This window comes from Amblyraja radiata, chromosome 46, assembly GCF_010909765.2.
Source record: "Amblyraja radiata isolate CabotCenter1 chromosome 46, sAmbRad1.1.pri, whole genome shotgun sequence".
Classification (NCBI taxonomy): Eukaryota; Metazoa; Chordata; class Chondrichthyes; order Rajiformes; family Rajidae; genus Amblyraja; species Amblyraja radiata.
Window position 1 is genome coordinate 5,162,165 of NC_046001.1, and position 60,948 is coordinate 5,223,112.

Here is a 60,948-nt window from a genome sequence, read left to right on the forward strand (position 1 = left end):
ACACAGTTTAAGAATAAGGAGTAAACCATTTAGAATGGAGACGAAGGAAACACTTATTCTCACAGAGAGTGGTGAGTCTGTGGAATTCTCTGCCTCGGAGGGCGGTGGAGGCAGGTTCTCGGGATGCTTTCAAGAGAGAGCTAGATAGGCTTAAAAATAGCGGAGTCAGGGGATATGGGGAGAAGGCAGGAACGGGGTACTGATTGGGGATGATCAGCCATGATCACATTGAATGGCAGTGCTGGCTCGAAGGGCCGAATGGCCTACTCCTGCACCTATTGTCTATTGTCCCTCCTCACCCCATTCTCCTGCCTTCTCCCCATAACCTCTGACACCCGTACTAATCAAAAATCTATCTATCTCTCTGCCTTAAAAATACCCACGGACTTGGCCTCCATGGCCTTCTGTGGCAAAGAATTCACTCTGGTGGTGAAGTTCTTCCTCATCTCCTTCCTAAAGGAACGTCCTTTAATTCTGAGGCTATGACCTCTCTACTAGTGGAAACAGCCTCTCCACATCCACTCTGGGCTTGTATACTCTGGAGTTTAGAAGGATGAGAGGGAATCTTATTGAAACATATAAGATTATTAAGGGATCACCATCTGCTTTGATCTGTCAGTTTCACACCTTACTCTTAACTATCTCCAGTCTCCCTCTCCCCTGACTCTCAGTCTGTAGTAGGGTCTCGACCCGAAACGTCACCCATTCCTTCTCTCCAGAGATGCTGCCTGTCCCGCTGAGTCACTCCAGCATTTTGTGCCTATCTTCAAGGCAAATTAAAATTTGGATGAATGATTCAGTATATAATATTATTATACTTCCTTTTAAAAACTGAACACGAATGCAAGCAACCAAACAAAAGGAAGGAACTGCAGATGCTGGTTTAAACCGAAGATAGACACAAAAAGCTGGAGTAACTCAGCGGGACAGGCAGCATCTCTGGAGCGAAGGAATGGGTGACGTTTCGAGTCTGAAGAAGGGTCTCGACCCGAGACGTCACCCGTTCCTTCTCTCCAGAGATGCGTCCTGTCCCGCTGAGTTACTCCAGCATTTTGTGTCTATCTTCAGTTCTAAACAAAAAAAAAAAATGCTTTGTGTGTGTAATAGGAGTTAACAATAAGCACAAGCATTTTTTGCAGTGATTGTTTGATGGATAAGTCCTTTGGGTCTCGTTAGCCTCCTTATTAATGGGAGGTGAATGGAGCACCTGCGATAACTGTATCTGCCACTGATATCTTTGTCTTGGCCTGGGACACAATTGTGAATCTGATGAAAGGGAATTTCAATTGTATAACAAAGTTCGCTTCTGCCCCAAACTGATTTTGATTTTGGGGCAGTACCTGCTAAACTAATACTCTGCCAGAGAAAGAGGATTAGTATTCTCAATCTGAAGAAGGGTCTCGACCCGAAACGTCGCCTATTCCTTCTCTCCATAGATGCTGCCTCACCTGCTGAGTTTCTCCAGCTTTTACGTCTACCTTCGATTTTTCCAGCATCTGCAGCCCTGTCCCACAGTACGAGTTCATTCCAAGAGCTCTCCCGAGTTTAAAAAAAAAAATCAAACTCGTGGTAAGCAGGGAGAATGTACGTAGCGGGTACGTCGGAGCTCGGGGACGTCTCTTAGCGGCTCATAACGCTAACGGCAGGTGCTCGGGAAGACTCGCTAACGGCAGGTAAGCACGGGAAGACTCGTGAAGGTTTGAAAAATGTCCACGAGAGCCCCGAGTACCGACGAGCGGCCATTACCGTAAATCTCCGAGTTCGAATCAGGGCAAACTCGGGGAGAGCTCTTGGAATGAATTCGTACCGTGGGACAGGGCTATTAAACACTCTGCTGGAGGAGGTCGTTGAGGCAGGGGCTATCCTAACATTTAAGAAACAGTTAGACGGGCACATGGATAGGACAGGACAGGTTTGGAGGGATGTGGGCCAAACGCATGCAGGTGGAGCTAGTGTAGATGGGGCATGTTGGCCAGTGTGGGCAAGTTGGGCCTAAGGGCTTGTTTCCACGCAGTATCACTCTGTGACACTTATGACGCTAATATTTCTCACGGAACTACTTGTTCGGAGATGTTACTGGGACTGAAGGGCTCGAGTTATATGGAGTACTGGACAAGCTGGGGTAATTTTCTTGGCGAATAGGAAATTGAGGACTGACGTTATGCAGCAGAGGTGTATAAAATCAGGAGAGGTTTAGGTGAGGTGAATGGTCACAGTATTCTTCCCAGGGTACGGGAGTCTAATAATAGAGGGCATAGATTTAAGTTTGAGGGGAAAGATTTAGAGGGAATCTGAGGAGCAAACTCAGTATGTGGAACGAGCTGTAAGAGGAAGTGGTGCGAGTTGTGAGTCTGTGGAATTCTCTGCCTCAGAGGGCGGTGGAGGCCGGTTCTCTGGATGCTTTCAAGAGAGAGCTAGATAGGGCTCTTAAAGATAGCGGAGTCAGGGGATATGGGGAGAAGGCAGGAACGGGGTACTGATTGGGGATGATCAGCCATGATCACATTGAATGGCGGTGCTGGCTCAAAGGCCTACTCCTGCACCTATTGTCTACGGTCTATTGAGACAGGAGTTTTCAAACTACTTCTCACGCCAGTGTCTAGTTAAACTCTGAGTGGGTTGAAACCAAAAGACACTCCTCACTTGTATCAGTCTATCACCGGCCATGCTTTGTCCTGCCTCTGCTCTCTCCCAGCTATCTTTCTCCCCCCGCCTCCCCCCATACAATCTGTCTGAAGAAGCGTCCCAACCCGAAACGTCGCCTGCGACACCGAAGATAGACATTAAACGCTGGAGTAACTCAGGCACCATCGGTGGAGAGAAGGAATGGGTGACGTTTTGGGTCGAGACCCTTCTTCAGGTCTGAAGAAGGGTCCCGACCCCTGAAACATCACCCATTCTTTCTCTCCAGGGACGCTGCCCGACCCGCTGAGTTACTCCAGCACTCTGTGCCTTCTTTTGGAAACTGGCATCTGCAGTTCCTTGTTTGCACCTGACCCTTGTTTCTCGTGCCTTCTCTTGGAAAGATCTCACCAATTACTGCCATTCCGCTGCTCGGACCCATTGTCCTGCAACAACTTTACTTTTCCCCTCAACAAATTGCCGGTGGCTTTTGAAAGTCACTTATTGAATCTGTTTCCATCGAATCTTTCAGGTCATCGGGGACTGCATTAAAATGGATCCTTTGACAATGATCTCAAGTAAGTCAGTGTTGCCCGGATTCTTGGTCTTCCTGCCAACATGCCACTTTGGGAACAACTGACTTGAAGTTTGCTCCACAGTTTCCCTCGGGGTGCCATCGCTGGAAGGTGTTCAGTACAGGCTGGTATTTCCTTGGGGCAAGGAACAAAAGTCAACCTTGTCCACCATCAAGGTATGGTCAGTAGCAATGGACCATTGACAGAGGTGGGACATGGGGGGAAGCTGAGAGAGGCAAAACTGCTTTCAAACTTCAATGTTTGCCATATGATGACCTTAAATACATAGTCAGTGGTGCTTGACAATAGAGACTGCAAGGGCATTATGCCTTGGTGATGGCCATCAGAGATGCTGCCTGAACCGCACAGTTACTCCAGCATTTTGTGTCTATCTTTGGTTTAAACCAGCATCTGCAGTTCCTTCCTACACATGACACAAGTTAGCTCTGGACTGGAAGAAACAGCATAAGTTCATAAGTGATAGGGGTAGAATTCGGCCATTCGGCCCATCAAGTCGACTCCGCCATTTATATTAAGAAGAGGCGCGGCCCCTTGTACTGACCCCTGGGGAACTTCACTGTACACTTGCCTGCAGACCAACTAAACCTTTCACTCTCTGTATCCCATTACTTCGCCAGTTTTCTATCATAAGGTCATAAGGTCATAAGGGATAGGATCAGGATTAGGCCATTCGACCCATCAAGTCTACTCCGCCATTCAATCATGGCTGATCTATCTCTCCCCCTCACCCCCATTCTCCTGCCTTCTCCCCATAACCCCTGATGCCCGTACTAATCAAGAATCTTTCTATCTCTGCCTTAAAGGTATCCATTGACTTGGCCTCCACAGCCGTCTGTGGCAATGAATTCTACAGATTCATCACACAATGACTAAAGAAATTCCTCCTCATTTCCTTCCTAAAAGAACGTCTGTTAGCATACACGGATTCGATCAAAAGGAAGAACAGTTCAGGCAATTAAATAGACAAGAGAAGTGAAAACCGACAATGCTTAAGGTCCTCTACACAATAGTTGACGTAATTAACCCGCTAAGTAGGGCCTATCCCACTTAGGAGACCTAAACAACAACCTCTGGTGACCTTGCCCGCTACCCAAAAAAAAATCAAGGTCGAGGTGACCTGCAACCTCCTACCACCTCCCATACTAAAGTATCCTCTCCTATGGAATCCTGGTGTGGTTTGCTAGCTGTACTGTGGCTGAGAGGAGGGCGCTGCAGGGAATTATAAAAACTGCGCAGATCATTACAAACGCTCAACTGCCCTCCTTGGATGACATATACAGGGCCCGATGCTTGCGCCGGGCCACAAATATCAAGCAGGACACATCCCACCCTGCCAACCACCTTTTTACTCTGCTACCCTCGGGGAGGCGATTCAGGTCTCTGAAGGCTCGCACCGGTAGACTAAAGAATAGTTTCTACCCATGTGCGATAAAAGAGCTAAATTCCAACAGAGAACACTGGGGAAGCAAAATATAATTCCAAGAAATGCCGCCAAATTCTTTTAAACTCTTTTAAAATACTTATTTATTATTTTACTAATAAGTGTACATATGTGTTAATGGTTGTCGTGTTTGTATTTTTTTTAACCGGAGGAGATGTAATGGAATTTCGTTGCACAGTTTGTGCAATGACAATAAACGTATTCATTCATTCATTCATTCATTCATTCATTCATTCATTCATTCATGCACGTGTTGAAAACCTTCCTCGACTATGATGAGAACCGGCTTCGACTAGACCTGCGACTAAAAAATGATCGATTTTTAAAACGGCAACCTATTTTTAGTCGAGGCCGGTTTTAATAACGATGAAAAAATAGCAGCAACCTAGATGAAGCCTCGACCACCGCGGAAACCACTTTCGACCATTAAGGGCCTATCTCACGAGCATGCGACCTGCATGCGGAGAGCGCGACCAAACCGGAAGCGGGGGCCGCACGGAGGTCGAGTGATCCCCGTACAGGGCCTATCTCACGAGCATGCGCCTGCATGCGGCGAGCGCGACCAAACCGGAAGCGGGGGCCGCACGGAGGTCGAGTGATCCCCGTACAGGGCCGGTCCCACCAGCATGCACCTGCATGCGGCAAGCGCGACCAAACCGGAAGCGGGGGCTGCGCGGAGGTCAAGTGAGTGACGTGAAGTTTGAGTGAAGTCCGCGGGAAGTTCGCGCGTGACGTACGCCGTCGAGACGGCTGCGGGCCGGCAGGCCGTTGCCGCGCGGAATTTTTGAACGCTGTCAGTTTTTCGGAGCCCCGCGCGATGTCGGGACCAGCTCCAAACAACTCCATACGGCTCCGGCGATCGAAGTGGGACCGGCCCCGCGAGGCCGTACGGCTCAAGCGACCACGTTAGGTCGCGCTTGCCACATAGAGTCGCATGCTCGTGGGACAGGCCCTTAAGGGAGAGTGACCAAAACCTCCGGTGACCTCATGGAAGCCTTGGGTGGTGGGCGAGGTCACCAGAGGTTGCTGTTTAGGTCTCCTAAGTGGGACAGGCCCTTTACTGCAGCTTTTGGTGTCTACCCTCCAGTCCATGACATTTTCGCTCTGGGGAGAAGAAAAAAAAAAGGTTCTGTCCGTCTATCCTATCTCAGCCTCTCACAATTGTAGATACTTCAGTAAGGACACATCAGTTGCTGGAGCAAAGGTTCCACTGCCAGTGAACCCTGCAGTTTCTTTCCCCCAGCCCCAGGTAACTGTTACCGCCAGTGAAAATAACTGGCCAAACTACCTTTTGAACATCAAAGTGGGAAAAAGAATGTCAAACATAAAACAAAGTGTGAAATACTATGAGTAGGATTGTTTTTCACATCAAAGAACAATGTCTGATTTGTATCATATAAAATGACCTGCTACTGTTATATTAACTTCTGAGTGCTATGTGACCTACAAAACTAATAAAATAAACCGTTTTTATCATCTGCAGCAGTTAATTCAATATTGATTATTATTAAGTAGTAAAATCTGAATCTTATGTTACAGAGGCTTGCAATGCCAGTGCCAACTCTTTGAAAGAACTAATTTGGTCCCACACCTCAAACTTGCAAAATTCATCCTTTGTAAGGGACTCGTTCAATTTCCCTTTGAAAACGATAATGGAATTTAATTCTTGGGTGGTGCATTCAACATGTTCGCAACATTCTGTGCAAGAGAGGGTTCCCTCCCTTCTCCTCTCTTCTTTCGGAAATAGTTTCACCCTGTTGTGTGAATAAAGGTGCGGAGGTGGATGAAATCATGAGAGGAATAGGTCAGGTAGACGCACAGAGTCTCTTGCCCTGGGTAGGTGAATGGAGGTAGACAAAAGTGCTGGAGAAACTCAGCGGGTGAGGCAGCATCTATGGAGCGAAGGAAATAGGAAACCCTTCTTCAGACTCACCTGCTGAGTTTCTCCAGCATTTTTGTCTACCTTCGATTTTCCAGCATCTGCAGTTCCTTCTTAAACACAGTAGGTGAATGGAGGATCAGAGGACATAGGTTTAAGGTGAAGGGGGAAAGATTTAATAGGAATCTGAGGGGTAAATTTTTCACACAAAGAGTGGTGGGTGTATGGAACGAGCTGCTGGAGCAGGTAGTTGAGGCAGGGACTATCGCAACGTTTAAAAGACAGTTGGACAGGTACATGGATAGTTGTTTCAGAAGGGACTGCAGATGCTGGAAAATCGAAGGTAGACAAAAATGCTGGAGAAACTCAGCGGGTGAGGCAGCATCTACGGAGCGAAGGGAATAGGCAACGTTTCGGGTCGAAACCCTTCTTCAGATATGGATACATGGATAGACATGGTTAGCTTCAGACATGGTGCATGGATAGGACGGGTTCCTGGAGGTTTTTGTCAGTCTCCCTACCTGCTTCCACTACCTGCAACCTCCGGCAACCACCTGCAACCTCCGGGAACCGCACGGAAACCTTGGGTGGGGCGCAAAGTCTCCAGAGGTTTCCGTTCAGGTTTCCTAAGTGGGACAGGGGCATAAGACGAGAGGTCACAGCCTCAGAATTAAAGGACGTTCCTTTAGGAAGAAGATGAGGAGAATTTTTTTTAATTAAGGTGGTGATTCGGTGGAATTCTTTGCCACAGAAGGCTGTGGAGTCAAGGTCAAGGCATATTTTTAAGGCAGAGATAGATAGATTCTGACAAAGAATTGAACCGAAGATAGACAAAAAATGCTGAAGTAACTCAGCAGGTCAGGCAACATCTCTGGAGAGAAGGAATGGGTGACGTCTCGGGTCGAGACCCTTCTTCAGACCACTGGGTCTTCATCTTTCGTCAGTCTTCAATCCTTCTGCGAGTGGATCCAGAGTGAAGACTCTCTGTGCAAAGATCAAAGATCTATTATCTTTGGTTTTGTGATCACGGCTGCTGGGTCGAGATCTTGTTTCTTGGTGTCATTTATTTTGGATCATGGTGTAATATTTGCAACCCATCTATTAGTTCAGTCTTCTACTTTTAAGCAGCCTTTGAAAGCGTGTCCGTTCTAGACGGGATGAACTATTATTTCTAGTAAGGCCAACTTACTTCCGTTTTTGGTTCAGTTCTTATTTCAGTCACCGAATTAACAACATTTTAGTTACATAGCTTAAGCAATGTCATTTGCCTTATCTGTATCCACTGGATGTACTTCAACACAGAGTATAGGAGCAGGGAGGTTCTACTGCAGTTGTACAGGGTCTTGGTGAGACCACACCTGGAGTATTGCGTACAGTTTTGGTCTCCTAATCTGAGGAAAGACATTCTTGCCATAGAGGGAGTACAGAGAAGGTTCACCAGACTGATTCCTGGGATGGCAGGACTTTCATATGAAGAAAGACTGGATAGACTCGGCTTGTACTCGCTAGAATTTAGAAGATTGAGGGGGGATCTTATAGAAATGTACAAAATTCTTAAGTGGTTGGACAGGCTAGATGCAGGAAGATTGTTCCCAATGTTGGGGAAGTCCAGAACAAGGGGTCACAGTTTAAGGATTAAAGGGGAAATCTTTTAGGACCGAGATGAGGAAAATATTTTTTACACAGAGAGTGGTGAATCTGTGGAATTCTCTGCCACAGAATGTAGTTGAGGCCAATTCATTGGCTATATTTAAGAGGGAGTTAGATGTGGCCCTTGTGGCTAAAGGGATCAGGGGGTATGGAGAGAAGGCAGGTACAGGATACTGAGTTGGATGATCAGCCATGATCATATTGAATGGCGGTGCAGGCTCGAAGGGCCGAATGGCCTACTCCTGCACCTATTTTCTATGTTTCTATGTTTCTATCAACATCTGACAGAATGGCAACGAATAATTTAAGGTAGACAAAAATGCTGGAGAAACTCAGCGGGTGAGGCAGCATCTATGGAAAAGCCTCTGTTGTGTGCTATCCACTCGTGCGAGAGTCTAGGACCAGAGGTCACAACCTCGGAATTAAAGAACATTCCTTTAGGAAGGAGGTGAGGAGAAATTTATTTAGTCAGAGGGTGGTGAATCTGTGGAATTCATTGCCACAGAAGGCTGTGGAGGCCAAGTCAATGGATGCTTTTTAAGGGAGAGATAGATAAATTCTTGATTAGTACGGGTGTCAGGGGTTATGGGGAGAAGGCAGGAGAATGGGGTTAGGAGGGAGAGATAGATCAGCCATGATTGAATGGCGGAGTAGACTTGATTGGCCGAATGGCCTCATTCTGCTCCTATCACTTATGACCTTATGACCTTATGATAGAAAACTGGCGAAGTAATGGGATACAGAGAGTGAAAGGTTTAGTTGGTCTGCAGGGAAATGTACAGTGAAGTTCCCCAGGGGTCAGTACGAGGGGCCGCGCCTCTTCTTAATATAAATTAATGACTTCAGCTTGGGCTGAGCAGGGCCTAATTTCCAAATTTGCAGTTGAAACAAAAGCTGGAGGCACAACGAACTGCGAAGCAGATAATGGACTTCAAGGAGAGGGAGACAGGGCTGTTGCAATGGGTGGATTGGTGGTGGATGAAATTTAATGCTGCGATATGCAAGGTGTTACATTTTGATAGGGAAAATGAAAAGCAGTAATATAAACTGGAAACACAATTCTAAAAGGGCTGTGGGAACGATCTGAGCTATTTGTGCAGAGTTCATCGTGAGTAGCAGAGCAGGTTGAGAACGAGTTTGGGATCCTCCAGTTAATTACATAGAAACATAGACATAGAAACATAGAAAATAGGTGCAGGAGGACGCCATTCGGCCCCTCGAGCCAGCACCGCCATTCATTGTGATCATGGCTGATCGTCCCCTATCAATAACCCGTGCCTGCCTTCTCCCCATATCCCTTGACTCCACTAGCCCCTAGAGCTCTATCTAACTCTCTCTTAAATCCATCCAGTGATTTGGCCTCCTCTGCCCTCTGTGGCAGGGAATTCCACATATTCACAACTCTCTGGGTGAAAAAGTTTTTTCTCACCTCAATCTTAAATGACCTCCCTTTTATTCTAAGACTGTGTGGCCCCTGGTTCTGGACTCGCCCAACATTGGGAACATTTTTCCTGCATCTAGCTTGTCCAGTCCTTTTATAATGTAATATGTTTCTATAAGATCCCCCCCCCCCCCTCATCCTTCTAAACTCCAGTGAATACAAGCCTAGTCTTTTCAATTTTTCCTCATATGACAGTCCTGCCATCCCAGGGATCAATCTCGTGAACCTACGCTGCACTGCCTCAATCATAAGGATGTCCTTCCTCAGATTAGGAGACCAAAACTGTACACAATACTCCAGATGTAGTCTCACCAGAGCCCTATACAACTGCAGAAGAACCTCTCTGCTCCTATACTGAAATTAATAGAGACCTGAGGTTCAAGAGGAAGAGAAAAATCATGAACTTTTATGAAACATTATTTCAACCGCAACTCGAATATTGTGTTCACTTCTGGGTGCCACAGTTACCCAAAAAGCTCAAGTGGGTGCCGAAGAGATTTACCAAAACCATTCCAAGCATGAGGGCCTTTGGTTATCGGGACAGATGATGGCAAGAGGCTCTGACTGATCATGATGGATCAGGCAGTGTAGATAATGGAAAAACTGTTAGACACGTTAGAGGCAGGGAACATGTTCCCGATGTTGGGGGAGTCCAGAACCAGGGGCCACACACACAGTTTAAGAATAAGGGGTAAGCCATTTAGAACGGAGACGAGGAAACACTTTTTCTCACAGAGAGCGGTGAGTGTGGAATTCTCGGTGGAGGCCTGTTCTCTGGATGTTTTCAAGAGAGAGCTAGATAGGGCTCTTAAAAATAGCGGAGTCAGGGGATATGGGGAGAAGGCAGGAACGGGGTACTGATTGGGGATGATCAGCCATGATCACATTCGATGGCAGTGCTGGCTCGATGGGCCGAATGGCCTACTCCTGCACCTATTGTCTATTGTCTGTTCCTATCAGTGGAGTGATCCAGATGGGCAGCACGGTGGCGCAGCGGTTAGCTGCTGCCTCACAGCGCCAGAAACCCGAGTTCAATACTGACTATGGGCGCTCTCTGTACGGAGTTTGTACGTTCTCCCCGTGACCTGCGTGGCTTTTCTCCGAGATCTTCGGTTTCCTCCCACACTCCAAACACATGTTTGTACATTAATTGGCTGGATCTAAATGTAAAATTGTCCCTAGTGTGTGTATTGAAGAGAGAGTTAGAAATAGCTCTTAAAAATAGCGGAGTCAGGGGATATGGGGAGAAGGCAGGAACGGGGTACTGATTGTGGATGATCAGCCATGATCACATTGAATGGCGGTGCTGGCTCGAAGGGCCGAATGGTCTACTCCTGTACCTATTGTCTATTGACAGGCAGCATCCTGCACCTATTTTCTTTGTTTCGATGTCCAGGTATCTTCTGATCGATTACTTAAACCCCTGTCCCATGGTACGAGTTCATTCCAAGAGTTCTCCCCGAGTTTGCCCTGATTCGAACTCGGAGATTTACGGTAATGGCCACTCGTCGGTACTCGGGGCTCTCATGGACAATTTTCAACATGTTGAAAAATCTTCACGAGTCTTCCCGTGCTTACCTGCCGTTAGCGGGTCTTCTCGAGTACCTGCCGTTAGCGTTACGAGCCACTAAGAGACGTCCCCGAGCTCCGACGTACCCGCTACGTTCATTCTCCGTGCTTACCATGAGTTTGATTAAAAAAAATTTAATACTCGGGAGAGCTCTTGGAGTGAACTCGTACCGTGGGACAGGGTTAGAACACAGCAATGTGGAAGATTTGACTGGGACAAGATTTGGGCGGCCATTTTGAAAAGGCCACAGGCCAAGCAGAGTCTGAGAGCAGGGATGAATAATAGATTGTACTGTGCTGTGCAAACGAGGACAGGAGACTGATTGAAATGTAGCCTCATTCTTGCGATAGTCTAGTCTATTTGCAATTTCATGGGACAGTAGATTCTATTTATTAATTTTATAAGTCAATGATATAGCAGTGGGTTATATACACCCAGACAGGAATCCCGAACTTCTCACGAAAAGCACAAAAAATGTGTTTGTTAGAATAATAATTGATGATGTAATTATCACACATGTGTAGGATGTTACAAAATGTCAAGGCATAATTGTCATGCATAATAAGGAAAGCTTGACACAAAGCCTGGCAGCAATTGAAGTGGATACGCCTGTTACTGCAAATTTTTGCTGTGGACTAAATAGTATATTGTGTTTTTTTCCCCCTAAATGTCATTTTATTTTCTCCAGGCCAACCTGGCACGGCAACCCAACATGGCCAATTCCCATCCCCCTCCCGTTCCCACACTGACCTTTCAGTCCAGGGCCTCCTCCACTGTCAGAGTGAGGCCCAGCGCAATTTGGGGGAACAGCACCTCGTATTTCGCTTGGGCAGCGGTATGAACGTCGACTTCTCCAACTTCAAGTAGCCCGTGCATTCCCTCTCTCTCCACCCCCCCCCCCCCATCCTAGTTCTCCGACCAGTCTGACTGTCCTCCTGATTAAATTTTATCTCTGTATGCCTCGTTGTCACCTTCCCCTCGCTAACAAATTCTACATTTTCCTTGTGCCTCGTCCCCTTTGATGTCGGGTTTTCACACCTTAACCTTCCATATCTCCGTGTCTCCCTCTCCCCTGACTCTCAGTCTGAACAAGGGTCTCGACCCGAAACGTCACCCATTCCTTCTCGCCAGAGATGCTGCCTGTCCCACTGAGTTACTCCAGCATTTTGTGTCCATCTTCACGTCGGTGTACATGTTCATGTAACATTCCGAAAAGTACTTCCATGGAACTTTATCAGCACTGATTGGGATGTGATTATGCGATCCTGAACCCAATTATAAGCAGTTTTTAATCCTCTACCAGGTTTACACTCTGAAGAAAATGGTTGGGCCCACTATATTCCCGAAGCCTTTCATATCTTTATTGGGGCACTTGACTTAGTGCTCAACATTTGTCTGCGGGACAGACGGTTACGGTTATAACGATCGCTCTTTGTACTTGCCTCAGCCTTCAGTGGATCAGTGAGGAAGCACTATGTTGCTGTAGATGGCACCTTTCAGATGAGATACACCAAGCTCCTATCTCTCCCATGAGTAAGATAAGTTCAAAAGTGATGGGAGCAGAATTAGGCCATTCGGCCCATCAAGTCTACTCCGCCATTCAATCATGGCTGATCTATCTCCCCCTCCCAACCCCAGAAGGCTTGGCATTATTTGAAAAATACATTATCATAGCCAAGATCAACCAATGTACATCAACATTTTTTTTAATCTTGATGCTGTTGTGGAAATTTTATATGCGCAAAATTGTCTAGTCGTTACGATTCAACGTGATTCTTTGCGCGAGAAATGCTCTGAGATATTTCTGGGAAATACGCGGAGGCTTTTTGATAAATGCAAGCTCTTCTTTTTTTCTCAGATGCCGACAGACCTGCTATGCATTTCCAGTGTTTTCTCCTTCCCGCTTGGCTCAGTGGGTTGACGTGCAGTAAATAGGCCATCGCAGCCCAGCACATCCACACCGACCTGTGGGCACCCATCCATATTCATCCCATCGCCCAGTGCCTCTATGTCTGGGTGGTCCAAGTGCTCATTGAGGGGCTTATTAAATACTGTCAGTGACTCTGCGTCCAACACTCCATCCAGCAGCGTAGTCTTGGGAACCTCCCACACTCTGGGTGGAAAAGATCCCCATTCAGTATATCCTCATAAACATATGGTTAAGTAATTACTGAATCATACAACTCAGAGGTCTACGAGTTCCATCTGCCATCGCTGCCAACTATGGCACTGAGGTCAGCTGAAACCATGCAGCCCCACCCAACTCAAACGGAGGCACGGTGGCGCAGCGGGTAGAGTTGCCGCCTCACGGCGCCAGAGACCCAGGTTCGATCACGACTACGGGCGCTGTCTGTACGGAGTTTGTACGTTCTCCCCGTGGGTTTTCTCCGGGATCTCCAGTTTCCTCCCTCACTCCAAAGACGTACAGGTTTGTAGGTTAATTGGCTTGGTGCAAATGTAGAAAAATGTTACATTTTTCGAATTATAAAATCAGTTTTATAATTATAATAGATCAGTCCCTTTATGGGCAAATCTCCTACTTTGATCGATCTCTTCCTTTAGGCCCATGTTTTCTAATTGATTTGGGATTGGTGTAATATGGTGTTGGACAGAAGTCCATCCTATTTGTGTAGGAAGGAACTGCAGATGCTGGTAAACATAGAAACATAGAATGTAGGTGCAGGAGGAGGCCATTCGGCCCTTCGAGCCAGCACCGCCATTCATTGTGATCATGGCTGATCGTCCCCTATCAATAACCTGTGCCTGCCTTCTCCCCATATCCCTTAACTCCACTATCCCCTAGAGCTCTATCTAACTCTCTCTTAAATCCATCCAGTGACTTGGCCTCCACTGCCCTCTGTGGCAGGGAATTCCACAAATTCACAACTCTCTGGGTGAAAAAGTTTTTTCTCACCTCAGTCTTAAATGGCCTCCCCTTTATTCTAAGTGTGGCCCCTGGTTCTGGACTCGCCCAACGTTGGGAACATTTAAACCGAAGATAGACACAAAATGCTGGAGTAACTCAGCGGGACAGGCAGCATCTCTGGAGAGAAGGAATGGGTGACGTTTCGGGTCGGGACCCTTCTTCAGACCCGAAACGTCACCCATTCCTTCTCCCCAGAGATGCTGCCTGTCCCGCAGAGTTAGTCCAACTTATTGTGTCTTATCTTTACTCCATCATATTTATTCGGAAGTTAGTACTGCACCCGTAGTCAGGATCGAACCCGGGCGACTCTACCCGCTGTGCCACCGTGTCACCCTTTGAGTTGTGTGAAGCCGCAGGATCTCAGTGCCGCAGTTCGAACCAACGTTCCTGCTTCTGAGTGTTCCACTTACACTAGGAAATAATTGTCCTGACATCAAAAGTCTGACGTGTTTAAGAAGGAACTGCAGATGCTGGAAAATCGAAAGGTAGACAAAAATGCTGGAGGAACTCAGCGGGTGCAGCAGCATCTATGGAACGAAGGGAATAGGCAGGCAGCAGAGGGAGTTAGATGTGGCCCTTGTGGCTAAAGGGATCAGGGGGTATGGAGAGAAGGCAGGGATGGGATACTGAGTTGGATGATCAGCCATGATCATATCGAATGGCGGTGCAGGCTCGAAGGGCCGAATGGCCTACTCCTGCACCTAATTTCTATGTTTCTATGTTTCTATCTATGGAGCGAGGGAAATAGGTGACGTTTCGGCCCAAAACGTTGCCTATTTCCTTCGCTCCATAGATGCTGCTGCACCCGCTGAGTTTCTCCGGCATTTTTGTCTTCCTTCAAAAGTCTGAAGTCTTCCCTTTCACTGAGATCATCATGCCTTTGCCTCACGTTACCAAGCCGCTTGCGTTTGGAAAGGGGCAAACCTTCACGTGTCGCTTCCGAGAATGCTTTTCCAGCCTCCGCAATGCATCGCTAGATGTACAATGCGCAATCTTCGATGAAAATACCTGAACGCCAACAAGGGTTAAAAAAAAAAAAGCCGATGCATCTGCGAAACTCTGCAAAGGACTTGGCGGGCTTAGTCCTTGAAGCTGGCAAGCACATTTCTGACGAGGGGACTCCAGCTCCCAAACGCAAAGATGGCGCCAAGTGTCGCAATATTGGCAATACTACCAAAACTGATCGTTCCCTCGACAACTGAGGTCTGGAGGAGGTGTCCGATTTAAAAGAAAAGCACTAAGGTAAGCATTAATATTACTGTACAGTAACAATGCAGATGACTTTTTAAAAATATGAATGCAAGCAGTAGTTAGAGATTTATGCGTAGACTGTACAGGCACAGGGAAGGATGCAGTAGGTGAAGCTGTATAATGCCCCTGTCCCACTTAGGAAACCTGAATGGAAATAGGCAGCAGCATCTATGGAGCGAGGGAAATAGGCAACGTTTCGACCCGAAACCCTTTGGGTTTCGGCCCGAAACGTTGCCTATTTCCTTCGCTCCATAGATGCTGCTGCACCCGCTGAGTTTCTCCAGGTTCCCGGAGGTTTTTGTCAGTCTCCCTACCTGCTTCCACCTCCTGCAACCTCCGGCAACCTCCGGCAACCACCTGCAACCTCCGGCAACCTCCGGCAACCACCTGCAACCTCCGGCAACCACCTGCAACCTCCGGCAACCGCACGGAAACCTTGGGTGGGGCGCAAAGTCTCCAGAGGTTTCCGTTCAGGTTTCCTAAGTGGGACAGGGGCTTTTAATTAGCGGAAAGGCTTATGGAAGTTGCACGCAACATGTCGGAGGTGAGGACGGGTGAGTGAATGTACTGCAGGAAAGATTCAGTCGGCCAAGTTATCTTGTCTCAATCCCCCACTGCTCTTTTGTTTTGAAGGCAAAACTGGCTTGTAACCGACGGGCTTGAAATGGAACAAGTGATGCAGATCCAGACTTTGGAAAAAAACTCACTCCATGTAAGGAAGCTTTGGTTGAATTGTTCGGGAGGGAGAGTTGGGACTGTGGAGATTGCAGGGGAGCGCAGGACTGCTGGTATGTACCGTATTAACCGTATATTCTGTGATTGCACGATGTGTTACGCCAACGTGTCCATGCGCACTCATCCTGCACAAGCGCACAATAGTGCATGCACTGGCAACGGAGTAGGCAAGAGGATGGATGCTCGGATGCATCCCGGGCGGAGTGCATGGAGAACCGATTGCATGAGAAGAGAAAGTTGGTGGAGTTAGCATCTCTACTTGGAGCGGACGCTTACACGATTACACGTGGCGGGAGAAGCCAAACTTCTTCAGCAGCAGGCAATAGCACTGGTGAAGATTGGACACTGTGGTTGTGGAACCGGCTGGTGGAGTGTGGAGTTTGGTGGGATTTTGGACAACCTGATCCCAAACATCTCAACGCTGCATTGTCGACTATGACGCCTCTTGCACTCCTTGAGTTGAAAGGTGTTTCGAGCGGGATCCCCAACACCCAGGAACCTTTGTGTGACCCGCATCGCTGGTACCGTAGATTGCATCGTGTAAATTGTGCAACTCGACACTAAGGGGATGTCAAGTTTAATGGTTTCTGCGGAGTTGGCTTGTAGTTCTTCCTTTAGTGCAATGGGCATTTTTGGCCTCAAGATCCCAAGATCTGCCCTTGAAGTGAAGATGACTTGTGATGAGCGATTCTAAAACCTCCATCGAAGCTCACCATTCTATCCTTTTACACATCAATGGGCTTCACGGGGAGATGCACTCGATGAAATAGTCCAGGAACAATTGATGGCAGTTGTGTGCTGTCAAATAGCCCAGAAGCACGTGTGCTACTCCTGAGAGATTATCCAATTGTGACAATGGCAAGAGGCAGGTCCATCAGAGTTGGCCACTAAATTGATGTGTGGGCTGTGGATATTCCCTAAAGCCCACCATTTGCTAATGGGGCCACTCATCAATTATAACCTCACGCTGGGAGCATTGTCAACTTGTAAATGTGACTTTGCAGACACACGCACTGTCATTGCATTTCTTGAATAAAATTAATTCACTTTGGCTGTTGTAGTCCAATTACTATGCACAAGGTTATCGAGTCAAAATACCTCACTGGGCCAGTGGCAAATGTAATGAAGCTAATGATGACCACAATGCTAAGGGCGATTTGCAATCTGTTCCCACAAGGTCTTCATAGACTGGTACTGGCCCTTGGTCAAGAGGACCAGGTAGATGAGCAGTGAGTCACCTCGTGAATTGCGCACTTCCGCTTATCTCTCTCCTCTTCCATTATAACGGCCACAACACACACACAAACTTTGGTTTTTTTCCACTGTGCTGAGATTTCCAGCCATTCTGTTTCATTGAGCTGCCTGAGGCCACATGTAACATGAAGTAAAATCCAGTTTGACCCTGGATGTAGCGTTATTTATGTTCAAGGAACTCTACAAAACGAAAAGAAAAAAAATGTTTGCACATTTGAAGACGGTTTTGAAACATTGACGAACTTAGTGTTGCTTCCGACTAGAATTTAAAACAAAAATACTACCAACTTTATTGTTTAATATTTCCAAGGCCAGAATGGTCTCTCTTTGAGTAATAACAGAATTATTCTGCTCTGATCTCCTCTAAAATCAAAACCTGTTATCACGGCCGGGAAAAGAATATGGGAGGAATATCCATCTGACCTTCCGAGGAGTGGGAACACTTTTTTGAGGGGAAAAAATAAATGTATATGTTACAATGTGCTGGAGTAACTCATGAGGTCATAAGGGATAGAAGTAGAATGAGGCCGTTTGACCCATCAAGTCTACTCCACCATTCAACCATGGCTGATCTCTCTCTCCCTCCTAGCCCCATTCTCCTGCCTTCCCCCCCATAACCTCTGACACTTGTCGAGCAGTATCTCTGGAGAAAATGGATGGGCGACGACGTTTCGGGTCGGGAGTCTGAAGAAGGGTCTGACCTGAAAACGTCACCTAACCATTTCCTCCGGGGATGCTGCCCGGCCTGCTGAGTAACTCCAGCATTTTTGTGACTATCTTTGATATAAATCAGCGTCTGCTCATCCTTTTCGTTAGTATATAATACGCTACTCTATCGGTAAGTACACTGCTTGTTGTGGAGCTGAACTCTGCAGGCGAGGAAAGCCCCATGCTTGATGCTTGCATTACATCTGAGATATTTGAGCCACTTTCTGAACTGCTAGAACAGAATTTCCGCGTCCGCATCTGCATGGGTGTGGGTAGTCATGCAATCTACCCTTCATTCTACTCGGATATCTCATGCAGGAAAATGCATGAAAGTGTGTATTGGGCATGGGAGAGACATGGTGGGCACTCGTTTAAACCAGTTGACCCTCCATGTCCTGAATAGCAGAAACTAGTATAGGCAGAGGGGATGTTGTACAAGATTCCAAACCCCAACTGCAATTGTGCTTTTCGGAAAGTAAGCAGAGAGAGAAAGAGAATGCATAAAGTGTTATTTTATTGAGGTTCATGAGTTTCATATGTCTTTTTTATTTAAAAAAAACTGTAAACTCTTTGAATCACTTCCCTCTGGAAGGCGACTCCGGACTGTCAAAGCTGCCACAGCCAGACATAAAAACAGTTTATATCCACAAGTAGTTGCTCTACTCAACAGCCAAAAATCTGTAGCCTCCCTTTGATCTGGTATTTTGTTGATTCACATGCTTGATCAATGGTGTTTTATCATTAATGTCTTATTATTATTAATGTTTAGTGTTTTCTGAGTCATTGGTAACTGTCACTGTGTGTCATGTTGTTACTTGTGGGCGGAGCACCAAGGCAAATTCCTTGTATGTGAATACTTGGCCAATAAACTTATGCCCCTGTCCCACTTAGGAAACCTGAACGGAAACCTCTGGAGACTTTGCGCCCCACCCAAGGTTTCCGGAGGTTCCCGGAGGTTTTTGTCAGTCTCCCTACCTGCTTCCACTACCTGCAACCTCTGGCAACCACCTGCAACCTCCGGGAACCGCACGGAAACCTTGGGTGGGGCGCAAAGTCTCCAGAGGTTTCCGTTCAGGTTTCCTAAGTGGGACAGGGGCATCACTTACTTACTTACTTACTTACTTAAACTGAAGAACGGCATACTGGTAAGATAGACGGCAAAAAGACTTCATTGAGGCTTCAGCGAACCTCTGGCCCTTGACACTTCTTCTCATTATTCCTTTTAATTTCAGGTACTTTTGAATTAACGACGTCAAGTGCACTTGGCCGTCTGCCATTTTAGTCACATGAATTGCCAGTCGTGGGTTGTGCCTTTTGAAACTTGCGCACTTAGTAGGGAGTATGACTAGTTTGCACGTTCAGTTAAACTGCGGCAAGCTGAAATGCTTCCAACTCAGGAGCTGTGACATTGGCAGCCCTTATTGTAAAATGGAGCCAGGTTAAGGAAGAAGTATTCAATAGAGGATGGATTGGTATATGGGATCTGATGACTTACATAATGTAATACACTAATACACCTTGTCTGTTAACTGGCATCTGATGAAGCACTGTCATTATTTGAATGGGAATGCCCATTAATGAGTTTTGCCTTTGAAATATATCTTGGCCCCACGGTGGCGCAGCGGTAGAGTTGCTGCCTTACAGCGCGCTTGCAGCATCAGTGACCCGGGTTCGATCCCGACTACGGGCGCTGTCTGTACGGAGTTTGTACGCTCTCCACGTGACCCGCGTGGGTTTTCTCCGAGATCTTCGGTTTCCTCCCACACTCCAAAGGCGTGCAGGTTTGTAGGTTAATTGGCTTGGTGTAAATGTAAAATTGTCCCTAGTGTGTGTCTGTCGGATAGTGTTAATGCGCGGGGATCGCTGGTCGGCGCGGATCCAGTGGACCGAAGGGCCTGTTTCTGCGCTGTATCTTTGAACTAAACGAAACTAATTAGAGGAATGGGGAAGCTTTCTGAATGGAAGAAAGACACAACGACCAGGTTCAGGAATAGCTACTTCCCCACAGCCATCAGGCTATTAAACCTGGCTCGGACAAAACTCTGATTATTAATAACCCATTATCTGTTATTTGCACTTTATCAGTTTATTTGTTTATGTGTGTATATATTTATATAATGGTATTTGGACACACTGATCTGTTTTGTAGTCAATGCCTACTATGTTCTGTTGTGCTGAAGCAAAGCAAGAATATCATTGTCCTATCAGGGACACATGACAATAAACTCACTTGAACTTGAACTTGTAACTCAGCGGGACAGGCAGCATCTCTGGAGAGAAGGAATGGGTGACGTTTCAGGTCGAGACCCTCCTTCAGCATTCTAAATGGCGTTAGTCAAGTTTTCATTTATTTTATATAATATTTCTCAGCTGCGTGGGTGTATTTGGAGTTCTAGTTCAGACTGTTTGATTTTGGCCAATGCATCAGGTGTGGCTTTTTTTGCTCGATTAATTTAATTGTTCCTACGTTAGTCTTAAATGAGAAGCTTGTGTGTTCAGGCATCACCCAGAAGATGAACATGTAATCTAATTACAGCGGTGTCGAGGGAGGATATTCAATGGATTAATTTACCTTCCTGATTTTTTTTTTTGTTTGAAATATTAGACAGCTGAAAAACATTGCCTATTCTCCTAACATCTTGTCTGGCCTTCATTTTCCATCAAAAACAGGTTTCATCATCATAAAAAACCCCGTGACTGCGTGGGTTTTCTCCGGGTGCTCCGGTTTCCTCCCACACCCCAAAGACGTGCAGGTTTGTAGGTTAATTGGCTTTGGTGAAAATTGTAAAATTGTCCCTAGTGTGTGTAGGATAGAAACATAGAAACATAGACAATAGGTGCAGGAGTAGGCCATTCGGCCCTTCGAGCCTGCACCGCCATTCAATATGATCATGGCTGATCATCCAACTCAGTATCCTGTACCTGCCTTCTCTCCATACCCCCTGATCCCTTTAGCCACAAGGGCCACATCTAACTCCCTCTTAAATATAGCCAATGAACTGTGGCCTCAACTACCTTCTGTGGCAGAGAATGCCACAGATTCACCACTCTCTGTGTAAAAAATGATTTTCTCATCTCGGTCCTAAAAGACTTCCCCCTTATCCTTAAACTGTGACCCCTTGTTCTGGACTTCCCCAACATCGGGAACAATCTTCCTGCATCTAGCCTGTCCAACCCCTTAAGAATTTGAAGGTAGTGTTGGTGTACGGAGTGATTGCTGGTCGGCGCGGACTTGGTGGACTTCCACGCTGTTTCTCTAAACTTAGCTAAAATTTGAAAGAAAAAAACCCAAAACGGATTATTTTATCTCATTCTTCATTCTTGATATCTTGCCGTGCGCAAATTGATGAGCAAATGCATCAGCTGTTCTAACGACACTCTGAATGGTTCAACATATTCTTTACATTCACATACTAATATCCTTTTCTGTTTAAAATATACATGATTTTCACATAATTAATATGAATGGACGTAGGGAAATGGGCTCAGAATAGATATTCCCTGCAGAAACCATGTACGTTTTATTCTGTGGTAAAATTTGCCTGATAAAACACTTGGAGTGGGCAGCCTTTCCTGCTTTGCCCACTGCAAGTGGAGCAATCTGTGGTTTATGATGCGTGTATGTGGTATAATATAGCATGGTTGGGTTTGCACTGGTGCAGGCTTTGGTTCTCAGAAAAGTATGAAGGGCCGAATGGCCTACTCCTGCACCTGTTGTATGTCTTAATTTCCCCATGTAGTTTGATTAGTCTGGTGAGGCATTAAAGCTATACAGATGGGGGGGAAATCCTCAGCCTCTGCTGCGTTAGTCTTGTGTGGGAAAAAAAACCATGGTGGCGCAGCGGTAGAGTTGCTGCCTTACAGCGCTTGCAGCGCCAGAGACCCGCGTTCGATCCCGATTACGGGCGCTGTCTGTGCGGAGTTTGCACGTTCTCCCCGTGACCTGCGTGGGTTTTCTCCGAGATCTTCGGTTTCCTCCCACGCTCCAAAGACGTGCAGGTTTGTTGGCTAATTGGCTTGGTGTAAATGGAAACATTGTCCCGAGTGTGCGGGGATCGCTGGTCGGCGCGGACTCGGTGGGCCGAAGGGCCTGTTTCTGCACTGGATCCCTGAACTAAACTAAACTAAAACCTCCTGGTTCAGGAGGGCAGGGGCAGGGTCTCTGAGCTCTTCACTGTTACCTCGGTACACGTAACGATAAATTAGACTGAAAGTGAAGGTGGACAAAAGTGCTGGAGAAACTCAGCGGGTGCGGCAGCATCTATGGAGCGAAGGAAATAGGCAACGTTTCGGGCCTGAATGCCGGTCGGTCAGTCACTGTTGCTACAAGCTGTGCACGGGAGGAATATTAGGTCGGCACTAAATCAGGCTTGGTTCCCAAGCACTCTTTCTGTCCACTTTCCATTTGGCTTGTTCACCAAAACTCCCTCAGCTTACTGAATATGGGCACAGTTATTCATGGACCCCTTGCACTTGTGAATTCACCATCGGAAATATGTGAGTCAGCATCTTTGGAGGGAAAAAGTGGGTGAGGATTAACACAAAATCAGTTTGAGAGGAATTGTGTTTAAGAAGGAACTGCAGATGCTGGAAAATCGAAGGTAGACAAAAGTGCTGGAGAAACTCAGCGGGTGCAGCAGCATCTATGGAGCGAAGGAAATAGGCAACGTTTCGTCCCGAAACCCTGAAGGAAATAGGCAACGTTTCGGGCCGAAACCCTGAAGGAAATAGGCAACGTTTCGGGCCGAAACCCGGAAGGGTTTCGTCCCGAAACGTTGCCTATTTCCTTCACTCCATAGATGCTGCTGCACCCGCTGAGTTTCTCCAGCATTTTTGTCTACCTGAGAGGAATTTGTTCTGTGCTTGAGTAGTGTCCACAATCACAATATCCTGACTTTTCGTTGCCCATGTCATTATTTAAAGGATTTCCAAGCACAATAGGCAATGGCAGGGCGAGGTTTTATATTTGAACGCACAGGTATTCCTTGACTTGCAAATGCTCCATTTAAGAGGTTTTGGTCAAAACACAATTGACTGTAAGGTATGTGTCCTTGCTTTTCTCACTAGAAGGAGCAATGTTTACAATAGAGGGAATACAGAGAAGGTTCACCAGACTGATTCCTGGGATGTCCACTGGATGTACTTCAACACAGAGTATCGGAGCAGGGAGGTTCTACTGCAGTTGTACAGGGTCTTGGTGAGACCACACCTGGAGTATTGCGTACAGTTTTGGTCTCCTAATCTGAGGAAGGACATTCTTGCCATAGAGGGAGTACAGAGAAGGTTCACCAGACTGATTCCTGGGATGGCAGGACTTTCATATGAAGAAAGACTGGATAGACTCGGCTTGTACTCGCTAGAATTTAGAAGATTGAGGGGGGATCTTATAGAAACTTACAAAATTCTGAAGGGGTTGGACAGGCTAGATGCAGGAAGATTATTCCCGATGTTGGGGAAGTCCAGAACAAGGGGTCACAGTTTAAGGATAAGGGGGAAATCTTTTAGGACCGAGATGAGAAAAACATTTTTCACACATAGAGTGATGAATCTCTGGAATTCTCTGCCACAGAAGGTAGTTGAGGCCAGTTCATTGGCTATATTTAAGAGGGAGTTAGATGTGGCCCTTGTGGCTAGAGGGATCAGGGGGTATGGAGAGAAGGCAGGTACAGGATACTGAGTTGGATGATCAGCCATGATCATATTGAATGGCGGTGCAGGCTCAAAGGGCCGAATGGCCTACTCCAGCACCTATTGTCTATGTTTCTATGTTTAATGTTAGCAATAAAGACCCAGTGACATGGCCGGCAATTGAGATCCCAGTGGGGTGGAGGGCAAACCTTGTTGCGACAAAAATCCAATCCATTCCACTCGAAGCTGCCTACGAGAGTTAGGGGAGTGAAAGGACAACTGACGGGAAGGGAGACTGGGGATTGGGAGGGGGGGAGAGAGAGAGGGGGAGAAAGAGAGAGGGGGGGGGGAGAGAAAGAGGGGGGGGGGGGAGAGAAAGAGGGGGGGGGAGAGAGAGAGGGGGAGAGGGGGGAGAGGGGGAGGGAGTTCACGGTGAGTATCCTAAATGGGAACGTCATCAATTCATACCTGATGAATGTTATCTTATTTTGGAATTGAATTGTGACAAAGTCACGGTGAAATTCTTTGCTTGCACACCCAAGGTATGCGAATAGTCGCCACGTAAGGGGCACTGACAAGAACACAAAGTATCCCGGCCGGCTCCTCCTATTTCTTCCCCTCCCCTCCCCCCCCCACCCCCACCTCCCTCACAGTGGTCCCCTCACGCCAGGTCCCCCATTGTTCTTCCCGCTCCCTCACGGCGGTCCCACCACCACCGGGTCCTCCGCTGTTCTTCCCCCTCACGCCAGTTCCCCCCCACGTGCCCTCATCGCCATCAATTTTAGAATGTGTTTATTAATGGAATATAATCTTATCATTTCAGCGACATCTATTACTGTTTTTTTTTGTATGTGCTTGGCCAAAGTCCTTGATCTCTGGAACACAGCCAGAGTTTTAACGATTGGACCTTGTTGGGAAATCTTTTCTTGATTTGCAAATTTTCACCCAACCCAACGTTTTCTTTGAACGTCAGCCCTTCGTGAGTCAAAGGTTCCCTTTTTTATTCCAAAAAATGGGGCCGTATCTGACGCGGCAAGTTGTAGAGTAGCATTAAAATTCTGATTTACCTTCGAAACTGAGCAATCGTGTCCATATACTCCCCTATGTTTCATAGCTTTTGTTTTAGGCCCGCTTATGAGATTTGTGGTCATGTCGGTGATTTCATCATCATAATTTCAGAATGGGTCGACTGGGCTTGTATTCACTGGAATTTAGAAGGACGAGAGGGAATCTTATAGAAGCATGTAAAATTCTTAAGGGATTGGACAGGTTAGATGCAGGAAAAATGGGCCCGATGTTGGGGGAGTCCAGAACCAGGGGTCACACACAGTTTAAGAATAAGGGGTCGGCCATTTAGGACTGAGATGAGGAAAAACTTTTTTCACCCAGGGAGTTGTGAATCTGTGGGATTCTCTGCCATTGGCAGTGATGGCCAATTCACTGGATGTTTTCAAGAGAGAGTTGGATAGAGCTCTAAGGGCTAACAGAATCAAGGGATATGGGGAGAAAGCAGGATAACAGAGAAACATAGAAAATAGATAAAGGAGAAGGCAATTTGACCCTTCGAGCCAGCACTGCCATTCAATATGATTATGGCTGATCATCCAGAATCAGTACCCCGTTCCTGCTTTTCCCCCATATCCCTTGATTCCATATAACCATATAATAATAATAATAATAATAATAATAATAATAATAAATACTTTATTGATCCCCTCGGGGAAATTCAGATGTCCAGAAGCCCCCAACCAACAAACCCACAGATTCAAAACGAACGCAGACAGAAAATACATAGAATACAATGTGGACACTACCTGAGAGCAATAAATACTTAAAAAGACCAATAATTAACAGTTAAAAATTAAAAATTGCAGAATGCATCCCCCTACAGCCTAGCGGTCCGAATTATAAAATCTAATGGCTGCAGGGGTGAAGGATCTCCTGAACCGCTCCGTTCTACAGGGCAGGGAGAGGAGCCGGTTGTTGTTCCGAGTGCTCTTTTGACTCTCCATAATTACATGGAGTGGATGCCCGGGGTTTTTCAGGATGACCTGCACCTTGTGCCTCATACGCCTCTCAAGCACATCCATCCCAGAGTCTACTCTCCCCTCCAGCACTGAGCTAGCTCGTTTAACCAGTTTGACCAGCTTCTTGTTGTTTTTTGCACTAATGCTGTTGCCCCAGCAGACAACAGCGTAGAAAATAACGCTTGCAACCACAATGTAACAATTACAGCACGGAAACAGGCCATCTCGGCCCTTCTAGTCCGTGCCGAACACTTACTCTCACCTAGTCCCAACTACTTGCACTCAGACCATAACCCTCCATTCCTTTCCCGTCCATATAACTATCCAGGTTATTTTTAAATGATAAAATTGAACCTGCCTCCACCACTTCCACTGGAAGCTCATTCCACACAGCTACCACTCTCTGTAAGCCCTATGAGTTACAGTATATCTAACTATCTCTTGAATAGATCCAGTGAATTGGCCTCCACATCCTTCTTCTCTGGTGGAAGAGACAATTTGAAATAGAAACATAGAAACATAGAAAACATAGAAAATAGGTGCAGGAGTAGGCCATTCGGCCCTTCGAGTCTGCACCGCCATTCAATATGATCATGGCTGATCATCCAACTCAGTATCCCATCCCTGCCTTCTCTCCATACCCCCTGATCCCTTTAGCCACAAGGGCCACATCTAACTCCCTCTTAAATATAGCCAATGAACTGGCCTCAACTACCTTCTGTGGCAGAGAATTCCAGAGATTCACCACTCTCTGTGTGAAAAATGTTTTTCTCATCTCGGTCCTAAAAAACTTCCCTCTTATCCTTAAACTGTGACCCCTTGTTCTGGACTTCCCCAACATCGGGAACAATCTTCCTGCATCTAGCCTGTCCAACCCCTTAAGAATTTTGTAAGTTTCTATAAGATCCCCCCTCAATCTTCTAAATTCTAGCGTAAAAACATAGAAAATAGGTGCAGGAGGAGGCCATTCGGCCCCAAACGATACCGCTTTGTTCTACAATGCCGTGCCGATAATAACGAGTATGCTTATTTCTGTTGGTTTTCAGCGCTGCAAGGATAAGGTGAATTCGCTGGCAATCTCAGTCATGAACCAGTGGCCAGGGGTGAAGTTGCGCGTGACAGAGGGCTGGGACGAGGACGGACACCATTCCAAGGAATCCTTGCATTACGAGGGCCGAGCGGTCGACATCACCACCTCCGACAGGGACCGCACAAAGTATGGCATGCTGGCTCGCTTAGCGGTGGAGGCAGGATTTGACTGGGTGTATTACGAGTCAAAAGCTCACATTCACTGTTCAGTGAAATCAGGTAAGAGTCAAGAGTTTCATCCGGGCTTCACAAAGATTCAGATGCGGGAATACTTAAAAGTCCTCGTTCCACCGATTTTAACAGGTGCGATCTCCAGCGGTAGACTAGAAACTTATTGAGAATAGTTCAGCCGAAGATAGACACAAAATGCTGGAGTAACTCAGCGGGACAGGCAGCATCTCTGGAGAGAAGGAATGAGCGACGTTTTGGGTCGAGACCCTTCTTCAGACTGATGTCAGGGGGGGGGGGGGCGGGACAGAGATAGAATGTAGTCGAAGACAGTAAGACTGGTGGGAGAACTGGGAAGGGGGAGGGGATGGAGAGAGAGGGAAAGCAAGGGTTACTTGAAGTTAGAGAAGTCTCTAAACTCCAGAGTGTACAGAGAATGGAGCAGCTGGGCTTGTACACTCTGGAGTTTAATAATAATAATAATAATGGATGGGATTTATATAGCGCCTTTCTAATACTCAAGGCGCTTTACATCGCATTATTCATTCACTCCTCAGTCACACTCGGTGGTGGTAAGCTACTTCTGTAGCCACAGCTGCCCTGGGGCAGACTGACGGAAGCGTGGCTGCCAATCTGCGCCTACAGCCCCTCCGACCACCACCAATCACTCACACACATTCACACACATTCACACACAGGCAAAGGAGTTTAGAAGGATGAGAGGGTATCTTATTGAGACATATAAGATTGTTAAGGGGTTTGGACACGCTAGAGGCACAAAACATGTTTCCGATGTTGGGGGAGACCAGAACCAGGGGCCACAGTTTGAGAATAAGTGGTAAGCCATTTAGAATGGAGATGAGGAAACACTTTTTCTCACAGAGAGTTGTGAGTCTGTGGAATTCTCTGCCTCAGAGGGCGGTGGTGGCCGGTACTCTGGATAATTTCAAGAGAGAGGGCTCTTAGAAATACCGGAGTCAGGGGATATGGGGAGAAGGCAGGAACGGGGTACTGATTGGGGATGATCAGCCATGATCACATTGAATGGCGGTGCTGGCTCGAAGGACAGAATGGCCTACTCCTGCACCTATTGTCCATTGTCTATTGTCTATTGTCTAAGTCAATGTTCATACCGCTGGGGTGTAAAGTACCCAAGTGAAATATGAGGTGCTGTTCCTCCAACTTGTGTTGGACCTCACTCTGACAGTGGAGGAGGCCCAGGACAGGACAATATAATCAATGATCTAATCTACCTCTTGGCTCTAAGTGGGACTTTGCTGTGCGCAAATTAACTGTGGCCATTGGTAGAGTCTAAAAAGACATGGTGCTTGAAACCGAATCCATTGGCTGCGCTTGCTTTGCAATGTCCCAAAGCCATGAAAGGGACTATGTATGAGTGCAGGTTACACAAAAATGCTGGAGAAACTCAGCGGGTGCAGCAGCATCTATGGAGCGAAGGAAATAGGCAACGTTACGGGCCGAAACCCTTCTTCAGACTCCACTCCAATCTGTAAGAGTGCGTTTTTTTCTTTGCCTGATGGCCGAAGCATTTGGGACCCGTCCACTGGAGCCAAGTAGGTCGGGCTGGTGTTTTGTTGGTGGTACATAGAAACATAGAAAATAGGTGCAGGATTAGGCCATTCGGCCCTTCGAGCCTGCACCACCATTCAATATGATCATGGCTGATCATCCAACTCAGTATCCTGTACCTGCCTTCTCTCCATACCCCCTGATCCCTTTAGCCACAAGGGCCACATCTAACTCCCTCTTAAATATAGCCAATGAACTGTGGCCTCAACTACCTTCTGTGGCAGAGAATTCCACAGATTCACCACTCTCTGTGTGGAAAAGTGGGCAGCTCGATTTTGAACCATTTGCATATTATTTGATCGTGGCTTCAGCCTCCCGTTCAGCACCCTCAGCACGAGAGTGTCGCCGAGATGGAGTGGAGAAGCCTAACAGGCCACTGCACAATGGCAATGATTATTTGGCTGGCAGTTGCGACAGATACAGATCTGCTTGAATAACTGTGCGTGATAGTAGCTGTCTAAATGCAACACGCAAACCTACAGCTCGTGACAATGTTTCTCTACACCCATAAGCTTCATGCTTGTACTCATCTGGAACCGTATCATTTGTCTGAAGTTCCGACTTTTTATCGTCAAGTTTAATGTCTATTCATTTCATTTTTGCATTAATTTTGTGCATTTGAAAGAAAGAAAAGCTTTTATTCCCACCTTGCTCTAGAATACGTGCAGGAAAGAACTGCAGGTGTTTAAGAAGGAACTGCAGATGCTGGAAAATCGAAGGTACACAAAAATGCTGGAGACACTCAGCGGGTTCAGCAGCATCTATGGAGCGAGGGAAATAGGCAACGTTTCGGGCCGAAACCCTTCTTCACGCGGCTCCGAATGCGGCACCGACGCCTCCACTCACCCGGTCCGCTCCTGGCTCTGGGCCGGGGTTAAAACTCCATGCGGTGTGGACAGAGCGATCGCCGGACACAGAGAGAGCCGCCGGTGGTGACGGTGGGGTGGGGTCGGTGCTGGGACCCCCGCTGTGTCGCACCTAGCACACCATATGCACGGGAATGTGAATGCGGGCGAGGCAGCATCTATGCAGCGGTGGACAAAAAATGCTGAAGAAATGCTTGAGTCTGACGAAGGGTCAAACTCAGACATAGATGCTGCCCCACCTGCTGAGTTTCTCCAGCATTTTTGTCGACATTGCCATTTTAAATAGCGTGCGATGGGCTTAAGCCAATTGCTCGTTCTTTGGGGAAACCCACCAACAGAAAACTATTCTCATTGGTGAGTGTGAAGGAGTGTGACTCTGTTTATTTATTTATTTTTTAATTTTTTTTAATTGAGCGTGAGAACTTCTGTCATCAGCGTGAGAGCGTGAGAATTTCGTCAAATGCGTGATTCTCACGCTCAATGCGTGAGAGTTGGCAGCCCTGCCTCTGCCTTAAATATATCCTCTGCCTTGGCCTCCACAGCCTTCTGTGGCAAAGAATTCCACAGATTCACCACCCTCTGACTAAAGAAATTTCTCCTCTTCTCCTTCCGAAAAGAACGCCCTTTAATTCTGAGGCTGTGACCTCTAGTCCTCGACTCTCCCACCAGTGGAAACATCCTCTCCACATCCACTCTATCCAAGCCTTTCACTATTCTGTATGTTTCAATGAGGTCCCCCCCCCTTATTCTTCTAAACGCCAGCGAGTACAGGCCCAGTGCCGACAAACGCTCATCATATGTTAACTCACTCATTCCTGGGATCATTCTTGAGAACCTCCTTTGGCCCATCAAGTCAACTCCGCCATTCAATCATGGCTGATCTATCTCTCCCCCCGAACCCCATTCTCCTGCCTTCTCCCCATAACCCCCGTCGCCCGGCTGGGCTGGGACGGAGTCAATAGACAATAGACAATAGGTGCAGGAGTAGGCCATTCGGCCCTTCGAGCCAGCACCACCATTCAATGTGATCATGGCTGATCATCCCCAATCAGTACCCCGTTCCTGCCTTCTCCCCACATCCCCTGACTCCGCTATTTTTAAAAGCCCTATCTAGCTCTCTCTTGAAAGCATCCAGAGAACCCGCCTCCACCGCCCTCTGAGGCAGAGAATTCCACAGACTCACAACTCTCTGTGAGAAAAAGTGTTTCCTCGTCTCTGTTCTAAATGGCTTACTCCTTATTCTTAAACTGTGTGTGTGTGTGGCCCCTGGTTCTGGACTCCCCCAACATCGGGAACATGTTTCCTGCCTCTAGCGTGTCCAAACCCTTAACAATCTTATATATTTCAATTTGAGAGGAGCTGAGCAAAGTGGGCAATTGATAACATGAAAAAAAATAGCTTCACTTAAAATGGCAATGAAGGAAAAGTGATATCCAGTTTACTCCTGTTAAATGGTTCAAATCTCGAACAATGCTCACCATACTCAAAAGGTCAAAATTCTTAACTTAGTCATTTGTGCAGGAGTGTGGAAAATTTCGGATGGGCCTCACGTTCCCACAGCTTATGCTTTCCTTGCCGAAATTATAACCTCCCAGATAGTTAGTTTGTTGGTGGGAGAAGGAGCGGGTTTATAAGGAGGGACATTTGCAGCTTTCCTTCTGCAGAACCGAGACAATTCCTGGATGCTTTCTTTGGCAGATCTGCGGCTGTTTTCATTAGATATTTGCAAGCGTTAAAAGGCCACGGGATTTGTCGTTCAGCCCAGTCGAGCGAGCAGTGTCGCCCTTTCAACCAAGTGTGAGGCGTTTCAACATTAGTCAGTCGACTTGTAGTCGGACATGTTGCAAATTAGTTGTGATTCTTATAAAGAATTTGGGTGACGTGTTTGTTTGAATTGAACTGATAACGTTGGAAACTGCACAAGACCCACCCCGGACTGAGAACCTCCCCGAAAGGCAGGTTGGAACTATAGTATGCTGCTTATAACTTTATGTAGAATAAAAAGTATTGTGAATGAAAGGGGGTGGCAACCTTTCTTTATTCACGTGCTGAAACCCCTGTGACCTCCATGAGCATAGAAACATAGAAACATAGAAAATAGGTGCAGAGTAGAGGCCATTCGGCCCTTCGAGCCTGCACCGCCATTCAATATGATCACGGCTGATCATCCAACTCAGTATCCCATCCCTGCCTTCTCTCCATACCCCCTGATCCCTTTAGCCACAAGGGCCACATCTAACTCCCTCTTAAATATAGCCAATGAACTGTGGCCTCAACTACCTTCTGTGGCAGAGAATTCCACAGATTCACCACTCTCTGTGTGAAAAATGTTTTCCTCATCTCGGTCCTAAAAGATTTCCCCCCTTATCCTTAAACTGTGTGACCCCTAGTTCTGGACTTCCCCAACATCGGGAACAATCTTCCTGCATCTAGCCTGTCCAACCCCTTAAGAATTTTGTAAGTTTCTATAAGATCCCCCCCTCAATCTTCTAAATTCTAGCGAGTACAAGCCGAGTCTATCCAGTCTTTCTTCATATGAAAGTCCTGACATCCCAGGAATCAGTCTGGTGAACCTTCTCTGTACTCCCTCTATGGCAAGAATGTATTTCCTCAGATTAGGAGACCAAAACTGTAGCATGTACATGAGCATTCTGTTAACCCTCCCTCGTTTTGGCAAAGCACCATCACTCTGCTCTCTGCCTCCCATAACAGTATGGCTGAGGCAAATGACTAACCAACAGGGCATCAACCAGCATCCTGCATCTTCCACGCAGAGTGCATGGGATGCTGTCATTGGGAAATTCTTTCAAGGATACGTTTTTTCCATCTGCGCGAAAGATTCATGAACGTGTGAAAACGCACACACCTCCGGATTCAGGGGCAGTTTCTTCCCAGCTGTTATCAATAGACAATAAACAATAGGTGTAGGAGTAGGCCATTCCGCCTTTCGAGCCAGCACCGCCATTCAATGTGATCATGGCCGATCATCCCCAATCAGTATTTAAGAAGGAACTGCAGATGCTGGAAAATCGAAGGTACACAAAAATGCTGGAGAAACTCAGCGGGTGCAGCTGCTCCATAGATGCTGCTGCACCCGCTGAGTTTCTCCAGCATTTTTGTATCCCCAATCAGTACCCCGTTCCTGCCTTCTCCCCATATCCCCTGACTCCGCTATCTTTAAGAGCCCTCTCTAGCTCTCTCTTGAAAGTATCCAGGGAACCGGCCTCCACCGCCCTCTGAGGCAGAGAATTCCACCGACTCACCACTCTCTGTGAGAAAAAGTGTTTCCTCGTCTCCGTTCAAAATGGCTTACTCCTTATTCTTAAATTGTGTGTGTGTGTGGCCCCTGGTTCTGGACTCCCCCAACATCGGGAACATATTTCGCTACATTGAGCGAATTAATTACTCATTGAAGAAGGGTTTCGGCCCGAAACGTTGCCTATTTCCTTCGCTGCATAGATGCTGCTGCACCCGCTGAGTTTCTCCAGCTTTTTTGTGTACCTTCGATTTTCCAGCATCTGCAGTTCCTTCTTAAATAATGAATTACTCATATCTGATTTGGACTCAGTTGTAACATTTTATTTTAAAAATATTATATAATATTTTATTATGATCATTATATAACATTTATATAATTAGTCCATTTTTATAGTATATAATTATTTATTATATAAAATGTAACTTTAAACTCTGCTGATGTCGCAGTCGGTAATAGTCAACAAGGAACTGAGCCCAGATCCAAGTTCTAAGGTGTCTGTAACGTTGCACTTAAGTAAGAATTACATTGTTCCAGTTTACACAAACATTCTTACTCTTCAAAGATAGACACAAAATGTCACCTCCGCTCAGTCCGCCTTGGTCTACGCGATCTCCCGGTTGCCAAACACTTCAACTCCCCCTCCCATTCCCACACTGACCTTTCTGTCCTGGGCCTCCTCCACTGTCAGAGTGAGGCCCAGCGCAAATTGGAGGAACAGCACCTCATATTTCGCTTGGGCAGCGGTATTCATTTTCTTTTCTCTAACTTCAAGTAACCCTTGCTTTCCCTCTGTCTCTGTCCCACCCCCACCCTAGTTCTCTGACTAGTTGCACTGCGGGGCTGGCTCAAAGGGCCAAATGGCCTGCTCCTGCACCTATTGTCTATTGTCTATTGTCTATTGTCCTCCTGATTAATTTTACTGTTTGTACGCCTCGTTGTCACCTTCCCCTCAGCCAACAATGAACCATTCTACATTCCCTTGGTCGACAAAAATGCTGGAGAAACTCAGCGGGTGAGGCAGCATCTATGGAGCGAAGAAGGTGCCTCACCCGCTGTGTTTCTCCAGCATTTTTGTCCACCTTCGATTTTTACAGCATCTGCAGTTCCTTCGTAAACATTCTACATTTCCATGAGCATCGTCTGCTTTGATCTGTCATTTTCACACCTTACCCTTCCATACCTCTCGTCTCCCTCTCCTCTCGCTCTCAGACTAAAGAAGGGTCTTGACCCATTCCTTCTCTCCAGAGACGCTGCCTGTCCCACTGAGTGACTTCAGCATTTTGTGTCTATCTTGTAGTGTAAACCAGCATCTGCAGTTCCTTCCTACACATTCTCACTCTGCAGTTTGATATCTGATATTATGTGTGTTCGCTCATTTTGCTCGTGGGACAATTGATTTCTGAACTTTGGGCTTAGGGGGAAAAAAAATCACCCAAAGGCTCCCACACTAGAACATTGTACAATGATGACAAAATCCCCCCCCCCCCCCCCCAATTCCTAACTTGTTTTCAATTAAAGCTCACCTAAGTGTCTCAAATGACATATTTCCTGAGCTCTAGGTAGATATAAAATGCTGGAGAAACTCAGCGGGTGAGGCAGCATCTATGGAGCGAAGGAATAGGTGACGTTTCGGGTCTCGACCCGAAACGTCGCCTATTCCTTCGCTCCATAGATGCTGCCTCACCCGCTGAGTTTCTCCAGCATTTTTATCTACCGCTGATTTTTCCAGCATCTGTATTCAGCATTCAGTATTTACTTTAATGTCATTTTAACTGAGTATTTGCATACACAGATGAAACAAAAACATTGTTTCTCAGTCAGTTCCCATCAGTGCGGTTAATAAAAACAGAATAAATACATATAGCTTTAAAAATTAAAATGACCATATCTAAAATAGGCCTAAAAATTGAAATAAAAACAGGCATTCAGACCGAACAGTGGCTTTGCTTTGACAGGTGCATAGCTGTTAAAGTATAGGCAAGTGTTGGTGTATGATATATGGGGAGGGGACACAGTCCATCTGCTATTCCTTCTTAAATATTTTCTGAATTTTACTCAGTTGGCAAAGCTAACTCATTCTTGTTCATTAATCCAACTAAATTCCTGCATCCATTCCTCGGGCAATCCTGGGACGGGTTTGGAGGGGTATGGGCCGGCAGGTGGGACTTAGTGTAGCTGAGACATATTGGCTGGTGTGGGCAAGTTGGGCCGAAGGGTCTGTTTCCATGCTGTATCACTCTATGACTCTGTGATTCACAGTCAGTGGGTGAGATTTCCCTCTCCTCTACTCCAGGAAAGCAAACCAGACTTCATTTTGAGGGCTTTTGCCAACAAACTGCTCTTACTCTAAGACGAAAATCTACCCAACGGCTTGGAGATGTAGTTCATCGTTGAAGGTTGTAATAGCAGGCAGATCATCTTTGTTACCTGTCGAGTTGTGAGTCTGTGGAATTCTCTGCCTCAGAGGGCGGTGGAGGCCGGTTCTCTGGATGCTTTCAAGAGAGAGCTAGATACGGCAAGAGGCTCTGACTGATCATGAAGGATCAGGCAGTGTAGATAATGTAAAAACTATTCGACACGCTAGAGGCAGCAAACATGTTACCGATGTTGGGGGAGTCCAGAACCAGGGGCCACACACAGTTTAAGAATAAGGGGTAAGCCATTTGGAACGGAGATGAGGAAAAACATTTTCTCACAGAGAGCTGTGAGTCTGTGGAATTCTCTGCCTCAGAGGGCGGTGGAGGTCGGTTCTCTGGATGCTTTCAAGAGAGAGCTAGATAGGGTTCTTAAAGATTGCGGAGTCAGGGGATATGGGGAGAAGGCAGGAACGGGGTACTGATTGGGGGATGACCAGCCATGATCACATTGAATGGCGGTGCTGGCTCGAAGGACCAAATGGCCTACTCCTGCACCTATTGTCTATTGTCTATTGAGTTCCATATTTTATTTCTAAAAAAATATAAACGGGGTGAGAAGTTTGAATGAATTTTGTAATAAATCACCATAGACTATGCATGTTAGATTAGTATGGAAAATAGAGACATCACGAACATCTTAGCTCCCAGCACCACAGGGACATGTAAATGATGTCAGCTGTGATGTGAGTGATTTATCTTAAATGATTTAGTTCCAGCATGTTTTCTATTTGTGCAATATATCCTGTTGTTGTTTCTTTCCCCCTGCTGCCTCTTCTGTTCCTAAAGTGGCGAATGACTTTGTTAGTATGGAAGTTAGTAGTCACAATAGTATCATGCACATGTGGCCTTTTATCAAACGTGATCCTGGTCCACAATGGTTTAGGAACATAGAAACATAGACAATAGGTGCAGGAGGAGGCCATTCAGCCCTTCGAGCCAGCACCGCCATTCATTGTGATCATGGCTGATCGTCCCCAATCAATAACCCGTGCCTGCCTTCTCCCCACATCCCTTGACTCCACTAGCCCCTAGAGCTCTATCTGTTGCCCCTGTCCCACTTAGGAAACCTGAACGGAAACCTCTGGAGACTTTGCGCCCCACCCAAGGTTTCCGTGCGGTTCCCGGAGGTTGCAGGTGGTTGCTGGAGGTTGCAGGTAGTGGAAGCAGGTAGGGAGACTGACAAAAACCTCCGGGAACCGCACGGAAACCTTGGGTGGGGTGCAAAGTCTCCAGAGGTTTCCGTTCAGGTTTCCTAAGTGGGACAGGGGCATAACTCTCTCTTAAATCCATCCAGTGATTTGGCCTCCACTGCCCTCTGTGGCAGGGAATTCCACAAATTCACAACTCTCTGGGTGAAAAAAAAAAATTCTCACCTCAGTCTTAAATGGCCTCCCCTTTATTCTAAGACTGGGTGCTTCCTTTAAATTCTATGGTGGGAGAAGAATGAGTCTGTACATCATTCCTGTGTCACTGGAACTTCTTTGTCTCACAATTAAAGGTGATACGAACACAGTGCTGTTAACCTACCTGGCATCAAACTATACCCCGTGACACTGCTCTTTCTCCCCATCCCCTCCCCCTCGCAACAAGGGCCCCCCCCCCCCCCCCCCAGTCCTCACCTTCCACCCTACCCGCCGTCACGTACAACAAATACTCCTCCGTCAGTTTCGCCACCTCCAACGTGACCCCACCACTTGCCACGTCTTCCCATCTCATTGGGACGACAGATGGCACAATGGGCTAAGTGTTCGGGCTGGCAACCGGAAGGTAGCCGGTTCGAATCCCGCTTGGAGTGCATACTGTCGTTGTGTCCTTGGGCAAGACACTTCACCCACCTTTGCCTGTGTGTGAATGTGTGTGAATGTGTGTGAGTGATTGGTGGTGGTCGGAGGGGCCGTAGGCGCAGATTGGCAGCCACGCTTCCGTCAGTCTGCCCCAGGGCAGCTGTGGCTACAGAAGTAGCTTACCACCACCGAGTGTGACTGAGGAGTGAATGAATGATGCGATGTAAAGCGCCTTGAGTATTAGAAAGGCGCTATATAAATCCCATCCATCATTATTATTATTATCTCCTCCCCTGTCCGCTTTCCGCAGAGACCGCTCCCTCCGTAACTCCCTGGTCTATTCGTCCCTTCCCACCCGAACCACCCCCTCTCCGGGCACTTTCCCTTGCAACCGCAAGAAATGCTACACTTGTCGTTTTACCTCCCCCCCCCCTGCACCTATTGTCTATTGTCTATTGTCGATTCACCTTTTCCAAAGTGTGAGAATGAATAGAATAGAATAGTTTCTTTATTGTCATTGTAACATGAACCATGTACAACAAAATTTAAAAATGTCAGCCAGTCAGTGCACCATTCAAACATTTCTAAAATCTAACGATACATACAAGGTAAAATATTAAAAAAAGATAAACAACTAAAATAAATATCATGAAAATAGCACGCATAAACACCCAGCCCTACATCCTCCTGTCGATTTCACAGTGTACCACAGTCCCTTAGTATGTATCGCCCCTACGTTCCTTGGCGGCTACATTTAGTGCCTTTATAGCAGTGGGGTAAGAACTGTTTTTAAGTCTGTTTGTCCTTGTCCTTGTAGATCTGTACCGTCTGCCTGACGGTAACAGTTCAAACAGGGAGTGTCCGGGGTGGGAAATGTCCTTTATAATACTCTGGGATTTTTTGATGCAGCGGGAACTGTGTAAGTCCTCCAAGGTAAGGGGAGGGCAGCCGACAATCCTCTGGGCGTTGTCAATGGCCCTCTGGAGCGCTTTCCTCTGAGCCGCTGTGCAGCTGGTGTACCATACGCATACACAGTATGTTAGGATGCTCTCAATGGAGCACAGATAAAAGGACAGCAGCAGTCTCTGGGTGATGTTATTCTTCCTGAGCACCCTCAGCAAGTGCAGTCTCTGCTGGACCTTTTTCAGCAGCGCAGAGGTGTTCACGCTCCACGTCAGGTCCACCTCAATGTGGATTCCCAGGAAGCGGAAATCCGCCACCCTCTCCACACAGTCCCCTCTGATAATTAATGGTGTAATGTCCGTTTTATTCTTCCTGAAGTCTATTATTATTTCCTTGGTCTTTAAGGTGTTGAGGAGCAGGTTATTTTCTCCACACCACACTGTCAGCTGCTCCGCCTCATCCCTGTAGGCGTACTCGTCCCCCCCGGAGATGAGTCCCACCACCGTAGTGTCATCCGCAAATTTGACAATGGTGTTGCTGTGGTGGGCGGGGGTGCAGTCACGTGTGTAGATGGTGTAGAGCAGGGGGCTCAGCACGCAGCCCTGTGGAGAGCCGGTACTGAGGCTGAGGGCCGTGGATGTGTGATGGCCCACTCTGACTCTCTGGCTGCGACCAGACAGGAAGCTATTTATCCACATGCAGGTGGAGTGTGGAAGTCCCAGGTCCCCCAGTTTGTCCACCAGTTTGTGGGGAAGGATGGTATTAAAAGCAGAGCTGTAGTCCACAAAGAGCATTCGCACGTAGCTCCCCCGCTGCTCCAGGTGGGACAGTGCAGCCTGGAGGGCTGTGGCTACAGTGTCCTCTGTGGATCTATTCGCTCTGTACGCAAACTGGTGGGGGTCGAAGCTTCGGGGCAGGAGTGATGTGATATGACCCCGGACCAGTTTTTCAAAACACTTCATCACCACTGGTGTGAGTGCGACTGGCCAGTAGTGGTTGAGGCTGGAGATGTGGGTTTGTTTGGGCAAGGGGTCTATGGTGGAGGACTTCAGACAGGGTGGGACAGTGGACTGGGCCAGAGACTGGTTGAAAATCCTGGTACAGACTCCAGCCAGCTGGTCTGCGCAGTCCTTCAGCACGCGTCCAGAGACGCTGTCGGGTCCAGTAGCCTTCCTCGGATTGATGGCCCGCAGTGTGCGCTTCACCTCATGCTCCTCTATCTTGAGGGTTAAGCTGCTGTGGACCATGTGGTGTGATGTGGCTGTCTCGGGTGGCTCCACTTCAAAACGAGCAAAGAGGAGGTTCAGCACCTCTGCCAACGAGGCGTCACCTTCAGCAGCTCCAAGGTTGGTCTTGTAGTTGGTGAGATACTGGATCCCCTGCCACACCTGCCTGCTGTTGTTACTGTCCAGGTGGTCCTCTATCCTCCTGTAGTCTAATATGGCCTCTCTGATGCCTCTCTTCAGGTTAGCTCGGGCCGTGCTGTATAAAGCCCTATCGCCAGACCTAAAAGCGGTGTTCCTCTCTTTTAACAGCCGCTGGACCTCCCGGGTCATCCAGGGCTTCTGGTTGGGGTAGACCCGGATGCGTTTGTCCACTGTGACCGTGTCCATGCAGTTTTTAATGTAACACAGTACACTGTCTGTGAACACCTCCAGGTCCTGGTGTTCAAACACATCCCAGTTGGTCCTGTCGAAGCAGTCCTGCAGCTGCTGAGATGCACCATCAGGCCAAGTTGTGATGGTCTTTGTGATGGTAGGAGCAGTTTTCCTGAGGGGGGCATATGCAGGAATTAAAAGCAGGGACATATAGTCAGACTGGCCCAGGTGTGGTAGTGGTCTAGCCCTGTAGCCCAGCTTGATGTTGGAGTAGACCTTGTCCAATGTGTTAGCTCCTCTTGTAGCACATTTAACATGCTGGTAGAATTTGGGGAGCATTGCCTTCAAGTCCGTGTGATTAAAGTCCCCTGCTATGATGTGAACAGCGTCAGGATATGTGCTCTGCTGGCTGCTAATGCTACCATACAAATGTCCGATAGCCGAGTTAGCATTAGCATCCGGTGGTATGTATACAGCAGTTATCATGACGACAGTAAACTCTCTAGGGAGATAAATGGGCCTGCATTTAACAGTCACATACTCCAGGTTCGGGGAGTAGTGACTGTCTACAATCACTGTGTTTGTACACCAGGTGTTGTTCACGTACACACAGGGCCCTCCTCCTCTGCTCTTACCAGAGTCTCTTGTCCTGTCATGATGCTGTGCTGTGTAGCCTGTGACCAGTTCACAGCCAGGTTCATAGGTTCATCAGTGATAGGAGTAGAATGAGGCCATTTGGCCCATCTACGTCCACTCCGCCATTCAATGATGGCTGCTCTATCTCCCCCTGTCAACCCCATTCTCCTGCCTCCTCCCCATAGCCCCCGGCACTGAGGTAACTCAGTGAAATGTTGTACTCTGGTGTAACTTTGGCTAATGCCGCCCTTCTCCCAGCTGCCTCCCCCTCCTTCGGTTCTATGGTGCAGTTTTTTAAATTCTATTCAATGTGATTGAGATGCATAGTTGCTCCCGACTGCTAGCTGGATCGCTCGTTTCCTAGGCAGCCAGACTGCTGCACCTGCAATGCACAGGTGCCCCCCCCCCCCCCCATCCAAGAACAGGCCCAGCCCGAGTGTGCTGAGCTGGGGAGTGTGAGAATGTGCTGAATGCATTGCTGCATTACTCCTCCACAGTGCATTTTTCAAAGACCGGGGTTTAAAAAAAAAAATGCTGTGTGCGCTATTTTTAATGAATCGGTCCATGTGTTCATTTGAATATTTCTGCTATTTTTAACTATTGTATTGACTAATCAAAGCGGGCAGAAGAATTCCAACACTGGGAATATCACTGTGGCAAGTTTTAAATTAGATTTGATTTGAAGAGAACGACAGTTTTCACCTCAAAACGAAATGCTCCTGATGTTATTTCCTCTCTCTCTTGAGGTGATGGGAGAGTGTCGGGGCTTTAAACTGTTCAGTCCCTGTTTGCCCTTTTAATCTGCCTTCTGTTGTGCAGTTGTTTGAAACTTATCTGTAGATGAGACCAAGCTTGCTTTGTTAGTGGCCTGGCCCCATCAGTTATTAATGTTAGCTGCTTTTTTTTTTTCTTTTTTTTTTAATTAAATATTTATATATATATATATATATATATATATATATATATATTATATATATATATATATATATATATATATATATATATATATATATAGATATATATATATATATATATATATTTTTTTTTTTTTTATTTTATTTTTTTTTTTTTAAATAATTAAACTCAGCTGCAACAGTGGTAGGTGGGTTATAAGAGTACTGCCCCTGGATGGGATGAATCTCAGCATCATCCAGTGTAGTTCGAACAGGAGGGACAAGATAGCTCGGATTTCAACATTTAATGAAGAGGGGGGAAAAAAATCCTGCTTGGTTGTCTGATCCCCCCATAGATGAATATCCCCTCCCTGCATCTGTGTGGAAACAAGGAACTGCAGATGCTGGTTTACCAAGGAAAGACACAAAATGTTGGAGGAACTCAGCTGAGCCAGGCAGCATCCCCGGAGAAAATGGATAGGTGACGATTTGGGTCCCCTTCCCATTCCCAATCTGACCTTTCTGTCCTGGGCCTCCTCCACTGTCAGAGTGAGGCCCAGCGCAAATTGGAGGAACAGCACCTCATATTTTGCTTGGGCAGTGGTATGAACATTGACTTCTCTAACTTCAAATAGCCCTTGCTTTCCCTCTCTCTCCATCCCCTCCCCATTCCCAGTTCTCCCACCAGTCTGACTGTCTCTGACTAAATTCTATCTCTGTCCCGCCCACTCCCCTGACATCAGTCTGAAGAAGGGCCTCGACCTGAAACGTCACCCATTCCTTCTCTCCAGAGATGCTGCCTGTCCTGCTGAGTTACTCCAGCATTTTAGAAACATAGAAAAATAGGTGCAGGAGTAGGTCATTCGGCCCTTCTAGCCTGCACCGCCATTCAATATGATCATGGCTGATCACCCAACTCAGTATCCTGTACCTGCCTTCTCTCCATACCCCCTGATCCCTTTAGCCACAAGGGCCACATCTAACTCCCTCTTAAATATAGCCAATGAACTGGCTTCAACTACCTTCTGTGGCAGAGAATTCCAGAGATTCACCACTCTCTGTGTGAAAAATGTTTTTCTCATCTCGGTCCTAAAAGACTTCCCCCTTATCCTTAAACTGTGACCCCTTGTTCTGGACTTCCCCAACATCGGGAACAATCTTCCTGCATCTAGCCTGTCCAACCCCTTAAGAATTTTGTAAGTTTCTATAAGATCCCCCCTCAATCTTCTAAATTCTAGCGAGTACAAGCCGAGTATGAAAGTCCTGACATCCCAGGAATCAGTCTGGTGAACCTTCTCTGTACTCCCTCTACGGCAAGTTATAATTTTTCATGCGATGCATATGCACCCCCATGCACAGTTCCAGTACAGGGGGTACACAAAATTGCTGGGGAAACTCAGCGGGTGCAGCAGCATCTATGAAGCGAAGGAAATAGGCGACGTTTCGGGCCGAAACCCTTCTTCAGACAGTACAGGGGGGTTGTGTTTATCCCTTTAACCTGCGACATAGTTTACTGCAGAGTGTGTTGGCTGTCAGGACAGGTGCAAGATCCTATGAGATTAGAGTGGGATTCATTGCAAAGATTGCTCAAGGTTTTAGTGGTTTGAATATTATTACCTTCCCGAGGCTTTGCCAGCAGTCATCAGATAAATACTGACAATGTTTAATTAGACTCCTGCTTGTGTCCACTGGGATGCTAAACTCCTCAGATTACAGAGACGGATCTGGCTCACTCAGACATGTTAAATTACACAAATCCTACACGGTGTTTGCTGGTTTTTACACCTTTCTCAGCTGCAGGATTGCATTTGTATTTTATTTTTTCCCTGCCGATTTTCTTCCCTCCGAATAAAAGATTAGCATCACGTCGCCTGCTACCACTCGCTCACAAGAAAACGGCTCGGCTGTAATCGTGTACAGGCCATGTCTGAAGAAGGGCCTCGACCCGAAACGTCACCCATTCCTTCTCTCCAGAGACGCTGCCTGTCCCTCTGAGTTTAATCCAGCTTTTTGTGTCTATCGTCAGTTTAAACCAGCATCTGCAGTTCCTTCCCACACACCATGTGTTGTCTTTCCGCTGACTGAATAGCGCATAAAAGGACCGGATAAGCTAGATGCAGGAAAAATGTTCCCAATGTTTGGCGAGTCCAGAACCAGGGGCCGCACAGTCTTAGAATAAAGGGGAGGCCATTTAAGACTGAGGTGAGAAAAAACTTTTTCACCCAGAGAGGTGTGAATTTGTGGAATTCCCTGCCACAGAGGGCAGTGGAGGCCAAGTCACTGGATGGATTTAAGAGAGAGTTAGATAGAGCTCTAGGGGATAGCGGAATCAACGGATATGGGGAGAAGGCAGGCACGGGTTATTGATTGGGGATGATCAGCCATGATCATAATGAATGGCGGTGCTGGCTCGAAGGGCTGAATGGCCTCCTCCTGCACCTATTGTCTATGTTTCTATGTTCGATAACAAAAGCTTTTCACTGTACCTCGTTACACATGACGATAAACTAAACTGAACTGAACTGACCACTTCCCGTATGTAATGCACTCCAGCGTTTGGAACATTAGTAACATTGCAACCCCCCCCTCCCCCCCCCCCAACCTCTCCCCACTACCCTAAACTAAGATTAGCTCTCTCAGTAAAAAAACCCTATAGTCCAGTGCCTTGGTATTTTGCAAACCAGCAAGAGTCTAGGTCTAACCGAAGATAGACGCAACAAGCTGGAGTAACTCAGCGGGACGGGCAGCATCTCTGGAGAGAAGGAATGGGCGACATTTCGGGTCGAGACCGGACTGTAGGCCTAACCCTTGTTTTCTGCTCAATAAGTTTAGACTAATTGTACAATTCTTTACACGATTCTCTCCGCCTTCAGAACTTTGGGAGTTTGTTCGTTCTCGCCGTGGGTCTTTCTCCGAGATCTTCAGCTTTCACCCACACTCCAAAAGCGTACAGGTTTGGAGGTGAATTGGCTTGGTATGAAATGTAAATTGTCCCTAGTGCGTGTGGGTTAGTGTTCGTGTGCGGGAATCGCTGGTCGGTGCGGCCGAAAGGCCTGTTTCCGCGCCCAATCTCCAAACGAAAGAAAACTAAAATAAAGAACTATTTATTCGACTACATCTTTAATTGGCCCCTGTAACTCATCCCTTTAAACTCCTGTGCTCGGTGCTTGCTTTTTGCTCACACCCCTCTGTGCAAAAGTCATAAACATGTTTAATATTCAATCCTTGCCAGATGTTCCTGTTTCATTCTGTCTAAACTTTAATCTTCTTTTCAGACAAGTGCTGCAATATAATAACTGACTGCAGGGAGTGATTACAAGGCTATAACCTAATTGGAGAGTTCAAATAACATTACACATTATGATAATGGATTTCAAGCCTGTTTTGCTCCGTAAATGTTTTCTGCCGATACTCTAGCTTTATTTTGAACGATGCCCGGCACTCTGACAGCGGTCCTATTCCATCGGCAGCCTGGTGTCCAGCTTGCCCAGAAGATGCCCTGCTGTGTTTGTGTCCAGTGCTACGATCGCTTATTTGCCAAACAAGGGGCTCCACCTAAAAAAAAAACCTGTCCGATAAGAATTGGCAGACACCGCGCCAATGTGCCTGCAGACTGCAAGCAGTTCCTGGCCACGAATTAAACTGTTTACTGAACCTACCAACCCTGTTTTGGTCCTGCCACTAATGTGATCATTGGCAGCCTCATGCATACCAGTATTTCATCTTAATCTAATATAGGTTAATGTAACACCACCCTACCCACACATCATTCGGCCCTCCCTGTTTTGAAGGAGAACATCGATAATTGTACTTTATTGGTTCATGTTGAAACTAGATAAATATCAATATGTCGGCCACAGCAAAGTTTGGATGCAATTAGGTTTCTCTTTGTTGGAGGGTGTTCAATCTAGCGTACAAGATGTAGGTGCCTGAAAACTGTAACGTCCTCTTCATCTTGCCGATGGCGTGCACAGCCTAAAGTTGTAGGTCAACTTGTTCTATTTGATCGATTTGTTTGTGCACGTTATGTTGATTGCATTAGTCGAAACAGGGTGGACCACGTGAAGGTTGCAATCTCAACCCCACAGTAACGTTCAGACTCAGGAAAAGCTTCTTCCCTATAGTCTGAATAAGGGTTTCGGGACAAAACGTTGCCTATTTCCTTCGCTCCATAGATGCTGCTGCACCCACTGAGTTTCTCCAGCACTTTTGTCTATCTTCACGACAACCTCAAATAAGCTCTGAACTATTATTGTTACTATTGCACCATCATTGTTAGTTTTGTGTGTGTACGTATTGTATGTGTGTGCGGATGTGCATATGTGTATATATATATATGTATGTGTATATATATATATGTGTGTGTGTGTATATGTGTGTGTATATGTGTGTGTGTATATATATATGTATGTGTGTGTGTGTGTGTGTATATGTGTCTATATATATATATGTGTGTATATATATGTGTGTGTATATATATATGTATATATGTATGTTTATATGTATATATGTGTGTGTGTATATATCAAATATATATATATGTGTGTGTGTGTGTGTATATATATTTGTATATATATATGTGTGTGTGTATATATCAAATATATATATATGTGTGTGTGTATATATATATATGTATATATATATATATGTGTGTGTGTATACATCAAATATATATATATATGTGTGTGTGTATATATATATATGTATATATATGTGTGTGTGTGTGAGAATGTGTATATATACTGAACTTTTTCTCTCTCGTTTATTATATTGTTTGAGAGCATTTTTTTCAAATCTTTCCACCTGGTAAACTCTTCCCTTGGTGGAACTCAGAAGAGTGGGTCTGCTTCAGGAGTTAGGTGCCTGGCTTGCAAGTGATGTGGCCTGCCTGATGGAACTGACAAAGTCACACAGGGTCTGTGACAAGGCATTGATGTTAAGTTGCTTCTCCTCTCAGTGTCTTTGAGGCTGTACTCCACCAACCTCTCCATTGCACAATGCAGCATTCGAGTGGTTTGCATTCCTTTGTCAGTGTGTGTCTTGTTGGGTATCTGTCCTTAAAATACCTGATTATTGCAATTGTTCTTGATAGCTCGGTGTCCAAATCGACCCAGTCATCTGATTTTTCGGAAGGTGGTGGTTGAAACCGAAGATAGACACAAAAAAACGTGCATTTCTGGAGATAAGCAATAGGTGACGTTTCAGGTCGAAACCCTTCTTCAGACTGAGATTTAGGGGAAAATGAAGACATCACTTTTCTCCAGAGATGCTGTCCGACCCGCTGAGTTACTCCTGCTTTTAGTGTCTATCCCGGGTTTGATGCCATATTATCCAGCTTTCCCTGATTTTAGCTCAAGTGATGATAAGGGCCTTACCAACATATTCAGAGGAGGGGAGGTGAGTAGGGAAGAGAAAGGCCGGGAGGTAGAAGAACATGAATGCTCGAATATCCCCAGCAAATACAATTTCAGGAACTCAAATAACTACTCTTCTCCTAAGAATGGGAACTGAGCATTCTGGAACTTTAGAAACATAGACATAGAAACATAGAAAATAGGTGCAGGAGGAGGCCATTCAGCCCTTTGAGCCAGCACCGCCATTCATTGTGATCATGGCTGATCGTCCCCAATCAATAACCCGTGCCTGCCTTCTCCCCATATCCCTTGACTCCACTAGCCCCTAGAGCTCTATCTAACTCTCTCAAATCCATCCAGTGACTTGGCCTCCACTGCCCTCTGTGGCAGGGAATTCCACAAATTCACAACTCTCTGGGTGAAATTTTTTTTCTCTCACCTCAGTCTTAAATGGCCTCCCCTTTATTCTAAGACTGTGTGGCCCCCTGGTTCTGGACTCGCCCAACATTGGGAACATTTTTCCTGCATCTAGCTTGTCCAGTTCATTTATAGAAACATAGAAACATAGAAAATAGGTGCAGGAGTAGGCCATTTGGCCCTTCGAGCCTGCACCGCCATTCAATGTGATCATGGCTGATCATCCAACTCAGTATCCCGTACCTGCCTATAATTTTATATGTTTCTATTAGATCTCCCCTCATCCTTCTAAACTCCAGTGAATACAAGCCTAGTCTTTTCAAACTTTCTGCCAGTGATAAACTCCATTGTTTACCCAACCAGAAACCCTTTGTAGTTCTTCGTAGGTTGCTGCAGTCAAATGATATGAGGGTAGTTGAGTGTACATGGACGGATATTAAAGCAGTTTGTGATCTCGTTGATGCAGGTTCACTGAGTTCTTACCTTTTGTTGATTGCAGGAAATGTCGATATGCCATAAATATTCAGCATTCACTACCCAGGAGTGGTCGCAAGGCAGTGATATCATTGAAGGTCAAACAATAGCACAAACCTGTGGAGTTTACAACCATAACCTGATCTGAAAATAGAATTACATTGTTGAAATTGCAGCCTTTTATGGGTTCATTAGGTGCGTTTTACTTTGCTCTGTGGCCTTAGTGGGTGACAGTGATATTGAACTCGTCGAAGATAGACACAACATGCTGGAGTAACTCACCGGGACAGGCAGCATCTCTGGAGAGAATGAATGGGTGACGTTTCAGGTCGAGACCCTTCTTCAGACTTTTGTGTCGATCTTCGATTTAAACCAGCACCTGCAGTTCTGTCCCATCCAACACATATTGAACTAGTCCCTGTTCGCCCGGTTATTCGTAATTAACAGTCTGAAGAAGGGTTTCGGCCCGAAACGTTGCCTATTTCCTTCGCTCCATAGATGCTGCCGCACCCACTGAGTTTCTCCAGCAATTTTGTCTACCTCCGATTCTCCAGCATCTGCAGTTCCTTCTTGAACACGTTGGTAATGAACAGTCTGGGGAAGGGTCTTGACCCAACACGTCACCCATTCCTTCTCTCCAGAGATGCTGCCCGTCCCGCTGAGTTACTCCAGCATTTTGCGTCTACTCTTTAATTAACAAGGATGTCACAGTTGGGGGTTGAGTCAGGATCGTTGCTTCCACCAAGTGTAATGCCCCTGTCCCACTTAGGAAACCTGAACGGAAACCTCTGGAGACTTTGCGCCCCACCCAAGGTTTCCGTGCGGTCCCCGGAGGTTTTTGTCAGTCTCCCTACCTGCTTCCACTACCTGCGACCTCCGGCAACCGCCTGCAAGCTCCGGGAACCGCACGGAAACCTTGGGTGGGGCGCAAAGTCTCCAGAGGTTTCCGTTCAGGTTTCCTAAGTGGGACAGGGGCATTAGTAAACCTGCGGTTCCCGGTGGTTGCAGGTGGTTGCCGGAGGTTGCAGGTAGTGGAAGCAGGTAGGGAGACTGACAAAAACCTCCGGGAACCTCCGGGAACTGCACGGAAACCTTGGATGGGGCGCAAAGTCTCCAGAGGTTTCCGTTCAGGTTTCCTAAGTGGGACAGGGGCATAACTCTGTACTGGCAGTGGTGATATTTTTTTCTTAGTAATAGGTGCAGACCGATTTCAACCTCCGTTACAATTGCAGTTTGACATTTGCAGCATCAGTGACCTGAAATGAGATGTCCTCGTATATCATGCATATGTGGAAAGGGTTGGAAAAAGATTATATTATTTGAGCATCTTGAAAGGACCGCTCTCACGACAGATGATGTATTGTTACTTTACAGTAGGCTGGTCAGACCTTGTGTGGCATGTTGCTGCCAAGTTGCACATTTGAGTCCCACAGCTGGGTCATCCAGTCAGCTGGCAATCATTCAGAAGGCAGCTTTGAAGATAATATGCTGTATCGGGACCAAAGTTGTTATGACGCTGTTAGTTTGGGCAACTTTAAAAAGATCGGAGATAAACACAGATTTGCATGAAGAATCTGTCCTGGGACCACATCAGGTCTTTTAAGCAGCATTGTTTATTCGTGAGAGATGGGTAAACGTTATCTAAAACATGAGTCATGGTTGAGAAAGCTACAAAGCTGATGTTCTAAAGCAGAAGAGTGAGCGTCAAGCTTGTCAAAAACCCATTAGTGTTGGACTTCCTTCCCCTGATGAAGCTTCTCATTCTTAACTGATTATCCCCACTCTGGCGGCCATTTTAATTGTGATTCTCCTGTACTTCAATGGTTTCAGAAGAGTACACAAACAAACATATTTGCAGATAGGCACAAAGAGCTGAGGTAACTCAGCGGGACGGGCTGCATCTCCAGAGAGAAGGAATGGGTGACGTTTCTGGTCGAGAAACGTCACTCCAAAGACGTAGGTTAATTGGCTTGGTGTATGCAAATTGTCCCCAGTGTGTGTGTGTAGGATAGTGTGAATGTGCGGGCGATCGCTGGTCGGCACGGACTCGGTGGGCCGAAGGGCCTGTTTCCGCGCTGTATCTCTAAACTAAACGTCACCTATGCATAACCTATTCTCTTCAGAGATGCTGCCTGTCCAGCTGAGTTACTCCAGCTTTTTGAGTTTATCTTTGGTTTAAACCAGCGTCTGCAGTTCCTTCCTAAACATATTTGCAGTACAGACTGTTCCCAAATTGACAAGGAATTGTATAGGAATGGAAACGCTATCAGCAGTCGATAATGCTTAGGCATTCCCATAGTTTTCTCATTTGATCTATTGCAAGCTAACGTTCTTTCAGAGTCTTGGGCTCCAGGCTATCACAATGGGTAAAGATGCAGCCATGCCTGTTGCTGGCCGTGTTAGTTCCTAGTGTCCGTGTCGCTGAGTTCCGGGAGGGATGAGGTACTGGGGTTGCTTCTTGGACACGCGTATGTATGTGCAGAAAATTGCAAATGTCCTCCAATCTGGCTGCTGGTTCCATGAAAGCAAAAGTTAAAAAAATTATTAAAAAAATTAGAAGAACTGAAAGGCAGTCATGGCGGCGCAGCAGAGGAGTTGCTGCCTTACAGCGAATGCAGCGCCAGAGACCCGGGTTCGATCCCGACTACGGGCGCTGTCTGTACGGAGTTTGTATGTTCTCCCCGTGGGTTTTCTCCAAGAACTTCGGTTTCCTCCCACACTCCAAAGACCTACAGGTTTGTAGGTTAATTGACTTGGTGTAAATGTAAAAAATGTCCCTAGTGGGTGTAGGATAGTGTTAATGTGCGGGGGAACGCTGGTCGGCGCGGACCCGGTGGGCCGAAGGGCCTGTTTCCACGCTGTATCTCTGCACTAAACTAACTAGTGGATGTAACTCCCAATCATGCTTCCAATGGGGATTTTTTGGTGCAATATTTTCCCAAATGGCTTTGTCTTCAGGTCTTAGAGACACAGCTACTTAATTCTGCTCCCAAATGAACCAAAGGTCCCGGATGCAATTGACGTCATAACTGTATAAGTAGGACTTTTCTCCCCCATCCAAATTGTAGTTTATAGATTTGAAATGTATTTTGCAATCGTAAGAGCAAAAGGTTTCTTGTTTAATAAATCAATGTCATAAACTCTTAAGTTCAATAAATCAATGTCCAAGCAGCAGGAAAAGACCGTCTTCTATCTAATTTTAACATCAGTGACCTGATTCACAGCGACCTCAAGCCCATTCCCTGTTCAGTGAATAACCTGTTTCCAACAACATTGATTTGATCGGGAGTATTCAGTGGTCACCTTCAATTTGTGATGAAGATTAATGTGTATTTTACTGTGGCTGAGGAAGGGTCTAGACCCGAAACATCACCTATTTCCTTCGCTCCATAGATGCTGCCTCACCTGCTGAGTTTCTCCAGCTTTTTTGTCTATGCTGAACTAACAACCATCTTTTCAACTCATTGGTTTCAAATTGGGAATGTCCTCCATCTCTGGACAATATTTTTTCCATTGATTCTATCTATTAATTATTTGGTATCTTTTATCCCCTCCAAAGCGTACCTTATATTAGACAATAGGCAATAGACAAAAGGTGCAGGAGGAGGCCATTCGGCCCTTTGAGCCAGCACCGCCTTTCAATGTGATCATGGCTGATCATCCCCAATCAGTACCCCGTTCCTGCCTTCTCCCCATATCCCCTGACTCCGCTATCTTTAAGAGCCCTACCTAGCTCTCTCTTGAAAGCATCCTGAGAACCGGCCTCCACCGCCCTCTGAGGCAGAGAATTCCACAGACTCACCACTCTCTGTGAGAAAAAGTGTTTCCTCGTCTCCGTTCTAAAGTTTTTCCAGAAGGATCAACATTTAGGAATAAAATCCGAGGCTGATGTTTTTATGTTCTCCCTATAGCTGCAGATCAACTGTGCCATGGTTATGTATTATTGTCTTGCGTATTAGACACAAAATGCTGGAGTAACTCAGCGGGACAGGCAGCATTTTGACCCCGAAACCTCACCCATTCCTTCTCTCCAGAGATGCCGCCTGTCCCACTGAGTTACTCCAGCTTTTTTGTGTCTATCTTCGGTTTAAACCAGCACCTGCAGTTCCTTCCTACACATTATTTTCTTGCATGTTACTGTCCAGGTATCCTCTAGCTTACACTGAGCTGCGGAAATGATGTGCACTGATAAGGTAGACAAAAATGCTGGAGAAACTCAGCGGGTGCAGCAGCATCTATGGAACGAAGGAAATAGGCAACGTTTCGGGCCCGAAACCCTTCTTCAGACGTTTTTGGGCCGAAACCCTGAAGGAAATAGGCAACGTTTCGGGACGAAACCCGGAAGGGTTTCGGCCCGAAACGTTGCCTATTTCCTTCGCTCCATAGATGCTGCTGCACCCGCTGAGTTTCTCCAGCATTTTTGTGTACCTTCGATCTTCCAGCATCTGCAGTTCCTTCTTAAACACTCGTGCAACGATAAGTGCTGGTTGTCTAACTCTTGACTCTCTCTCTCTCCTGCCCGCAGACAATTCAATGGCCACCAAAACAGGCGGCTGCTTCCCTTCGGAAGCCACGGTAACCCTGGAAGATGGGCGGAGCCGAGCCATGTCCGAGCTGAGTCCCGGTGACCGAGTCCTGACAGCGGACGCGGCCGGCAGAGTGGTCCCCAGCCAGGTGTTGCTTCTGCTGGACAAGGAAGGGGAGATGAGAGTCTCCTTCACCGTGCTGGAGACCGAGGACCCGCGGCGGCGCCTGGAGCTGACGGCGGCGCATCTCATCTTCGTTTCCGACAACCACACCGACAGAGTGGAGGACTTCCAGCCCATGTTCGCCAGCACGGTGCACATAGGCCACTTTGTCCTCGTGAAGGAGGTCGGCTCCAGCCGCTTGCGTTCGTCCCGGATTAAAGCGGTCTACGTGAAGGAGGCGGTCGGTGCGTATGCGCCGCTGACCTCCCACGGCACGTTGTTGGTGAATAACGTCCTCGCGTCTTGTTACGCCGTGATACAGAAGCACCACTGGGCGCACCTGGCCTTCACGCCTCTCCGATTCGTCCACTCATTGACTAATGTGCTACCGTCCTACCCCATTCGGCATGGCAACACCACACTAGAGAATGGCATCCACTGGTACTGCAGGTTCCTCTACAGCTTGGGCGAGAGATTGCTGGACCGGGGAAAGTTTCACTCTTTATGAAGAGTTGTGGCAGCAGGGCTGACTTAGCCAGAGGGAGGTTCTGGATCGCAAGACAACCTTTGCGTATCTGTGATACGCCAGGTTCATCCACATAAGTACCCACATATTTTTTCAGCTTGAAGTGGTCTTGTACTGTACAAGGGAATTTCAGATACACAAAAAAGCTGGAGAAACTCAGCGGGTGCAGCAGCATCTATGGAGCGAAGGAAATAGGCAACGTTTCGGGCCGAAACCCTGAAGGAAATATGCAAAGTTTCGGGCCGAACCCCTGAAGGAAATAAGCAACGTTTCGGGCCGAACCCCTGAAGGAAATAGGCAACGTTTCAGGCCGAAACCCTGAAGGAAATAGGCAACGTTTCGGGCCGAAACCCTGAAGGAAATAGGCAACGTTTCGGGCCGAAACCCTGAAGGAAATAGGCATAGTTTCGGGCCGAAACCCTGAAGGAAATAGGCAACGTTTCAGGCCGAAACCCTGAAGGAAATATGCAAAGTTTCGGGCCGAAACCCGGAAGGAAATAGGCAACGTTTCGGGCCGAAACCCTGAAGGAAATAGGCAACGTTTCGGGCCGAAACCCGGAAGGGTTTCGGCCCGAAACGTTGCCTATTTCCTTCGCTCCATAGATGCTGCTGCACCCGCTGAGTTTCTCCAGCATTTTTGTCTACCTTCGATTTTCCAGCATCTGCAGTTCCTTCTTGAACACAAGGGAATTTCAGCTCCCCAGGGATAGAATATATTTTATGTGTCAGTAAATATGCATCCAGAATATATTTTTCTACGCCACATATATAACTTTTAATTGTCCCTCTGAATGTGTAGACATTGCGTCGTTAATGTAATCTTGGTTAAAGCAAACCAGTTTGGGGAATTGTTATAAAGTTTATTTTTATACTTCTGAATTGTAATATAATTTTTGGGATAAAGTCAATATTAATAGAGTTGTTGCAGTATTTCTAATAATCATTGGAGTCTCTTATGTTTTGTTAATTTAATTTTGTTTTAATGGAACTAATGTGTCTCTAACACTTCTGTATTTTGCGTCTCCACTTTGCCAGGCATTGGGTCAGTGGCTTTTGCCCTCCCTTGTGCCTTTGTCATTGCTTTTTACAGCGGGCATTTTAATATTTTTCTATGTGTATTTCTAACCTTGTTTCCTCTATTCTTCCTTCTTTTCCATCTTTCACTCTCTGTCCCTCCCCCTTCCTCCCTCTTTCTCTCTCCTCTGCCTTATTCTCACTTTCTTTCCCTCCTCCCTCCTTCCCTCCCTCCTTCCCTCCCTGTTCTCCGTCGCTTTCTGTTACCCCTCTCTCTCCTTTATTGACTTTTCTCCCCCTCTCCCTCCCCCCTCTCTACCCCTCTCTCCCCCCCTTCTCTCCCCCCCTTTCTCCCCGTCCCTCTCTCTCCCCCTCTCTCCCCAGTCCCTCTCTCTCCCCCTCTCTCCCAGTCTCTCTCTCTCCCCCCTCTCTCCCCCCCACTCTCCCCCCTCTCTCTCCCCCCACTCTCCCCCCACTCTCCCCCCCCCACTCTCACCCCCCACTCTCCCCCCCTCTCTCTCCCCCCTCTCTCTCCCCCCTCTCTCTCACCCTCTCTCTCACCCCTCTCTCTCACCCCTCTCTCTCACCCCTCTCTCTCCCCCCTCTCCCCTCTCTCTCCTCCCCTCTCTCTCCCCCTCTCGATCCCCCCTCCCGATCCCCACTCTCTCCCCCAACTCTCCCCCTCTCTATCCCCCGTTTCTATCCTCCCTCTCTCCCCCCCTCTCTCCCCCCCCCTCTCGCCCCCCTCTCTAATTCCCTATCTAACCCCCTCTCCCTCCCCCCTCTCCCTCCCCCCTCTCTATCCCCCCTCTCTATCCCCCCTCTCTACCCCCCTCTCTCCCCCCCTCTCTACCCCCTCTCCCCCTCTCCCCTCTCTTCCCCCTCTCTACCCCCCCCTCCCTCTCCCCCCTCCCTCTCCCCCCTCTCTCTCCCTCTCTACCTCCTCCTTCCCACCTCCACCCCAATTATCATTCTCTGTCTCGGTCTCGTTTTCACACTCTCTGCTTTGCCTTCATATTTACTTCACCTAGTCAGGGTTGTACAGCAGAAAAACGGCCCTTCAGCCCATCACATCAGTGCCAACCATCATGCCCATCTATGCTAACCCTACTTGCTTGCATCTATGCCATGCTCATCCACGTACCTATCCAGATATCTCTCAAACGTTGCCACTGTTCCTGCCTCAGCCACCTCCCGTGGCAGCTCATTCCGGCCACCAACTGCTCTGTGTGTGAAGGGTTGCCCCAGAGAACCCTCTGGCATGAAGTAACAATATAGGGGTTTGGTGTGATTGCGAAATGTAACCAGAATGATCGAACACTCCCAGCATTAGCAAAGATACAAATCAGAAAGTGTATTTTCCCAAAAAACAGCTTGACTGGACTTTACAGTTAATCTTGTTGTCATGAAACTTGCCAATTGTCAAATGTATTCATGGCAGTTTTCCCACCATTCTAACTTGGTGCATCTTATTTAATCCTAAACCCTTCTATGTTCTCACCACAAAAATGGGGATGTGCGACTCAGCTTCCCATTCTTTCCCCAGCTTCCTCCTTTCGGTGTGTATGTATTATTTATATTTCTTATGAATAATCTGTTTATCTCCTGATTTCTGCCCATTTCTAACGTTGCCTTTGCATTTATCTTGCTTGTTGCATTTGTCTGGCCACTATTGTCTTTAATCTGGCACGGTGGCGCAGCTGGTAGACCACCTCTCACAGCGCCGGAGACCCGGTTTGGATGCTGTCCGTGTGGAGTTTGCACCTTCTCCCTGTGACCGCGTGGGTTTCTTCCGGGTGCTCCGGTTTCCTCCCACATCCAAAAGATGTGCGGGTTTAAAGGTTAATTGCCCCCTCTGTAAAGTTGTGTAGGGAGTGGAGTGGATGCGAAAGTGCGATAGCATAGAACGAGTGTGAATGATAGTTGGTATGGTCTCGGTGGGCCGAAGGGCCATGCTGTACGTCTAAACTCTCTCTAAATATCTTTCATATTGTGTTTGGAATTGAATAAACATTCAATAATTTTGATTTGAATGAAATTTAATCAACCTGCTGATTACACTGTAGCTGTGAACTTGTCCGTATGTACATTGGTATAATTTTCCATGCATTGTGTAAACTTCTGAACAGCAAGGAATCTGCACCACCCAGACCAGAATCTATTCACATTGCCAATGGATTCGAGGCCATCGGAGGAATACTACGAACTCACACTGAGACCAATGTGCAATTGCGAAGGATATTTTCTTGTTGCGTGTGTGTGTGTTGCTAATCTCGCTTTCTGTTTCTCTCTTGCCCCCCCCTCTCTATCTCTCTCTCTCTCACTCACTCACTCACTCACTCACTCACTCACTCACTCACTCACTCACTCACTCACTCACTCACTCACTCACTCACCCATTCACTCACTCACTCACTCACTCACTCACTCACTCACTCACGGTCTACTCCACCCTGCACGTCAGCTCACATCACGCCTCACATCACTCACGCCAGCTCACGATCAACTCACTCACTCTCTCTCACATCACTCAACTCACTCCCTACCATCACTCACTCACTCACTCACTCACTCACTCACTCACTCACTCACTCACTCACTCTCACACTCACTCACTCACTCACTCTCTCACATACGCAGTCCATTTCTCCATCCTAGCTGTTTGCCGATCCTTGTAACTGGCATTGTGCGTGCGTTGCATAACTGCTCTTTGACACTTGTGAAATCCAACTGACCTGTTGGTGCACACCTGTTGTGCCATTTAGATAGGGCACAGATTTTATTTTGGCAAACATTAACCAACTGCTTACTGCTGGCCAACAGCTTGGTTTCTCTGTGCGGAGAGACGCTCCCAAAGTTGCCAGCTGGAATGTTACCACTTATCAATAAAACGTAATCCCGCCAGTTAATGAATAACTGGAACCTCGGATTTCCTTTTGTTGGCTTCCTTGCATCTTTCCTGCGGGTTTGTTTGCGCACTTCTTTCTGTGTTTGAGGCTGTCCGATCTCTAGGCCTTTATTACTTTTTATTGCGCGCGCGCACACAAAACTGAGACCCAAAGTCCGGTACCAATTCTGTATTCCACTTCCACTGTTCAGTTTAACCCTATAACCATTGTGCGTGGATCCTGACAATGTCACCCGGCATAGGGGAACCACCATCAGAGGGAAGTTGATGGGTGCGTTCAAATAATGGAGGAACAGAACTTTTGCCCATCTTTTGGGGAGTTTAGGAGAATTCTGTGGGGTTTTTTAACTCTCCCCTTCAATAGACAACAGACAACAGGTGCAGGAGTTGGCCATTCGCCCCTTCGAGCCAGCACCGCCATTCAATGCGATCACGGCTGATCATCCCCAATCAGTACCCCGTTCCTGCCTTCTCCACATATCCCCTGACTCCGCTATCTTTAAGAGCCCTATCTAGCTCCCTCTTGAAAGCATCCAGAGAACTGGCCTCCACCGCCCTCTGAGGCAGAGAATTCCACAGACTCACCACTCTCTGTGAGAAAAAGTGTTTCCTCGTCTCCGTTCTAAATGGCTTACTCCTTATTCTTAAACTGTGTGTGGCCCCTGGTTCTGAACTCCCCCAACATCGGGATCCCTCAATGATCAAGTACTTAGAGTATAGTAGCGAGGAGAGTCTATGGTCAGGGAATGCTCTGGTTATTGGAAGGAGCATAAATCCTGCTCCATGTGACGGCACATTGAAGTCAAGTCCCAACCTCTGATTGCGATGACTATCTATGCGTGAGCTTGGACAATGAATGTCAGCAGTTTCCCTAAACATGGGGACTCTGCAGTCAAATCCAATCCCGCCTTCTGTCAACTTGCATGTGATCAGCCAATGTTTTCATGTGGAACCCTGATACAAGATGAGACACACAGGACAAGGCCATTCGGTCTCTCAAATCTGTTCCACATGATTTGCCCTGTGTTGCGACTCTAGTTACTTTGTTTTGTTCCCAACTTTGTTTTTACAGCTAAACTTTTGTTAGCATCCCAAGATCTAATGTAGCAATCCTACTGCAGCACTGACAAAGATCAGCTAACTCAAATCAGGCTTTGGGCCTAGGCCTGTTGATCCCCAACCTCTCCATTCTACTTTCTAAAGTAACCGAAACCACACAATATAAATAAGACAATTCAGAGAGTACAATAAAAGGAAAGCATTTACTATTTGATCTGTAACTTAAATCTTTTCTCTATTTCATGCTCGAGCGATCCACTTGCTTCAGAATCTGTCTGTTGTTCACTTTTCGATAAATTAATTGGCACCACTTACTATGGTCATTCCTTTTCCGGGCCACGATTTTGATTGAATAGCCTTTGATCACTAACTTTCTGATCTTGCACATAAATAATCGCATGAATGAGGAAAGAGAGGACACCTGTGGGACCTGCCTCGGAGTACTATCTTCAGGAGAGAGCGGGAACATGGGAGAAAGCTAATGTTACTTCTGTTTTCAAAAGGCATTTATAGGGGATACTGTATTTCAAGTTGTGGAATACCATGTTTAGTCCAAGAATAAAGGAGACAGGATGTCACTTATTAATTGTATATGTCTCTCCCAAGAGTGGAATAAACATTGTATTCAACTACCTTGTGTGCAGAACTGTTTATTTGATATAACCACACATTTCTGTTCTGGTTTTGAGGACAGTTGTGGATCAGTATGGTAGACATTTCTATTGAAGAACACTTATTGACATCAGAGATGTTGCATTGTCACTTGATGCGAAGCAAGGGGTTTGTTTATACACATGACCCATGTCTCCATATCATACAGTTGCTACAGCATTTAAATTGGTAGAACTTTAAATGGGGGCACATAATTTTTTAAGAAAACACTTAAATAAAATCTAGTTCTTGTACTTGGCAAGTTTGGAAAGGCAATAATTTGTGCGGAATGCAGTGAGATCAGAATCCAATCTCAGTTACGAAACTGTGTTCATTTGAGTTCTGACCACCTAATGATTTAGCTTATTTTGATTTCCGTTGCAAAATCTATAGACCCATGTTCCATGGATAGAAGAAATGATATCAAATTTATAAACTGATCACATTTTTGTAAATCTAACTGATCCAACACACCACTTTTTCTTGTCCAAATTTAAATGTGTTATCGATTTGATTATAGAAATGCAGTTGCAGAAGAATGGGGAAGTAATCAGAAGAACTATACTTCCCTTCAATCTTATCATCGTTCGATCAAATAAAATCTATGACCAACTTCTTCAAGTGCGTAGGTTGAAGTGCTCCCTGCTCGAGAATATTTGAATCACACAAAGTTCAAACACAAGCCTATCTTTGTTAATAATAGATTCCTTGATAATAGATTCCAGTATATTCTCTCCTAACGTCAGACTTATTGAATGAATGAATGAATGAATGAATGAATGAATGAATACAAGTCACAGTGAAATTCTTTGCTTGCATACCCAGGGTATGCAAATAGTGGCCACACAAGGGCGCTAACGTTACAAAGTATACACAGTATACACAGCAAAGATCCTATAGCGGAGCAAGATAGATCACTCCTGCTAAATGCAATGGGCTGACGTGTAGTACGCAACGGAACGGAACGTGGGCCTTTTTTTCATCCATTTCAGTAACCCGACCCGACCCGACATGCAGTGTAATCAACGTTGCGGGGGAACAGTTTGTGTTAATAAATTAAAATTCTGAAAATGAGAAGATTTTTACCAAATAACTTTTATTTTTACGAGGATGTTTCCGTAACCGGCTTCCGTCTCCGCACTAGTATCCAATGGGATCTTTGGTGCGGAGACGGAAGCCGGTTACGGAAATGGGGCCTTAAATCACCCATGAATCTGCCCATGACCGTACTACGTCTTTTTCGTCGAGTGATCTATCTTGCTCGCTATAGGATCTTTGATGCACAGTATTTGAGCCAGGTCCCCCTTTGTTGTCCCCCTCCCTCACGGCAGTCCCCCCCCCCCCCCCCCCCCCCCCCCCACCCACACCGGATCCTGGCCTTTGGTTCCCTTTTCTCTCTCCCTCCTGACTTCAACAGTGGAGTTCCATTTGCTATCTTGGGAACTGTTCTGGAATCCCTTCACCTTGGCAACCCCCGTGTCCACGATCTCCATAACCACTTCCTTCAAAACCATTGGGATACGGGTCATCAGACACCCTGAAGAGTTATTCCATTCTAATTAATGATTCTAATCTTGATACTTTACTAATGCTAATTTATTTGAGCTCCTCATTCCCTCAAACCTGTTGTTTTCCACAATTTCCATGAAGTGTTTTTGAACTTTCTTCCATGAAGACATTTAATTTTCTTATTCTCCAATATAATTTCTCCCCTCTCAGTCTCTAAGTTAATCCTATTAACTGTTGCTAATATTTTACTTGTCACACATCTATGGAAGCTTTCACAGTCTGTACTTCTTTGTTTCCTGCTAATTTTTACTCTCATATTCTCTTCTTATCAGTGTCTTGGCCCTACTTCGATCAATTTTGAAATGTTGCCAGTCTTCAGTCTTTTGCCAAGCCTTTCACTTTGATCTAACAAACCTGATGCCAGGTTCAATTCCTCAGCTATCTGGTTTCTACCAACGTAGTCGTTTGGGCAATTTAATTGACTTCAATGTCCTTCCACCAGGGAAGACAAACGAACCACTTTTGGATAAAAGGAATGGGTGATGTTTCGGGTCGAGACACTTCTTCAGACCCTTCTTCTCTCCAGAGTCTTCTCTCCAGAGATGCTGCCTGTTCCGCTGAGTTACTCCATCTTTTTGTGTCTATCTTCGGTTTAAACCAGCATCTGCAGTTCCTTCCTACACTTTTGGATAACCTCATTTTCTGTTAAGATCACTTCCCTCAATCCACGAGCAACTTTTACAGTGTACAAAGGCTCCACAACATGCTAAATGTAACATTTGGTCCAATATTCGCTCAATATGCTGGGTGAGGTTCGACATACTCAAAGGTTGGCTATCCTGGATGAGTTTGCAACAGGGCACAGGTACCCTGCTCAAAATGCAAGTGGCACTCAAGGGCCAAGACGTTCGGTGTGCAAAGAGAATATCATTCCAGGAAGAGCTCGGTCAAAATTTGGGAATGATGTGAGGCAAACTAAACATAGTCATTATTGTGTTTTGCTCTAGATGATCAAAATCTGAAAAAGCAGCATTTCATGATTGAATTTTGCAGAATCTTAACTGGAACTTAACTGGAACTTAAACCTGGCTCGGACAAAACTCTGATTATTATGAACCCATTTTCTGTTATTTGCACTTTATCAGTTTATTCATGTGTGTATATATTTATATCATGGTATATGGACACACTGATCTGTTTTGTAGTAAATGCCTACTATGTTCTGTGTGCTTAAGCAAAGCAAGAATTTCATTGTCCTATACAGGGACACATGACAATAAACTCACTTGAACTTGGAAAGTCCAGCACACATTTGGCAGAATGTATGGACATGTAACTTCAAAGATGGACACAAAATGCTGGAGTAACTCAGTGGGACAGGCAGCATCTCTGGATAGAAGGAATGGCTGACGTTTCG

The 60,948-nt window shown here is 46.5% G+C and overlaps 1 protein-coding gene across 1 annotated transcript; it reads left to right on the forward strand.

The window, feature by feature from the left end:
* The first annotated feature begins 16,013 nt into the window (after positions 1 to 16,013).
* Positions 16,014 to 52,637, forward strand: dhh (desert hedgehog signaling molecule). The gene is made up of 3 exons (XM_033015499.1): positions 16,014 to 16,164; positions 26,775 to 27,036; positions 51,702 to 52,637. Exons 2-3 carry the CDS (start codon positions 26,814 to 26,816, stop codon positions 52,370 to 52,372), a joined length of 894 nt encoding a protein of 297 aa, XP_032871390.1. The 5' UTR covers positions 16,014 to 16,164; positions 26,775 to 26,813; the 3' UTR covers positions 52,373 to 52,637.
* Positions 52,638 to 60,948: the final 8,311 nt, after the last annotated feature.

Excerpts from the sequence above, each read along its gene's own strand:
- dhh (XM_033015499.1), top strand. The coding sequence starts at position 26,814 with ATGAACCAGTGGCCAGGGGTGAAGTTGCGCGTGACAGAGGGCTGGGAC. Across the intron at positions 27,037-51,701 it reads TCACTGTTCAGTGAAATCAG|ACAATTCAATGGCCACCAAA; the intron begins GTAAGAGTCAAG and ends TCCTGCCCGCAG.